The following is a 72089-nucleotide window of genomic DNA, read 5'->3' as shown; positions in this document are numbered from 1 at the left end:
TATTGCTAGATCTAGCTATTTTGAAACTGCAAATGCTATAAGATTTTGTGAAATGCTATTAGCTAGATTTCTAGCATTTTTTTTTTTTATGATTCGGCTTCTTTTGGCACTTTTTAAAAAGTAGCGATAGCGCTTCTATCGATGGGAAGTATTTTGAGGTTCACTCAAAAAATTTGCATTATCGATTCCGTTTATAGTTCATGTGCGAACTTAGTTCGTTCACTCATGAGCTAGATACAAATTGTAAAATTGTGAAACGGTGAAGAAGCTGTTACGCGAAGTACTGTGACAAAGACAAGTTTGTAATGCCGAAAGTTATTTACAAACAACATTTTCGCGACACGTGGTTGCAGAATGTGGAGTTCAAAGATTGGATACGTAAAGATATAACTGAGACAACGAAGGCATGCTGCTACTGCAAGTGCAGTTTTGGCGCGAGGCTGCATGACATCAAGTCGCATGCCAATACAAAAAAACACTCTTCAATGAGCGGCAGCTTTCATCAAAAAAACAAGCTCCAGTTTACAGCGGTACCCACTAAAACATCGGAGCAGGAAGCAGCATTACCATTATATGTTGCGGAGCACGCATCTATAGCCCCAATAGATCACCTCAACCCAACTATGCGTGCAAAAGTTTAAGGAGTGCTCTGCAGCTGCTAATATTAAACTGGGCCGCACTAAATTCACTAGCATTATTTCAAATATTTTGGCAGTTCATTTCAATGAGGAGCTACGTAAGGAGATAGGCGATTCTTCATTCAGCCTGCTAATAGATGAGTCAACGGACATTAGCGTGACAAAACTAGTTGGTATGTAAATTATATTTTTAATTTTATTTCATGTGTTTATATTATTTTTGTGTTTGCGTTTATTTATATAGGACTTGCCGTACAATTTTTTTAATTAATGAGCTTTTGCGACATAATTTGAATATTCAAAAACTTATTGGCATAGGTTCCTATGCTATGACAATGCCAGCGTGATGACAGGGCCAAGGAATAGTGTCTATACAGAACTAAAAAATGATGTTCCGTCTATGGTTTTAATCAAGTGCGTCTGTCACTCTATTCAATTAGCAGTAGATCATGCGTTAGATTCAAATATTCCAGAATCTTTAGAATTTCTTGTTCACGATACATATTCGTGGTTCGCCAAAAGCTCTATTCGGCAAATGAATTACAAAAAAAATATATCAATGTCTGAATAATGACCAGGTACATATAATTTCAAAATGTGTACTTGTGATCGTCCCAACAAACGTACTAATATCCCACTGTGTTTTAGCTAACCCAAGTTTTAGATTTTGTTGTATGAAATATTTGTTAAAGCCCTGCTTGTTTTTTTCCTTTAAATTATAATTATAATTATATTTTATTTCCATAGGCTCCATTGAAGATTCCAAGAGTTTCTGATACCAGATGGCTGTCAATAGAAGCAGCTGTTACAAGGATTTAGGTCAGTGGACCGAGCTTAAATTACATTTTTCTCTACAAGCCACAAGTTGTTACAAGGCGAAACTTTTGCATGAATTGTATTGCAATGATGACAACTTTTTATATTTAATTTTTTTAAAACCTATGTTGATAGACATGCAAGCCCTAAATAAGTTGTTTCAGGGTAATAATGGTAATTCCACAAAATTGTTGGACAATTTAATACTTTGCATTAACTCCTTGAAGGCTAAAGTAATTCCACCTAATGTAGAAATAGATATTTTAGTAGATGATTTTGAAAGCTTTGTGGATCATGATTTAGTTTTAAGCTATGAGTTTGAGAAACAAATCAAAGAAGGTTTATTAATATCCAGTCAACAATCTATTCGCAGAAATTGCATAAATTTCGTCATTAAATTAATCACGCAGTTAAGAGAACGGTAAGAATAGAATATGGCTAATTTTTTATTTAAGACTAAACTTACTTTTGTGTGCTTTCAGATTGCCAGACAATTGTAATGTTTTAAATAAATTAAGCATTTTCTCTGTCGATAACATGCTGCGGACGAACAAACCAGACGTTATCGAGGTATTGGAATACTTCAATGAAAAAAATATTGAAGCAATTAGGTTGTGTTATGAGAAAATTCATTTTGTAAAATGGGAAAATACCAATGACACAATAAAGTTTTGGGCTGAAGTTTTGCAGTACAGAGATGCTGGTGGAGTCAACACATTCGCCACCTTAGCACACTTTGCAGTAAAAATAATGAGTCTGCCTTGGTCGAACGCAGAGGTGGAGCGAGTATTTAGCCAAGAGCAACTTGTCAAAACTAAAATGAGGAATAGAATGCATTTGGAAACTCGAAATGCTATTTTAGCCATAAGGTAGGCTACATTAATAACTACAATTCTAAGATTTACACTAATAAAAAAAATGTTTTTTACAGATATGGACTCAAAAGAAGTGGAATGTGTTGTTATAACTACATATTGCCAACCAAATATTTAAAAATGATATCTGAATCAGATAACCATGGATATTGACCAAATTTCTGTTTTATTTTAATAAAAACCATTTTAAATAAAATTAGAAATTTTTTTAGCAGTTTCATATTTTTTTTTTTAGCTATTTCTAGCATATTTTTTCTACCAATTTAGCTATTTCAGCTCATGAAATTCTGGCAACACTGGAGCGAGTGCACAAAAGTATGTATGTGTAACGAGAGAGCGAGAGCAACCGCGGCTGCAAGCCGGTGCGCTTGCGGACAAGAGATTTTGCACAGAGTATGTATGTGTGTACGTACATATGTATGTCGGCGATTATCGCGACATACAAAACATAAGACGGACAAGAATTAAAAACAATACGAAATGCTGGTACACACAGCTTGGATTTTAGTTATTATGTATGTTTATATATGTATGGAATATACAATATATAATATTTGCACTTTAGTAGCTCTCTTAATAATTTACACTTTTCACTAATATGCACTTGCACTTACAAAAAAAAACACACACATGCATACATACGTACGCGATTGGCGGATCGAAAATATAATATGTTATTATCAATAATAGTAAATATCTTGGAGTAAAGATATTTAAGACAGCAATTGGAAAATATGGAAATCGGTCGTCCGGAAAATATGAGTGAATTTCCAAATCTTATATTTGGTCACCATACGAAAATAATGTAGTACGCCGGACGACCGTGGGGAAAGAGAGAGTAAAGAAAGCAGAAATAACTTAAAACTTATCTGCGATATGCTGCTGGAGAAGCAAACGATGATGAGCAGATCCGGCTCGAAGGACCAAATGTTGTGGTGGGCAGATAATTTCCAGAGTTTCCCTTTCCCGTAATTATTTATTTATTTATATTTCATACATATATTTAAACTTTCGGGTTATTGGATAAATGCCGACGGCATTTTGCAGATCTAGCGCCGAGCCCTTGCAAAGCTCGGCTCTGCGGTGGAGAGTTGTGGGAGAGAGAGAAGTTGAGAGTGGATCTTGAGTGCTTTCTTACGCATGAGCGCATTGCGGGTGAGCGAAAAGCATTGAGTGCTTTTTGGTCGGCGGAACGGATTATCCATTGTGCCGTCTATGGTATATTTTGAATGGTGTACTATATCGATATACCAAACATACCATTTTGTTATTTTTTTAGTATTAAGTATTTTCGGTATATTTTGAAAATAATACCGCAATATTTTGCCTTTATTTAAAATGGGTAGCGGATATCTCACAGTCGAGCACACTCGACTGTAACTTTCTTACTTGTTAAAATTGAATACATCTAGATTAAATATAATTTTTCTATAACTAAACATCGAAATTTATATTTTTTTTATTCAATTTATTTAATTTCGTTTCACTTGTTCACTTTTGTTTTCAAACTCTATTAATTTCTTTTGTTCTTTTAGGGTAAGGTGCAATTATTTCAAAAGTACAGTTTAGATATTATTACTTAATTAGATTTTGCTTAAACATACGACAGCTCTTCTGCGCCGGTCGATCGATCTTTCGATCTCAAAAAGTCTTCTGATCTCATAAAAGCAGTGTTGCACAAAGTTTGTTGAGAAAAAATCTGTTTTTGACGGGAAGAATGTTGCAAAACAAGCCGATAAATTAGAATAAAGCCGGCTTTTCAATTCATTAGATTCTTAATATGTATTTTTTTGATAGGCACAGGGTGAGTGCAAAAATCAGTTCTATTAAAACATATATATAGAATTTGAAATTTACAAAATTTCATCAATACTGTCCTCATTCTCCTCATTTTTATTCTCATATTTTAATCCTGTTCCTATAATTTTTAGGATTTTATTAGACAGCTTATACGTATAGCAACATCTCTCAAGTCTGCGCAAACCATATCTGTAAATGCATAATTTAGAATAAAGTAAATTTTCATTTTAAGTAGAAAACAATTAAACCATGTAACGAACCGTCACAACGCACATTGGGATGAAAGGCCTTTATTTTGGCAAAAACCTATAAAGTTCATGTTAATATATCAATAATGTTGCAATTATTTCAAGCTTAGAAATGTCCCTAGACATCGAAAATATTTAATTTGAATTTTATTGCGCAGCCTTCGTCTTGCACCAGCTGTTTAAAGTCAGCTGTTCTTGCCACGTTGTGCGTGCAAGCTTGCTGACTAGTCAAATTTCTTAATTTTGGCGTTGTCGTATTTTTAAACAGTTTGACTTATTAAAATACCTTAAATTGGAAAATGTTCTTCATGGTATGTAGAAAATATTTGTATAAGTTTTTAATTATATTTGTTTTGTGTTGTCATGTTTTTAATGAAATACGTATGCATTAGATTTGTTGGTTCTAACCTTAAAATATTTGTGTTTCGTGGAGCATATCTAGCAAGATACAACAGAATTCAAATAACAACTTATGTGGTAGTATGAGTTAGTATGTGTATATTCAGGTAGCATTTAATTAATTTGCGGGAATTTGCGGGGGGTTAAATATTTCAATAGATACAAGCAAGGTTTCTCTTCGTCGGGTGACTAACTAAAAATTTGGCTGGATTCAAATCGCAATGTCAATTCCAAATGATTTTCCGTAAATCGATTTACAGGTGATTAAAACCAAAAAAAAATAAAAAATAAAAAATAAAAACTAAAAAAAAAAATATATAAAAAATTAAAAAAATCCGAAATTCACAAAAAATTAAAAAATTAAATTCCGCCTTTTATCATGCCACGCCTACTTTTATTTAGTTGCCTTTGAATGCCTTTGAATATATATTTGAATTTTCAGAACGATACCTTACCTCGTTAAAAAGTTGCAGACACATTGCTCCTACTTTCTTATATGAGCCTCAGTACATGTCTAGTTTGGCTCATTTTGTCGAATTAAAAAAAAAAAATATAAGTTTAATAAATTTAAAAAAAAAATTATAATATTTGTTGTAAAAAAATGAATCAGAATTGACTCCAACATAATTGGAAAATGCGTATTTTTTTTTAAATACATTAAAATGCCTTAAATACCTCGAAATACCTTATGTACCTCATAGTGCAATCTTTAAGCTTCACGGCGCGGACTTCACGGACTAGGAATTCATTTTAGACACATGGTTTCATGGTGAAATTTTCTTAGAATTCTTCGTAGATTCCGATTATGGGGGACGATTTTTGCGAAAAAAATTGACCCGCCCTATTGTACATACCGGTATTCTCAGCAACTAACAACCCATTTTTGGATATTTTCATTCCGTTTTTGTTAAATTCCATTGTCATCCCAGCCTCTTGGAGGCGCTTCACCGAAATTAAGTTGTCGGGAACTTCTAGGCAATAGAGGACATCTTCCAGTGTTATTTGTCGTCCATTATACAGACGCACTATTCCACGCCTTGTTGCATAAACAAATTCTCCTTGCTTTGCCACCGCAATCTTAATGGGAGGCTCCAATTGGATTGAATCCATGAAAAGGTTTTTGTCATTTACAATATGATCACTGGCACCAGAATCCAATATGAAGCTGACATTCTTATCGGAATTTGTCAGATTCTGATTTGCACGTTTAAGCATAAATGCAAAACCAGGCTGAGTTGTCGCGACTTTTGCTTGTTTTTCATTTTCTTTATTTTTATTTGAATTTATTCGTTTATAACTGTAGCAGTCCTTCTTAACGTGTCCCTCTTTTCCACAGTAGTGGCACTTAATATTTGTTTTCTTAAATTGTTTACGTCCAGTATTATTTATCCCTTTCTTGTAATTATTTTTAAACGGTCCACTTCTAACATTCTTTCCGTTAAAGGAACTAACCGTATTCATTATCTTTTTACTAGTATCATTAGAATCATTCTTAATTTTAATTTCATGATCTAACAATCTGTGTTTCACAAATGCTAATGTCAAATTTTCTACAGCCAATGTTTCAATGGCATTGATTACTCCGTTATATGATGATGGCAAAGTCAGCAATAAATGCGATACTTTACCCATTTCATCAATTCGAGATCCTGCGGCCATTAATTCATTGACAATTTCATCGAATATTATAAAGTGATCTGAAAGTGTCATCTCACTTTTAAGTTTAAGAGATAAAATTTTTTTTGAAGCGACAATTGCGATGCAAGACTTTTCCTCTCATAGGTATCATCCAAATTCTTAAATATTTCTCGCGCAGTTTTGTCGCTTGCCGCGAAATTCAAAAATATGTCACTTAAATGTTGAATTATTGTGCTTTTTGCACGTCTTTCTGCCTTTAACCAATCATCGTCAATTTCATGCGGTACTTCCCCATCTATAACTTTTAAGACCTCTAGCTCTTCCAGGAGTGCTCTTACTCGAAATTTCCATATCCCATACTTTTGCCCATCAAACGGTTTTACATTATTCTTTGTCTTTTTTTTTATTGAGGACTTTGCTTTTATTTATGGAATCTTCTCTAGATTTTGAGACTAACAATAAGTTTACGAATCTTAACATTAAAATTTAGCTAACAGTGTGTTAAAACTGCATTCTGTTTGCGCGTCCCTCAAATCGGTCGCTGGGTAGGTAAGTCATTACGACGAAGACGGGATTGGTTGCTCAACCTTGTTAGACCTCTCGCCAGGTGGTTAGGGTGCAAGAGTAGCTTGGTAAAGTACTTTTCCTTCTGTTCAGCGATCACTTCTTTGACTGGTAGGATGTTTAAGTCGCGTTGTATGTTTTCGCTGCGAACGTACCACGGTGCCCCGGTGATGGTTCTCAAGATCTTCGACTGAGCTCGCTGGACTATGTCAATATTACTATTGCTGGCATTCCCCCATAATTGGGAGCCGTACATCCATATAGGTTTTAGTACCGAGTTATACAGCAGGACTTTATATTCAAGGTAGATGTTGTTATTCGTGTGCTTGTCGGGATGTCTGCTGTATAGAGGACGTATAGTGTTGGCCCTAGCACACTACCTTGAGGAACTCCAGCTCCAACAGTGAAATCATCAGATATAGCAGAGTTGCATCTCACAACAAATTTTCTGTCGTAAAGGTAAGCCTCTAAAAGCTTATGGGTGTTGCTGGGGAGCATTGTCTTGATCTTGTACATTAGACCTTCTAGTCAGACTCTGTCAAATGCTTGAGAGACATCTAAAAATATGGCAGTACAGTACTCTCGTTTTTCGAACGCGTTCCGAATTTCTGATGTTATCCGGTTGACCTGCTCAATTGTTCCGTGCTTTTCACGAAACCCAAATTGATGTGACGGGATTCCTTCCTGGAGTCTTAGGTATGTGTTTATCCGAATCAAAACGCATTTTTCAAAGAGTTTAGATAAGCATGAAAGTAGGCTTATAGGTCTATACGACGTGGGGATTGTGTGGTCTTTTCCCGGCTTTGTTATCATTATTATAATTGACTTTTTTCATCTCACTGGATAGTAGCCAAGTTTTGCGATGGCATTGAAGAGCTGGGTGATAGCGCAAACGGCGCAATATGGGAGCTCGATTATCATTTTGGGAGTTATGAGGTCGCAGCCCGGGGATTTTTTCGGATTCAGTTGATTTTTGGTGATACTAACGATTTCATTTGGGCGAAATTCGATTGGCTCACGTTGAAGCTGAGGATCGTTTGGTAAAGTCGGCAGAGTAAACGCACTCGTGGCAGGATTTGGTTGGAATACATTTTTAAGGTGGTTGGCAAACGTGCTGGCTCTGTCTGCATCGCTACGCGCCCAGCCTCCTGTGGGATTTCTAATAGGTATCACGGTTTCTTTCGGTGAGCTCAGAGTAGGGTGAGCTCTCCATAGTGAGTTTTTCGTACTAGAAGTACACAATTGCTCTATGTAGTGGCGTTGGACATATTCTTCTTCTTGCTGTAGAGCTTTAGTAAGTTCACGTGAGGCATGTCTTAGACGTTGCTTAGCAGATGGCGATCTGTGGAATTGCCACTCTCGACGTAAGCGTCGCTTTTCGAGGACGAGCTGCTCGATTTGTAGATTTGTCTTCTTTCGATTGCTTTGAGTATTTGTGGTTTGAGGTGTTGAAGCTTGGGCTGCAGAGACAAGTACAGACTCCAATGAATTAACAAAGCTGTCTACGTCGGCTTCATTATTGAGAAGGGGACTTAGCTCAATGTGTGAGCTTATATACTTTCTGTACTTAATCCAATTAGTTTTCTGTGAGGTCAATTTTAGTGATTGTTCCAATGTTCCTGGATGCCGGAGTAGAATAAACAGTATAGGCGAGTGGTCAGATGAAAGATCCGAAAGGCATTCGGCGCTTATCAGATTTTTTTTTAATGTTTTTGGTAATCGCAAAGTCTATTAAATCGGGCAGTTTCTTTGGGTCTGCCGGCCAGTATGTTGGTGTGCCAGGAGAAACATAGTCGAGCTTGTTCTTGGCGTTGATAATGGCATTGTAGAGCTGCTTTCCTTTTGGAGTCACGAGACGAGATCCGCAGTGTATGCGCTTGGCATTGTAGTCTCCTGCTGCTATGAAGTGGTTTCCTAGTGAGTTGAAGAACTGCATAAACTCATCTTCAGCTATAGTGAAGCGAGGAGGGCAGTATACGGCGGCTAGTGTAAGTTCGTTGCCGGTATTTAGTTTTATATTTATAGATGTGGCCTGTAGGTAGTTTTTAGTAAATTTGTTATGACAGTAGTGCTTAATACGGCTTCTGATTAGAATTCCAGTCCCACCATGTGCTTTACCGTCTGGCTGCAGTCGAGAAGAAGACTTCAGGGTTTGATCTGGAGACTTTCAACGTTTTATTTTGGGTGCGGGCGGTAATTCCTTTTTTGATGGATGCGGCTTTTGAGATCCTTATAAACTGGGCAACCTCTATAGTTATCAGTGTGATAGCCACCGCAGTTGCCGCACTTTTTTCGGGTTGCAGTCATCTTTGCTCGCTGGGCAGTGTGCGGAGTCATGAAGCTCTCCACATACTACACACACCGGGCGCAGTTTACAGTATGACCTTGTATGACCATATTCTTGGCAGTTTGCACATTGTACCGGACCATTGCGTTTGTGCGGTTCCTCAACTGTAATTCGGCGGTGCAGCAGGAACTGAAGATTGTATATAGGGTGCACTTCGTATTTCTTCAGGGGCTTATTTTCTGGCTCGAGCTCAACCTTAAAGAGTGGCTGCGGCTTCCTATCCCTGTTAAGGATATTGAAGACTGTCTTTGCGCTAAATCCCTTCTCTTGTAGTGCCTTTGTTATCTCTGCAGGCGTTACTTCAGATTCTATACCCTTAAGCAAGCCTTTGTTGCTTTTAGGCTGATACGTATAAAAGTTCTTTTTATTATCGGTAAGATATTTCGATAATACTCTGTAATTGTCTTCAGACTTCATTTGAACTTTTGTTTCGTGAATGTTGCCCTTTACAAGGGGAATTATGTGGAAGTTATCCTTGCCAATAAGCTCAATAATTTTGTTAACGAGAACATTGGAACTTTTTTCTCGTATATAAATAGGCGGAGGCTTTGGCTTCCTTTTCTCGACTTCAGTAGATTCGGCCGCCTCAACCTCATAGGCGTCTGCCAAGATTTTGAATCGGTTCGAGTTCATGTCCGTTTCTATTGCAGCTAGGCTAGCATTGCCACGGGTTATTTTGCGTTGAGAATTTAGAGGGCTCATCTTTCTTTTAATTTGAATGTAGCGATCCATACCAGTCTGCACAGCCGGCTTAATAGGTTCATTGTTTTTGTTCTTTTTTTCGGGCAGCGCAGCGACAGACGTAGTAATGTTTGCGCTGCTAGCTGATGATGTCGTTAAACGCGCTGTCGATATAGTTGCGGTTGTTGTTGTTGTTACGGTTGACGTTGTCAGCGAAATTGCGGTGCTGGTTACTGCGCTCTTAGGCTGCAGAGACGTCGATGGAAGCGAGGGAGAGCATGAGCGCGCTCTATTGCTCTCTACGTTTAAGAGGTAGATCGAGTTGGGGGTAATTGACCGCACTTGATCAGAGCTTGCATTATTTTCGGTCGCTTTAAAAGAGAAGTACGCGTTGTTTCTTCGTTGTGAGAGCCGTCTCTCGTCTTGCTCACGGTGACGTTGTGCACGAGTGTCGTTTTGACTCATTGCAATCGAGATTGATTAGTTAGAGTTTTAATTGCTATGATTTATATTAATTAATTAATCAATCAATATAAACATTAGCGATTTCATCGCAAAGAGCGTCTTTTCGCGTTATTGTAGATTTTTTAAACCAGTCACTGCACTTATGTGATTTTATTGAATATTTTTCCCGGAGCACAATAAATACACGTCTGCATGCGACGACGGTTCTTTGTCTTATCCATATTTTCTTTTTAAATTTGTATGTATGAAAATGAAATATGTATTTGTGAATTTCATAAGAACCACTCTATTTCATCAGATTTCAAAGAACTTTAAAATGAAGTATGTATATGTGTGAATTTCACAAGACCGATTCTATTGCATCAGATTTAGAAGAACTGAAAAAACAAGTTACAGTCGAGTGTACTACTGTATACCCGTTTTGAATAAAAGCAATATATTTTGTATTATTCTCAAAATATACCAAATATGCTGAAAATTTCCGAATGGTATATGTGGTATATCATAAAGTACCGCATTCAAAATATACCATAGACGGCTCAATATACCAGATTGTCAGCCAAAGTAACTAAGACCCTAGTAAGTAGGCGTTTTGCCCATACAAAAGTATTTCTTTTATAACTTCGACAATTTTTATCTGATCGCAACCAAATTTTCAGGAATCATAACTACTATAGTTATTAGTATATATACCAAAATTGGCAACTCTAACTTTAAAATTACGCTTGTTATTCGATTTTTTTTGATTTGCGGGGGCGGAAGTGGGCGTGGCAAAAATTTGAAACAAACTTGATCTGCGTGCAAACATAACAAATGCTGTCGAAAAAAAATTATAGCTCTATCTCTCGTAGTCTCTGAGATCTAGGTGTTCATACGGACAGACGGACGGACACACAGACACACAGACACACAGACGGACAGACGGACATGGCTAGATCGTCTCGGCTGTTGACGCTGATCAAGAATATATATACTTTATAGGGTCGGAGATGCCTCCTTTTACCTGTTACATACATTTCCTGTCGGCACAAAGTTATAATACCCTTCTACCCTATGGGTAGCGGGTATAAAAATTAAGTATGTATATGTATGTGTCTGTGTGAATTTCACAAGACCGATTCTATTGCATCATATTTAGAAGAACTGAGAAAAAAAAAAAATTAAGTATGTATATGTATGTGTATGTGTGAATTTCACAAGAATCAAATTAATATATTAAGTTTTTTTATTTTCTCTTTAATAATATGTTTTAGTGAGGGCTGGGCCCATAACCTATTGTATTTTCCGTATTTAGTTCCCAAGTAAAAGTCAGTTTAAGTTGATTCACTTTGATTTATATTATTTGTATTTTATGCGCGCACAACCAGCCTTGTCAGTAGAAAGAAAAACAGTGAAGAGAGAACTTAATATCGATAACAATTCATAAAGTAGAGATCGGGCAGTGTGACCGCATTTGTGATGTTGGTTTTGATAACATATTCCAACACGCAGAAATACTGGAAATTTACAAAAGGATATTCTAGGTACATACAGGGATGCTCCGGTATTCACTTTCGAAGATGAACCGATGGAAATGCCTTTGGACGACGCGTTTGATATGCCTTTGGAAGAGTCGATGAAAGAACCGAAAGAAAAGTCGTTGAAAGAATCGGATGAGTCGTCAGAAGAGCCAAAGGATGTGCAGTTGGAAATGCTTTTGGAAGACCCTTTTGATATGCCTTTGGAAGAGTCGATGAAAGTGTGCTCAACTCTGAGACCCCCGCTACTCATTTTGAAGAAAGTCAAAATATAGCGGTATTCATTTTTAAATATACCAAAATAACCGCAGAAATACTGGAAATTTATAAAAGGATATTCTAGGTACATACAGGGATGCTCCGGTATTCACTTTTTGTTTTCGTTTTCGTTTTGAAAACGAGAACGAAAAACGTTACATCGTTAATTTGATATAGCGCAAGCGAATTTCACAATATTAGTGATGAAAGACGCTCCAATTTAGGTGTGAACTTTTGAGGGAAGTTGTTCGATACAAGTAAATATCGAAATTTTTTCGAGAGAAATACATTTTTAACATTATAGACGTTAAATTCAATTTAAACATCTCTAAAATTTGAAGAAACCGATGGAAATGCCTTTGGACGACGCGTTTGATATGCTTTTGGAAGAGTCTGAAAGAACCGAAACAAAAGTCGTTGAAAGAATCGGATGAGTCGTCAGAAGAGCCAAAGGATGTGCAGTTGGAAATGCTTTTGGAAGACCCTTTTGATATGCCTTTGGAAGAGTCGATGAAAGTGTGCTCAACTCTGAGACCCCGCTACTCATTTTGAAGAAAGTCAAAATATAGCGGTATTCATTTTAAATATACCAAAATAACCGCAGAAATAAAATTTAAAAAGGAAGGTACATACAGGGATGCTCCGGTATTCACTTTCGAAGATGAACCGATGGAAATGCCTTTGGACTTTTGGAAGAGTCGATGAAAGAACCGAAACAAAAGTCGTTGAAAGAATCGGATAAACTCCGGTAAAAATATAGCTTTTTTTAAATATACCAAAATAACCGCAGAAATACTGGAAATTTATAAAAGGATATTCTAGGTACATACAGGGATGCTCCGGTATTCACTTTTTGTTTTCGTTTTCGTTTTGAAAACGAGAACGAAAAACTTACATCGTTAATTTGATATAGCGCAAGCGAATTTCACAATATTAGTGATGAAAGACGCTCCAATTTAACTTTGCTCAAAAAGACAGAATTCCCGCTGCCCGCTGTTTTTTTTTATTTTTCCCGCAATCACGCTTCAAAAAAATCCAGATCTGACGGGAAAAAAACGGAAATGACACCACTGCTATGAATTGGACGACGGACAAGTGGTTGCGACGCCATCCCGTATTGAGAGTGATAATGTCCAGCTACCGTCCAGAACCACTTGAGAATTGCAACAAGCGAAAAAGTAAAATTTACTGTTTAGGTTTTTGATTTATGTAAACAAACCTGCAATTATGCCATACAAATTTGTAATTGGAAAACGAAATATTGCATACTCTTACGCTGATCATGCGAAGAACATAAAAAACAAGAAGGCTACATTTTGATATGCCTTTGGAAGAGTCGATGAAAGTGTGCTCAACTCTGAGACCCCCACTACTCATTTTGAAGAAAGTCAAAATATAGCGGTATTAATTTTTAAATATACCAAAATAACCGCAAAAATACTGGAAATTTACTCATTTTGAAGAAAGTCAAAATATAGCGGTATTAATTTTTAAATATACCAAAATAACCGCAGAAATTCTGGAAATTTACAAAAGGATATTCTAGGTACATACAGGGATGCTCCGGTATTCACTTTCGAAGATGAACCGATGGAAATGCCTTTGGACGACGCGTTTGATATGCTTTTGGAAGAGTCGATGAAAGAACCGAAACAAAAGTCGTTGAAAGAATCGGATGAGTCGTCAGAAGAGCCAAAGGATGTGCAGTTGGAAATGCTTTTGGAAGACTCTTTTGATATGCCTTTGGAAGAGTCGATGAAAGTGTGCTCAACTCTGAGACCCCCGCTACTCATTTTGAAGAAAGTCAAAATATAGCGGTATTAATTTTTAAATATACCAAAATAACCGCAGAAATACTGGAAATTTACAAAAGGATATTCTAGGTACATACAGGGATGCTCCGGTATTCACTTTTTGTTTTCGTTTTCGTTTTGAAAACGAGAACGAAAAACGTTACATTGTTAATTTGATATAGCGCAAGCGAATTTCACAATATTAGTGATGAAAGACGCTCCAATTTAGGTGTGAACTTTTGAGGGAAGTTGTTCGATACAAGTAAATATCGATATTTTTCGAGAGAAATACATTTTTAACATTACAGACGTTAAATTCAATTTAAACATCTCTAAAATTTGAAGAAACGAGCGAAAAAGTAAAATTTACTGTTTAGGTTTTTGATTTATGTAAACAAACCTGCAATTATGCCATACAAATTTGTAATTGGAGAACGAAATATTGCATACTCTTACGCTGATCATGCGAAGAACATAAAAAACAAGAAGGCTACATTTTGATATGCCTGTGGAAGAGTCGATGAAAGTGTGCTCAACTCTGAGACCCCCGCTACTCATTTTGAAGAAAGTCAAAATATAGCGGTATTAATTTTTAAATATACCAAAATAACCGCAGAAATACTGGAAATTTACTCATTTTGAAGAAAGTCAAAATATAGCGGTATTAATTTTTAAATATACCAAAATAACCGCAGAAATACTGGAAATTTACTCATTTTGAAGAAAGTCAAAATATAGCGGTATTAATTTTTAAATATACCAAAATAACCGCAGAAATTCTGGAAATTTACAAAAGGATATTCTAGGTACATACAGGGATGCTCCGGTATTCACTTTCGAAGATGAACCGATGGAAATGCCTTTGGACGACGCGGTTGATATGCCTTTGGAAGAGTCGATGAAACAACCGAAAGAAAAGTCGTTGAAAGAATCGGATGAGTCGTCAGAAGAGCCAAAGGATGTGCAGTTGGAAATGCTTTTGGAAGACCCTTTTGATATGCCTTTGGAAGAGTCGATGAAAGTGTGCTCAACTCTGAGACCCCCGCTACTCATTTTGAAGAAAGTCAAAATATAGCGGTATTAATTTTTAAATATACCAAAATAACCGCAGAAATACTGGAAATTTACTCATTTTGAAGAAAGTCAAAATATAGCGGTATTAATTGCTAAATATACCAAAATAACCGCAGAAATACTGGAAATTTACAAAAGGATATTCTAGGTACATACAGGGATGCTCCGGTATTCACTTTCGAAGATGAACCGATGGAAATGCCTTTGGACGACGCGTTTGATATGCCTTTGGAAGAGTCGATGAAAGAACCGAAAGAAAAGTCGTTGAAAGAATCGGATGAGTCGTCAGAAGAGCCAAAGGATGTGCAGTTGGAAATGCTTTTGGAAGACTCTTTTGATATGCCTTTGGAAGAGTCGATGAAAGTGTGCTCAACTCTGAGACCCCCGATACTCATTTTGAAGAAAGTCAAAATATAGCGGTATTAATTTTTAAATATACCAAAATAACCGCAGAAATACTGGAAATTTACAAAAGGATATTCTAGGTACATACAGGGATGCTCCGGTATTCACTTTTTGTTTTCGTTTTCGTTTTGAAAACGAGAACGAAAAACGTTACATCGTTAATTTGATATAGCGCAAGCGAATTTCACAATATTAGTGATGGAAGACGCTCCAATTTAGGTGTGAACTTTTGAGGGAAGTTGTTCGATACAAGTAAATATCGATATTTTTCGAGAGAAATACATTTTTAACATTACAGACGTTAAATTCAATTTAAACATCTCTAAAATTTGAAGAAACGAGCGAAAAAGTAAAATTTACTGTTTAGGTTTTTGATTTATGTAAACAAACCTGCAATTATGCCATACAAATTTGTAATTGGAGAACGAAATATTGCATACTCTTACGCTGATCATGCGAAGAACATAAAAAACAAGAAGGCTACATTTTGATATGCCTGTGGAAGAGTCGATGAAAGTGTGCTCAACTCTGAGACCCCGCTACTCATTTTGAAGAAAGTCAAAATATAGCGGTATTAATTTTAAATATACCAAAATAACCGCAGAAATACTGGAAATTTACTCATTTTGAAGAAAGTCAAAATATAGCGGTATTAATTTTTAAATATACCAAAATAACCGCAGAAATACTGGAAATTTTCAAAAGGATATTCTAGGTACATACAGGGATGCTCCGGTATTCACTTTCGAAGATGAACCGATGGAAATGCCTTTGGACGACGCGTTTGATATGCCTTTGGAAGAGTCGATGAAACAACCGAAAGAAAAGTCGTTGAAAGAATCGGATGAGTCGTCAGAAGAGCCAAAGGATGTGCAGTTGGAAATGCTTTTGGAAGACCCTTTTGATATGCCTTTGGAAGAGTCGATGAAAGTGTGCTCAACTCTGAGACCCCCGCTACTCATTTTGAAGAAAGTCAAAATATAGCGGTATTAATTTTTAAATATACCAAAATAACCGCAGAAATACTAGAAATTTACTCATTTTGAAGAAAGTCAAAATATAGCGGTATTAATTGCTAAATATACAATAACCGCAGAAATACTGGAAATTTACAAAAGGATATTCTAGGTACATACAGGGATGCTCCGGTATGCACTTTCGAAGATGAACCGATGGAAATGCCTTTGGACGACGCGTTTGATATGCCTTTGGAAGAGTCGATGAAAGAACCGAAAGAAAAGTCGTTGAAAGAATCGGATGAGTCGTCAGAAGAGCCAAAAGATGTGCAGTTGGAAATGCTTTTGGAAGACCCTTTTGATATGCCTTTGGAAGAGTCGATGAAAGTGTGCTCAACTCTGAGACCCCCGCTACTCATTTTGAAGAAAGTCAAAATATAGCGGTATTAATTTTTGTTGAATACCCCATATTCAAAAATAACATTTGAAATTTTCTTTATTAAGTATTTTGATATATGTAATTAGAATTAGGTCACATTGAAATGTAACTCGATCTCTTTTTCGTCTGCTGGCTGTGGAGTGTGGTTGTGTTGCGTGTTTGAAAGGAGCTTAAAGCCAATGAAATATAAAATAACATAAAAACTAAATCTGTGTTTAATTAATCAATCAGAGAAGTAAAATATATTTTTACCTCAAAATATCAACAGGTTATGGGCCCAGTCCATGCCTATTAAGTTATTTTTATAGTAGTGCAACAGATTGTGAAATAATTCATAGTTTTGTGTTTGTGTGAAAAATAAAATAAAAATGGAAAAAGAAAAGCGGAATATAAAGCCATTCGATGGTGAAAAATATCCAATTTGGAAGCATAGAATTCGAGCTTTACTAACTGAGCTACGCGTTATAAAAGTTATTGATGAAAATGTGCCAGATTCAATTGACGATGATTGGAAGAGGGCGGAGGAAAACGCAAAGGGGATATTAATCAAATACTTGAGCGACTCATTTCTGAATTTCACAATTGGTGACGCCACGTCGCGTCAGATTTTGAAAAACTTGGACGCCATCTATGAGCGCGAAAGTGTAGCTGCGGAATTAGCAACACGCAGGCGGCTATTCGATCTAAAGTTAAAATCCGATCAAACATTGTTAAGTCATTTCAACCTTTTTGACGGATTAATGAGTGATTTGGTGGCCTCAGGCGCGTCGATAAATGAGTTGAGCAAAGTTGCGCATTTGCTGTATTCATTGCTTTCGTCCTACAATGGAGTCATTACTGCCATTGAGAATATGTCAAAAGACGAATTAAATCTGGCTGTTGCGAAAGCACGACTGTTAGACTACGAGCTAAAAATTAATAAAGATATTAACGACACTAGCAGAAAAGCATTAACAGTAAACACACACCATAATAATTTTAAAAACAATAGAAATAATTCAAATAGAAATAGAGTAGTTAAGCCAAAGAACAGCTTTAAGGGCAAGCCAAAGTTTAGTGGAAAATGCCATTTTTGCGGCAAAGCAGGGCACATCAAAAAGGATTGCTTTAATTACAAAAGAATGATAAATGAAAAGGAAAATCAAAATAAACAAGCTCAATGCGCCGCAACACAGCACGGTTTCGCGTTTATGCTAAAAGCAAATAATAATACTACGAATAAGTGCGGTTTTATCCTTGACTCCGGTGCCACTGATCATTTCATTAATGATGAATCATTATACGCCGACTGTGTGAATCTGAAGAGTCCTCTAAAGATCGCTGTGGCAAAGCAAGGATCCTTCATCTACGCTACTAAGTGTGGTATTGTAAGGCTGCGCAACTGTAATGACATAACTCTGGAGGATGTCTTGTTCTGCAAGGAGGCGGCAGGAAATCTTATCTCGGTAAAGAGATTGCAAGAAGCAGGAATGTCCATAGAATTTGACAAAAGCGGAGTAACTATTTCCAAAAATGGAGTGGTAGTTGCCAAAAATACAGGTCAGTCAATTAATATACCTATTATTGAATTTCAAGCATATTCTTTAATTGCAAATAATAAAAATAATTTTCGATTATGGCATGAGAGATTTGGGCATGTTAGCAATAGCAAATTACTAGAAATAAAAAGAAAAAATTTGTTCACTGATAATAGTCTTCTTAACAATTTGAAATTGTCCGATGAAATATGTGAAGCTTGTTTAAATGGAAAACAAGCCAGGTTACCCTTTAAGCAATATAAAGATAAAAGCTACATAAAAAGACCATTGTTTGTAGTTCATTCTGATGTTTGTGGCCCTATTACACCCGGTACAATAGATAGTAAAAATTACTATGTAATTTTTGTAGACACATTACACATTACACATTATTGTGTAACCTACCTAATAAAGTTCAAGTCTAATGTATTTAACATGTTTAAAGGCTTTGTTGCGAAAAGCGAGGCGCATTTTAATTTAAAAATCGTTAATTTGTATATTGACAATGGAAGAAAATATCTTTCAAATGAGATGCGTGAGTTCTGTGTTCAGAAAGGCATCTCATATCATTTAACTGTGCCACACACACCTCAGTTAAATGGTGTCTCTGAGAGAATGATTAGAACATTAACTGAAAAAGCTAGTGCAATGGTTTGCGGTGCAAAATTAGATAAAAGCTTCTGGGGAGAAGCTGTGTTAACTGCAACATATTTAGTTAACAGAATTCCAAGTAGAGCACTTGGTGAGATTGCAAAGACGCCATACGAGATGTGGCATGATAGAAAGCCCAATCTAAACCATTTAAAAGTTTTCGGCTCAACTGTGTATGTACACAATAAAACCAGAAAAAGAAAATTTGATGATAAGTCGTACAAGACTATTCTGGTTGGTTATGAACCTAACGGTTTTAAATTATGGGATTCTATCAATGAAAAATTTGTTGTTGCAAGAGATGTGATTGTTGATGAAACCAATATGTTTCCCTCTAGAGCTGGAAAACATGATACAAAATTCCTGAATGATAGTAAGGATGTTAATCAAAGAGAATTCCTGAAAGATAGTAAGGAAAGTGATCATGGCAATTTTCCGAATGAAAGTAAGGAAAGAGATGAAATTGTAATCCTGAATGATAGTAAGGATGTTAATCAAAGAGAATTCCTGAAAGATAGTAAGGAAAGTAATCATAGAAATTTCCCGAATGAAAGTACGGAATGTATTGTAAGCAAACAGCCTAGACAAATTGAATGTGATGAAAATTCAATTGATTGCATTGACAACAACAATGATATTGAAATATTCACTAGACGAAGTGAAAGATTAAAAGGAAAGCAACAGATATCTTACAGTGAAGACAATACAAATTTTGATATGTTCGTTATGAATGCTCATACAATTTTTAATGACGTCCCAAATTCATATGAGGAAATCAATTGTAGAAATGACAAACTTCTTTGGGAGGAAGCCATTAAAGCTGAGCTGAAGTCTCATGAAGAAAATAATACTTGGACAATTGTTCAAAGGCCTGAAAACAAAAACATCGTTGATAGCAGATGGGTATTTTCTATTAAACATGACGAATTAGGAAATCCTATAAGGTATAAAGCAAGGCTAGTTGCTCGTGGGTTTACTCAACAGTTCCAAGTCGACTATAACGAAACTTTTGCACCAGTTGCTAGAATTTCAAGTTTTCGACTCATATTATCACTATCAGTTCAATACAATTTAAAAGTACATCAAATGGATGTAAAGACAGCATTTTTGAATGGAATACTGAATGAAGAAATATATATGCAACCTCCCCAAGGTATCCCATGTAATATTCAAAATGTGTGTAAGCTAAATAAGGCAATTTATGGACTCAAGCAAGCAGCTAGATGCTGGTTTGAAGTTTTTGAGCAAGTATTAAAAGATTGCGGATTTGTTAACTCTCCTGTCGATCGTTGCATATATATAAATGAAAAAGGCAATATCAAAGAAAACATATATGTTTTGTTATATGTTGATGATGTGGTAATAGCAACCGGAAATGTGGAAAGAATGAATAGCTTTAAAAACTATTTAATAAAAAAATTCAAAATGACTGACTTAAATGAAATAAGATATTTCATTGGGATAAGAGTAGAAACATTTGAAGATAGAATTTGCTTAAGCCAGTCTGCATATATTAAAAGGGTTTTAAATAAATTTAATATGGAAAACTGCAATCCAGTTAGTATCCCACTACCAAGCAAACTAAATTACGACCTACTTAATTTAGACACAGATTGTAATGCTCCATGCCGAAATCTTATAGGCTGCTTAATGTACTAATGCTTTGTACACGTCCCGACTTAGCCACTGCTGTAAATATTTTAAGCAGATATAATAGCAAAAATAATTTGGAGCTATGGCAATGCTTAAAAAGGGTACTTAGATATTTGAAAGGAAATATTAATAATGGGGCGGCAGTAATATTGATAGGAAAAGTACAACGGGATATTTATTTAAAATGTTCGATACGAATCTAATTTGCTGGAATACCAAAAGGCAAAATTCGGTAGCAGCTTCATCAACTGAAGCAGAATACATGGCTTTATTTGAAGCTGTAAGAGAAGCCTTATGGTTAAAATCTTTACTAGAGAGTGTTAATATAAAGCTTGAAAGACCTATTAAAATTAATGAAGACAACCAAGGTTGTATCTCTATTGCTAACAATCCCACTTGCATTAAAAGATCCAAACACATTGATATTAAATATCATTTTGCCAGAGACCAAGTGGAAAATAATGTTATTTGTATTGAGTATATATCCACAAAGAATCAACTTGCTGACATCTTTACCAAGCCGTTGCCAGCTGCAAGATTCAACGAACTACGTACCAAGATTGGAATGCAAGATGACTGAATGGAGAACACTGTTTTTAATTTAATTGAATTCACTATTTTTATTTGCATTATTTAGATAACGAAAACTAACTGAATTGTTTGTTTCATTGTTTTGTTTGATACTTTAAAAATATTTTTTTTTAACAAAATGAAGTATGAAATATTGTTATGTTAAGTTAAGAAGTGGTATGATCAGGTTTTTCTGGGTTTTCCCTGATCCACGTAGCGAATGCTAGATCACATTGTTTACCCCAGAACGCACACAAGCCACAGTAGACTAAGTTTATAATGAAACTAATTTTTAATTTTGTTTACTATTCTAAATGTTATTTTTGAGGGGGCGTGTTGAATATGCCATATTCAAAAATAACATTTGGTATTTTTCTTTATTAAGTATTTTGATATAATTAGAATTAGGTCACATTGAAATGTAACTCGATCTCTTTTGCGTCTGCTGGCTGTGGAGTGTGGTTGTGTTGCGTGCTTGAAAGGAGCTTAAAGCCAATGAAATATAAAATAACATAAAAACTAAATCTGTGTTTAATTAATCAATCAGAGTAGTAAAATATATTTTTACCTCAAAATATCAACAATTTTTAAATATACCAAAATAACCGCAGAAATACTGGAAATTTACAAAAGGATATTCTAGGTACATACAGGGATGCTCCGGTATTCACTTTTTGTTTTCGTTTTCGTTTTGAAAACGAGAACGAAAAACGTTACATTGTTAATTTGATATAGCGCAAGCGAATTTCACAATATTAGTGATGAAAGACGCTCCAATTTAGGTGTGAAATTTTGAGGGAAGTTGTTCGATACAAGTAAATATCGAAATTTTGTCGAGAGAAATACATTTTTAACATTACAGACGTTAAATTCAATTTAAACATCTCTAAAATTTGAAGAAAACTAAACTAAAAAAAGCTGCTTAACTTTGCTCAAAAAGCCAGAATTCCCGCTGCCCGCTGTTTTTTTTTATTTTTCCCGCAATCACGCTTCAAAAAAATCCAGAAATACTGGAAATTTACAAAAGGATATTCTAGGTACATACAGGGATGCTCCGGTATTCACTTTCGAAGATGAACCGATGGAAATGCTTTTGGACGACGCGTTTGATATGCCTTTGGAAGAGTCGATGAAAGAACCGAAAGAAAAGTCGTTGAAAGAATCAGATGAGTCGTCAGAAGAGCCAAAGGATGTGCAGTTGGAAATGCTTTTGGAAGACCTTTTTGGTATGCCTTTGGAAGAGTCGATGAAAGTGTGCTCAACTCTGAGACCCCCGCTACTCATTTTGAAGAAAGTCAAAATATAGCGGTATTAATTTTTAAATATACCAAAATAACCGCAGAAATACTGGAAATTTACTCATTTTGAAGAAAGTCAAAATATAGCGGTATTAATTATTAAATATACCAAAATAACCGCAGAAATACTGGAAATTTACAAAAGGATATTCTAGGTACATACAGGGATGCTCCGGTATTCACTTTCGAAGATGAACCGATGGAAATGCCTTTGGACGACGCGTTTGATATGCCTTTGGAAGAGTCGATGAAAGAACCGAAAGAAAAGTCGTTGAAAGAATCGGATGAGTCGTCAGAAGAGCCAAAGGATGTGCAGTTGGAAATGCTTTTGGAAGACCCTTTTGATATGCCTTTGGAAGAGTCGATGAAAGTGTGCTCAACTCTGAGACCCCCGCTACTCATTTTGAAGAAAGTCAAAATATAGCGGTATTAATTTTTAAATATATACCAAAATAACCGCAGAAATACTGGAAATTTACTCATTTTGAAGAAAGTCAAAATATAGCGGTATTAATTTTTAAATATACCAAAATAACCGCAGAAATACTGGAAATTTACAAAAGGATATTCTAGGTACATACAGGGATGCTCCGGTATTCACTTTCGAAGATGAACCGATGGAAATGCCTTTGGACGACGCGTTTGATATGCCTTTGGAAGAGTCGATGAAAGAACCGAAAGAAAAGTCGTTGAAAGAATCGGATGAGTCGTCAGAAGAGCCAAAAGGATGTGCAGTTGGAAATGCTTTTGGAAGACCCTTTTGATATGCCTTTGGAAGAGTCGATGAAAGTGTGCTCAACTCTGAGACCCCCGCTACTCATTTTGAAGAAAGTCAAAATATAGCGGTATTAATTTTAAATATACCAAAATAACCGCAGAAATACTGGAAATTTACAAAAGGATATTCTAGGTACATACAGGGATGCTCCGGTATTCACTTTTTGTTTTCGTTTTCGTTTTGAAAACGAGAACGAAAAAATTGGTGCTCCCGTTTTCACTTTCACAAGATTCTTTCGAATTGCAAAACGAAAAAATTTGTCTTGGCGTAATACAAAGTAAATACCTTTTTCTATATTAAATTTTTTGCTTTTGCTTTTTAGTTGTGTCCACAAACAAATAATTTGATTTCCTATTGATGGGAAAAGCATCGGACTCCGTTTGTCGATTGGCAGACAAATGTCAGATCAGAAACTACATACATACATGTCAATCGATAAAGTAACGACAAAAGGCACTCACAGAATAAAGCAACACCGAATTTTGTCATTTGGAGTCATTGCATTTCGAGGATATAAACGCCATTGGTTGTTGGAGAATAGACGCATCAACATGGCAGGTGAGTTTTGCTAGCTGTGTGAATATTTAAAAAAAGGAGTGTAATAAAATAAAAATGTTGTGCAAGCTGCGCAAGTTTACCGCGAGCACACATACATACATATTTGTATGCGCAAGGAAAAAGAGCAGTATGAGTGTGATTAATTTTTAATGATTTTCATGCATGTGTGCACAATCTAAGGTTAGGTTAGCCCCTAGTAGAGGCAAAGCATAGACCAGAGGATGTCCGTAGCTGTGCAAAATCTGAAAAAAAAGCAAAAAGTCGGACGCGAAAAGTGTGCACATTAAAATTGAGGTTAAATTTGATCTACTTGCTGTTGAAATTACTTGTAAAAAAATGAAGAAAACAAACACTGCAAAAATAGTATGAAATGTGAGGTTAAGTTCAGGCAGGCTTTGATGTTCTATTAATTTCAATTTAATTAATAAGATTATTATTATTATTATTAATTATTATTATTCTTAATTTTGCATCGCAGACAATAATGAGACAGTGTCGCTAACGCCACCGGATGCACGGCGAATATTTTTGAAAGAATTAAAACGTCGTATTATTAAAGCGCGCAGTGCCCAAACGGTTGGCTGGCTGGAGCAACACTTAGAGAATGCAACCGATTCAGTCTTGGCACAAATCGATGATAAATTGAACACGTTGAACACGTTCCTGCTAACAAGTAATAGCATAATAACAGCAGCAGGAAACCACCGTTGTATACGCGCTGACTGGAAATGAAGAGAACATCAAAAATATGATCGATAGAGATGCTGACGCAGCAACGCTGCGATCCGCAAAAATGGCAGGCAAAGCGAATGCAATTGCAGCTCCATTGACTTAAGATTCACCTCGCTGCTGTTTGAACTGGAACTGGAAGTGCTGCTGTACTTTTTGCTTAAAAGTTTCCTTTGGCATCGTTAATTTGATATAGCGCAAGCGAATTTCACAATATTAGTGATGGAAGACGCTTCAATTTAGGTGTGAGCTTTTGAGGGAAGTTATTCGATACAAGTAAATATCGATATTTTGTCGAGAGAAATACATTTTTAACATTTCAGCCGTTAAATTCAATTTAAACATATCTAAAATTTGAAGAAAACTAAACTAAAAAAAAAAGCTGCCTAACTTTGCTCAAAAAGCCAGAATTCCCGATGACCGCTGTTTTCATATTTTTCCCGCAATCACGCTTCAAAAAAATCCAGATCTGACGGGGAAAAAAGCGGAAATGACACCACTGCTGTGCAGCGAAACGAAGACAAATTATTAAAAAGACTTTTTCGGTGACTTTTTTAGTCAAATGGCCTTATAATAATCCTGCAGGACTGGACGAGGTGGCGAGGTGCTTACCTCGCCGATCACTATATGCGTACTTACTAGAGTGAGGTCGAACCACCTAGTTGATAAATGTATGCGCATTAAGTCATAAGTACAAAATAACTGCAAGCATCGCTTTTGTTCTTGTTATTTTGTGGAAGAGGCATACACAAAATTAAAGACAAAACTTCGGTTATGCTTTCCATCGCTATTTGTTTACGCGTCTTCGGTACACCGCTTACAAAACAATTGTCCCGAAAGAACCGTTTGTTTTATTTTGTGCTGCTCTTTTGTTCAAACGCAGCTGTGTTTGCTGGTTGACGAAATTTTTGCAAGCATTTCAGTTGAAAAGTGGAAAGCGGAGGAATAGCAACTCTAATAAGTTGGTGACTTAAAAAATATTATGTGTGTTATACGTTTTATGTGTAAATATTAAATAAACAGTTAATAAAAGTACGACAAGCAGTTAGCAGTGCATAATGTATGGTGAACGCTAAAGCAGCAGCAAAAATATAAAGAAAAACAAGTAAGAAAGCTACAGTCGAGTGTACTGGACTGTGAGATACCCGCTACCCATTTTGAATAAAAGAAAAATATTTCGCGGTATTTTTCTCAAAATATACCAAATAATATGCAAAATTACTAAAAATATACCGAATGGTATATTTGGTACATCGATATAGTACCTCATTCAAAATATACCATAGACGGCACAATATACCAGATTGTCAGCCAAAGCAACTAAGACCCCTTGTAAGTATGCGTTTTGCCCATACAAAAGTATTTCTTTAATAACTTCCACAATTTTTATCTGATCGCAACCAAATTTTCAGGAATCATAACTACTATAGCAATTATTGTATATACCATTCGCAACTCTATCTTTAAAATTACGCTTGTTATTCGATTTTTTTGACTTGCGGGGGCAGAAGTGGGCGGGGCAAAAATTTGAAACAAACTTGATCTGCGTGCAAAGATAACAAATGCTGTCGAAAAAAATTATAGCTCTATCTCTTATAATCTCTCTGAGATCCATACGGACAGACACACAGACGGACATGGATCGTCTCGGCTGTTGAGGCTGATCAAGAATATATATACCTTATAGGGTCGGAGATGCCTCGTTCTACCTGTTACTTACATTTCGTGCCGGCATAAAGTTATAATACCCTTCTACCCTATGGGTAGCGGATATAATAAGCTAAACTGGCAAGACTGCTCTCTTGTCGAGTTCTTGTTCTCCGGTTTGGACAGAGTGTAGTGTTAGTGTTGTTGTCGTAACGCTTGCGTTTTAAGTTTGCTAATAAAGGCGCAGTCAAATGGATTTAAACAGGCTAATGAACGTGTTCGAACAGCGTCCCGCTCTATGGGATGACAACCATCCGGAGCACGCTAAGGGCGAGGAGACAAGGAGTCGGCGTGGCCGAGGCAATGGATGCCAATGGTGAGTAAGCCCCAACAAAATCAAAATCAATCAAATCAACTGCCACATGGTAGGGTAGCGGGCACAGTGATTGCGGTGGCAGCGCCCAAAGCGATTGCGGAGGCAGCGGGCACAGCGAATGCGGAGGCAGCGGCATGCAGTTGTCAGTGTGCCAAGAACGTGAATGTGGGCGACGCTGACTACAATTTTGTTGTTAGTTTAGTCCCCATGATGAAGCAGATGACGGCACTTCAAAACGTCAGCATTCGCGCCAAAGTGAGCGAAGTATTGTTGCAAACGATGCAACAGCCGCCAATGCAACTGCAACAACATCCACAAGCGGAACAGGAGCAGATGGCCTTGGACAGGGCTGAACAAGGCGACTCCAGCTCTAGTTGTCACCACACAACAAACAGACATGACAGAATCCTTGTATTGTATATAACAGTAGGCCAGGTTTTAGGTTTACAGACCTTAAGGTTTAAATTATTGATGAAATCTCAATGGTTGGTGCCAAAATGTTATCTCACTTAGATGCTGGTCTTAAGCAAATTTTTGCTAACAGGGAAATCTCATTTGGAGGAATTTCAGTAATTGTTTTTGGCGATCTCAGACAACTACGACCCGTAGGAGATCGATGGTTTTTCCAATCCACTTCCTGGTCGCATGATCCATACAGTGCTATATTTGGGTCTGCTTTGTGGGAGTCATGCACAAATTTATTGTTGGATTGATGACAAATAAGACTTACAAGACGACAAGAAATCTAATATATCTCAAAAATTAATTGACACGCCAAAAGAATTCGCAAGTAAGCCAAGGCCCTTAAGGAACGGAATTTACACAATTTTTACTGTATACGGGCATTTTCGTACTTAAAATGAATTATCTAACGACCAATATTATGTGTTTTTGTTATTGCATTGTGTGTATAGGATGCTTTGCTGCCCATATCAGCGAAATGTTAATTTGGAAACCTGTCAGTAAATGTTGAACCTATTTGTTTCAAATTTTCCCATTATATTTGGAGAAAATAGTGTTTCATATAATATACATACATAGTTTACTACAGTAAAAGAAGCGATGGAAACGGAGCACATTCACCGGAGAATTGACGAAGAACAGAATTTATGGAAGATAAATTTAGAGGAAGGCGGTTAAAGAATGTACGGAACTTTTATACTGAGCCTATAAGATCCTCTGACTTAGGTATTTACCTAGTAGATGTGGAGCCTTTATTTTCTGAAGAAATTTTTTAATTAAATCAGTTAATTTGTAAAGAAGTCGCAATCCCATATTTAAAGGATATAATTATAATGTAGTTACTTCATCATAATGATTATTGTGGATATTGGCGTACTTTTACCTGTTTAAACCTAAATTATGTCATATATATAAAAGACCCAAGAATCAACAATCGGGTTGTTTATAGGCGATGTCGGATAGCCCAGCCAGAAATATTCAGCGATTGGAGTGTCGTAACACCGGTAAGTTTAAAACAAATATTTAAGACAGCTGTAGCTGTCTGTTGTTTTTAGATAAGAGATCGTGCAAATGTGGATTATTTCGGATCTCACCGAACTAGTTAGTTCCTCACGAGGTGAGTGTCTAAGGTGAGGGCCTGCTGATCAGAGAGAGAACGACTCTGTGTGCGTTTTATAGCATTATAACTTTGTGCCGGCAGGAAATGTATGTAACAGGTAGAAGGAGGAATCTCCGACTCTATAAAGTATATATATTCTTAATCAACGTCAGTGCATATTGGATCCCTATTACCTGTTGCAATTATTTATATAAACAAATTTATTTCCGGCACTGAGATTTTTGCTCCGGAAGCTACTATAGCTACTATAGTCTAGTAATGCGCTTGTCTGAGACTAGCAACGCAGAAGTTTACATAAATACCTCACGACCAGAGCACAGAGTTCGAATGCTCAAATCTAGACATCAGCTCCAAAATATGAATGAATACTGATATTTATGTTTTGGGAATGCTGGATCATTATATTCAGCGGCCAGATCTCCTGTCGGTCAACATGTCAAGATGCAGATGATGGTGGTGATGGAGAAAACGAGATCCTAGGAAACTCAATTCAGGCTCTTCGCGATGGTAGTGGCTTCATTAGGAACGAACCAAACCAGCAATTATTAGGTTTAGGAAGTTCAATCTGAATGCCGACACAGAGAACTATTGTAGGGAACTTTTAATGTTGTATTTTCCGTGGAGGGATGAACAGGTAGATTTGCTTAGTGTTAATTGTGATAGTGTGTATGCAGCCAACTTAGAATTTATTGGATTTAGGTATAGCGAGTATATTTTAGAGGATTTGGAAGACGTGCTTAGAAGGGCCATAGAAGCTGAGGGAAATTTTGAAGAACTGGATCAGACAGATAGTTTAGATAATCATTTCAGGGCTTTCTCAACTGAATGTTTAAATGCCGTTACTGTTCCAGAAGATTCGGACAATGTCATCCGACTTATTAAGCTCCCGCCAATTATATCACCTGATAGCAAGCATAGTTAAATCTCTGAATCTTAAGCAAACAACTTATTTCACACATGTACTGCATAATCCTAAAAAAAGAAAATATTTTATGAGTTTGTAGGAGGCGGCAACAGTAGGCCAGGTTGAGACCCCTCTGCACTATGGGCAAAAAGTCCCAAAGTGCGGCATTTTTAAATTTTTCTTGTGTTCGGTATTATTAAATTGACTTTATTTTTTGAATTAGAAAACTTCAAGAATACTGAAACATATTTTAGACCTCGCTGGTATTTTGTTATTCGTCCATATTTAAAGACTATAATCTGGCCACTCTAAAAAAAGAATTTGGAGCGAGAGTGGGTGATTTTTTCTGTGAGTTTTATCTTCAAATTGTAAATACTGGAAATTTACTCATTTTCAAGAAAGTCAAAATATAGCGGTATTAATTTTTAAATATACCAAAATAACCGCAGAAATACTGGAAATTTACTCATTTTGAAGAAAGTCAAAATATAGCGGTATTAATTTTTAAATATACCAAAATAACCGCAGAAGTACTGGAAATTTACAAAAGGATATTCTAGGTACATACAGGGATGCTCCGGTATTCACTTTCGAAGATTAACCGATGGAAATGCCTTTGGACGACGCGTTTGATATGCCTTTGGAAGAGTCGATGAAAGTGTGCTCAACTCTGAGACCCCGCTACTCATTTTGAAGAAAGTCAAAATATAGCGGTATTAATTTTAAATATACCAAAATAACCGCAGAAATACTGGAAATTTACAAAAGGATATTCTAGGTACATACAGGGATGCTCCGGTATTCACTTTTTGTTTTCGTTTTCGTTTTGAAAACGAGAACGAAAAAATTGGTGCTCCCGTTTTCACTTTCTCAAGATTCTTTCGAATTGCAAAACGAAAAATTTGTCTTGGCGTAATACAAAGTAAATACCTTTTTCTATATTAAATTTTTTGCTTTTGCTTTTTAGTTGTGGCCACAAACAAAAAATTTGATTTCCTATTGATGGGAAAAGCATCGGACTCCGTTTGTCGATTGGCAGACAAATGTCAGACAGAAACTACATATGTACATACATGTCAATCGATAAAGTAACGACAAAAGGCACTCACAGAATAAAGCAACACCGAATTTTGTCATTTGGAGTCATTGCATTTCGAGGATATAAACGCCATTGGTGGTTGGAGAATAGACGCATCAACATGGCAGGTGAGTTTTGCTAGCTGTGTGAATATTTAAAAAAAGTTGTGTAATAAAATAAAAATTTTGTGCAAGCTGCGCAAGTTTACCGCGAGCACACATACATACATATTTGTATGCGCAAGGAAAAAGAGTAGGTCCGCTGTGTGAGTGAGCAGTATGAGTGTGATTAATTTTTAATGATTTTCACGCATGTGTGCACAATCTAAGGTTAGGTTAGCCCCTAGTAGAGGCAAAGCATAGACCAGTGGATATCCGTAGCTGTGCAAAATCTGAAAAAAAGCAAAAAGTCGGACGCGAAAAGTGTGCACATTAAAATTGAGGTTAAATTTGATCTACTTGCTGTTGAAATTACTTGTAAAAAATGAAGAAAACAAACACTGCAAAAATAGTATGAAATGTGAGGTTAAGTTCAGGCAGGCTTTGACGTTCTATTAATTTCAATTTAATTAATAAGATTATTATTATTATTATTAATTATTATTATTCTTAATTTTGCATCGCAGACAATAATGAGACAGTGTCGCTAACGCCACCGGATGCACGGCGAATATTTTTGAAAGAATTAAAACGTCGTATTATTAAAGCGCGCAGTGCCCAAACGGTTGGCTGGCTGGAGCAACACTTAGAGAATGCAACCGATTCAGTCTTGGCACAAATCGATGATAAATTGAACACGTTGAACACGTTCCTGCTAACAAGTAATAGCATAATAACAGCAGCAGGAAACCACCGTTGTATACGCGCTGACTGGAAATGAAGAGAACATCAAAAATATGATCGATAGAGATGCTGACGCAGCAACGCTGCGATCCGCAAAAATGGCAGGCAAAGCGAATGCAATTGCAGCTCCATTGACTTGAGATTCACCTCGCTGCTGTTTGAACTGAAACTGGAAGTGCTGCTGCACTTTTTGCTTAAAAGTTTCCTTTGGCATCGTTAATTTGATATAGCGCAAGCGAATTTCACAATATTAGTGATGGAAGACGCTTCAATTTAGGTGTGAGCTTTTGAGGGAAGTTATTCGATACAAGTAAATATCGATATTTTGTTGAGAGAAATACATTTTTAACATTTCAGCCGTTAAATTCAATTTAAACATATCTAAAATTTGAAGAAAACTAATCAAAAAAAAAGCTGCCTAACTTTGCTCAAAAGCCAGAATTCCCGATGACCGCTGTTTTCATATTTTTCCCGCAATCACGCTTGAAAAAAAATCCAAATCTGACGGGAAAAAAGCGGAAATGACACCACTGCTGTGCAGCGAAACGAAGACAAATTATTAAAAAGACTTTTTCGGTGACTTTTTTAGTCAAATGGCCTTATAATAATCCTGCAGGACTGGACGAGGTGGCGAGGTGCTTACCTCGCCGATCACTATATGCGTACTTACTAGAGTGAGGTCGAACCACCTAGTTGATAAATGTATGCGCATTAAGTCATAAGTACAAAATAACTGCAAGCATCGCTTTTGTTCTTGTTATTTTGTGGAAGGGGCATACACAAAATTAAAGACAAAACTTCGGTTATGCTTTCCATCGCTATTTGTTTACGCGTCTTCGGTACACCGCTTACAAAAACAATTGTCCCGAAAGAACCGTTTGTTTTATTTTGTGCTGCTCTTTTGTTCAAACGCAGCTGTGTTTGCTGGTTGACGAAATTTTTGCAAGCATTTCAGTTGAAAAGTGGAAAGCGGAGGAATAGCAACTCTAATAAGTTGGTGACTTAAAAAATATTATGTGTGTTATACGTTTTATGTGTAAATATTAAATAAACAGTTAATAAAAGTACGACAAGCAGTTAGCAGTGCATAATGTATGGTGAACGCTAAAGCAGCAGCAAAAATATAAAGAAAAACTAGTAAGAAAGCTACAGTCGAGTGTACTGGACTGTGAGATACCCGCTACCCATTTTGAATAAAAGAAAAATATTTCGCGGTATTTTTCTCAAAATATACCAAATAATATGCAAAATTACTAAAAATATACCGAATGGTATATTTGGTACATCGATATAGTACCTCATTCAAAATATACCATAGACGGCACAATATACCAGATTGTCAGCCAAAGCAACTAAGACCCCTTGTAAGTATGCGTTTTGCCCATACAAAAGTATTTCTTTAATAACTTCCACAATTTTTATCTGATCGCAACCAAATTTTCAGGAATCATAACTACTATAGCAATTATTGTATATACCATTCGCAACTCTATCTTTAAAATTACGCTTGTTATTCGATTTTTTTGACTTGCGGGGGCAGAAGTGGGCGGGGCAAAAATTTGAAACAAACTTGATCTGCGTGCAAAGATAACAAATGCTGTCGAAAAAAATTATAGCTCTATCTCTTATAATCTCTCTGAGATCCATACGGACAGACACACAGACGGACATGGATCGTCTCGGCTGTTGAGGCTGATCAAGAATATATATACCTTATAGGGTCGGAGATGCCTCGTTCTACCTGTTACTTACATTTCGTGCCGGCATAAAGTTATAATACCCTTCTACCCTATGGGTAGCGGATATAATAAGCTAAACTGGCAAGACTGCTCTCTTGTCGAGTTCTTATTCTCCGGTTTGGACAGAGTGTAGTGTTAGTGTTGTTGTCGTAACGCTTGCGTTTTAAGTTTGCTAATAAAGGCGCAGTCTAATGGATTTAAACAGGCTAATCAACGTGTTCGAGCAGCGTCCCGCTCTATGGGATGACAACCATCCGGAGCACGCTAAGGGCGAGGAGACAAGGAGTCGGCGTGGCCGAGGCAATGGATGCCAATGGTGAGTAAGCCCCAACAAAATCAAAATCAATCAAATCAACTGCCACATGGTAGGGTAGCGGGCACAGTGATTGCGGTGGCAGCGCCCAAAGCGATTGCGGAGGCAGCGGGCACAGCGAATGCGGAGGCAGCGGCATGCAGTTGTCAGTGTGCCAAGAACGTGGATGTGGGCGACGCTGACTACAATTTTGTTGTTAGTTTAGTCCCCATGATGAAGCAGATGACGGCACTTCAAAACGTCAGCATTCGCGCCAAAGTGAGCGAAGTATTGTTGCAAACGATGCAACAGCCGCCAATGCAACTGCAACAACATCCACAAGACATGACAGAATCCTTGTATTGTATATAACAGTAGGCCAGGTTTTAGGTTTACAGACCTTAAGGTTTAAATTATTGATGAAATCTCAATGGTTGGTGCCAAAATGTTATCTCACTTAGATGCTGGTCTTAAGCAAATTTTTGCTAACAGGGAAATCTCATTTGGAGGAATTTCAGTAATTGTTTTTGGCGATCTCAGACAACTACGACCCGTAGGAGATCGATGGTTTTTCCAATCCACTTCCTGGTCGCATGATCCATACAGTGCTATATTTGGGTCTGCTTTGTGGGAGTCATGCACAAATTTATTGTTGGATTGATGACAAATAAGACTTACAAGACGACAAGAAATCTAATATATCTCAAAAATTAATTGACACGCAAAAAGAATTCGCAAGTAAGCCAAGGCCCTTAAGGAACGGAATTTACACAATTTTTACTGTATACGGGCATTTTCGTACTAAAATGAATTATCTAACGACCAATATTATGTGTTTTTGTTATTGCATTGTGTGTTGCTTTGCTGCCCATATCAGCGAAATGTTAATTTGGAAACCTGTCAGTAAATGTTGAACCTATTTGTTTCAAATTTTCCCATTATATTTGGAGAAAATAGTGTTTCATATAATATACATACATAGTTTACTACAGTAAAAGAAGCGATGGAAACGGAGCACATTCACCGGAGAATTGACGAAGAACAGAATTTATGGAAGATAAATTTAGAGGAAGGCGGTTAAAGAATGTACGGAACTTTTATACTGAGCCTATAAGATCCTCTGACTTAGGTATTTACCTAGTAGATGAGGAGCCTTTATTTTCTGAAGAAATTTTTTAATTAAATCAGTTAATTTGTAAAGAAGTCGCAATCCCATATAAAAGACCCAAGAATCAACAATCGGGTTGTGTATAGGCGATGTCGGATAGCCCAGCCAGAAATATTCAGCGATTGGAGTTTCGTAACACCGGTAAGTTTAAAACAAATATTTAAGACAGCTGCAGCTGTCTGTTGTTTTTAGATAAGAGATCGTGCAAATGTGGATTATTTCGGATCTCACCGAACTCGTTAGTTCCTCACGAGGTGAGTGTCTAAGGTGAGGGCCTGCTGATCAGAGAGAGAACGACTCTGTGTGCGTTTTATAGCATTATAACTTTGTGCCGGCAGGAAATGTATGTAACAGGTAGAAGGAGGAATCTCCGACTCTATAAAGTATATATATTCTTAATCAACGTCAGTGCATATTGGATCCCTATTACCTGTTGCAATTATTTATATAAACAAATTTATTTCCGGCACTGAGATTTTTGCTCCGGAAGCTACTATAGCTACTATAGTCTAGTAATGCGCTTGTCTGAGACTAGCAACGCAGAAGTTTACATAAATACCTCACGACCAGAGCACAGAGTTCGAATGCTCAAATCTAGACATCAGCTCCAAAATATGAATGAATACTGATATTTATGTTTTGGGAATGCTGGATCATTATATTCAGCGGCCAGATCTCCTGTCGGTCAACATGTCAAGATGCAGATGACGGTGGTGATGGAGAAAACGAGATCCTAGGAAACTCAATTCAGGCTCTTCGCGATGGTAGTGGCTTCATTAGGGAACGAACCAAACCAGCAATTATTAGGTTTAGGAAGTTCAATCTGAATGCCGACACAGAGAACTATTGTAGGGAACTTTTAATGTTGTATTTTCCGTGGAGGGATGAACAGGTAGATTTGCTTAGTGTTAATTGTGATAGTGTGTATGCAGCCAACTTAGAATTTATTGGATTTAGGTATAGCGAGTATAATATTTTAGAGGATTTGGAAGACGTGCTTAGAAGGGCCATAGAAGCTGAGGGAAATTTTGAAGAACTGGATCAGACAGATAGTTTAGATAATCATTTCAGGGCTTTCTCAACTGAATGTTTAAATGCCGTTACTGTTCCAGAAGATTCGGACAATGTCATCCGACTTATTAAGCTCCCGCCAATTATATCACCTGATAGCAAGCATAGTTAAATCTCTGAATCTTAAGCAAACAACTTATTTCACACATGTACTGCATAATCCTAAAAAAAGAAAATATTTTATGAGTTTGTAGGAGGCGGCAACAGTAGGCCAGGTTGAGACCCCTCTGCACTATGGGCAAAAAGTCCCAAAGTGCGGCATTTTTAAATTTTTCTTGTGTTCGGTATTATTAAATTGACTTTATTTTTTGAATTAGAAAACTTCAAGAATACTGAAACATATTTTAGACCTCGCTGGTATTTTGTTATTCGTCCATATTTAAAGACTATAATCTGGCCACTCTAAAAAAAGAATTTGGAGCGAGAGTGGGTGATTTTTTCTGTGAGTTTTATCTTCAAATTGTAAATACTGGAAATTTACTCATTTTCAAGAAAGTCAAAATATAGCGGTATTAATTTTTAAATATACCAAAATAACCGCAGAAATACTGGAAATTTACTCATTTTGAAGAAAGTCAAAATATAGCGGTATTAATTTTTAAATATACCAAAATAACCGCAGAAGTACTGGAAATTTACAAAAGGATATTCTAGGTACATACAGGGATGCTCCGGTATTCACTTTCGAAGATTAACCGATGGAAATGCCTTTGGACGACGCGTTTGATATGCCTTTGGAAGAGTCGATGAAAGTGTGCTCAACTCTGAGACCCCCGCTACTCATTTTGAAGAAAGTCAAAATATAGCGGTATTAATTTTTAAATATACCAAAATAACCGCAGAAATACTGGAAATTTACAAAAGGATATTCTAGGTACATACAGGGATGCTCCGGTATTCACTTTTTGTTTTCGTTTTCGTTTTGAAAACGAGAACGAAAAAATTGGTGCTCCCGTTTTCACTTTCTCAAGATTCTTTCGAATTGCAAAACGAAAAAATTTGTCTTGGCGTAATACAAAGTAAATACCTTTTTCTATATTAAATTTTTTGCTTTTGCTTTTTAGTTGTGGCCACAAACAAAAAATTTGATTTCCTATTGATGGGAAAAGCATCGGACTCCGTTTGTCGATTGGCAGACAAATGTCAGACAGAAACTACATATGTACATACATGTCAATCGATAAAGTAACGACAAAAGGCACTCACAGAATAAAGCAACACCGAATTTTGTCATTTGGAGTCATTGCATTTCGAGGATATAAACGCCATTGGTGGTTGGAGAATAGACGCATCAACATGGCAGGTGAGTTTTGCTAGCTGTGTGAATATTTAAAAAAAGTTGTGTAATAAAATAAAAATTTTGTGCAAGCTGCGCAAGTTTACCGCGAGCACACATACATACATATTTGTATGCGCAAGGAAAAAGAGTAGGTCCGCTGTGTGAGTGAGCAGTATGAGTGTGATTAATTTTTAATGATTTTCACGCATGTGTGCACAATCTAAGGTTAGGTTAGCCCCTAGTAGAGGCAAAGCATAGACCAGTGGATATCCGTAGCTGTGCAAAATCTGAAAAAAAGCAAAAAGTCGGACGCGAAAAGTGTGCACATTAAAATTGAGGTTAAATTTGATCTACTTGCTGTTGAAATTACTTGTAAAAAAAATGAAGAAAACAAACACTGCAAAAATAGTATGAAATGTGAGGTTAAGTTCAGGCAGGCTTTGACGTTCTATTAATTTCAATTTAATTAATAAGATTATTATTATTATTATTAATTATTATTATTCTTAATTTTGCATCGCAGACAATAATGAGACAGTGTCGCTAACGCCACCGGATGCACGGCGAATATTTTTGAAAGAATTAAAACGTCGTATTATTAAAGCGCGCAGTGCCCAAACGGTTGGCTGGCTGGAGCAACACTTAGAGAATGCAACCGATTCAGTCTTGGCACAAATCGATGATAAATTGAACACGTTGAACACGTTCCTGCTAACAAGTAATAGCATAATAACAGCAGCAGGAAACCACCGTTGTATACGCGCTGGACTGGAAATGAAGAGAACATCAAAAATATGATCGATAGAGATGCTGACGCAGCAACGCTGCGATCCGCAAAAATGGCAGGCAAAGCGAATGCAATTGCAGCTCCATTGACTTGAGATTCACCTCGCTGCTGTTTGAACTGAAACTGGAAGTGCTGCTGCACTTTTTGCTTAAAAGTTTCCTTTGGCATCGTTAATTTGATATAGCGCAAGCGAATTTCACAATATTAGTGATGGAAGACGCTTCAATTTAGGTGTGAGCTTTTGAGGAAGTTATTCGATACAAGTAAATATCGATATTTTGTTGAGAGAAATACATTTTTAACATTTCAGCCGTTAAATTCAATTTAAACATATCTAAAATTTGAAGAAAACTAATCAAAAAAAAAAAGCTGCCTAACTTTGCTCAAAAAGCCAGAATTCCCGATGACCGCTGTTTTCATATTTTTCCCGCAATCACGCTTGAAAAAAAATCCAAATCTGACGGGAAAAAAGCGGAAATGACACCACTGCTGTGCAGCGAAACGAAGACAAATTATTAAAAAGACTTTTTCGGTGACTTTTTTAGTCAAATGGCCTTATAATAATCCTGCAGGACTGGACGAGGTGGCGAGGTGCTTACCTCGCCGATCACTATATGCGTACTTACTAGAGTGAGGTCGAACCACCTAGTTGATAAATGTATGCGCATTAAGTCATAAGTACAAAATAACTGCAAGCATCGCTTTTGTTCTTGTTATTTTGTGGAAGGGGCATACACAAAATTAAAGACAAAACTTCGGTTATGCTTTCCATCGCTATTTGTTTACGCGTCTTCGGTACACCGCTTACAAAAACAATTGTCCCGAAAGAACCGTTTGTTTTATTTTGTGCTGCTCTTTTGTTCAAACGCAGCTGTGTTTGCTGGTTGACGAAATTTTTGCAAGCATTTCAGTTGAAAAGTGGAAAGCGGAGGAATAGCAACTCTAATAAGTTGGTGACTTAAAAAATATTATGTGTGTTATACGTTTTATGTGTAAATATTAAATAAACAGTTAATAAAAGTACGACAAGCAGTTAGCAGTGCATAATGTATGGTGAACGCTAAAGCAGCAGCAAAAATATAAAGAAAAACTAGTAAGAAAGCTACAGTCGAGTGTACTGGACTGTGAGATACCCGCTACCCATTTTGAATAAAAGAAAAATATTTCGCGGTATTTTTCTCAAAATATACCAAATAATATGCAAAATTACTAAAAATATACCGAATGGTATATTTGGTACATCGATATAGTACCTCATTCAAAATATACCATAGACGGCACAATATACCAGATTGTCAGCCAAAGCAACTAAGACCCCTTGTAAGTATGCGTTTTGCCCATACAAAAGTATTTCTTTAATAACTTCCACAATTTTATCTGATCGCAACCAAATTTTCAGGAATCATAACTACTATAGCAATTATTGTATATACCATTCGCAACTCTATCTTTAAAATTACGCTTGTTATTCGATTTTTTGACTTGCGGGGCAGAAGTGGGCGGGGCAAAAATTTGAAACAAACTTGATCTGCGTGCAAAGATAACAAATGCTGTCGAAAAAAATTATAGCTCTATCTCTTATAATCTCTCTGAGATCCATACGGACAGACACACAGACGGACATGGATCGTCTCGGCTGTTGAGGCTGATCAAGAATATATATACCTTATAGGGTCGGAGATGCCTCGTTCTACCTGTTACTTACATTTCGTGCCGGCATAAAGTTATAATACCCTTCTACCCTATGGGTAGCGGATATAATAAGCTAAACTGGCAAGACTGCTCTCTTGTCGAGTTCTTATTCTCCGGTTTGGACAGAGTGTAGTGTTAGTGTTGTTGTCGTAACGCTTGCGTTTTAAGTTTGCTAATAAAGGCGCAGTCTAATGGATTTAAACAGGCTAATCAACGTGTTCGAGCAGCGTCCCGCTCTATGGGATGACAACCATCCGGAGCACGCTAAGGGCGAGGAGACAAGGAGTCGGCGTGGCCGAGGCAATGGATGCCAATGGTGAGTAAGCCCCAACAAAATCAAAATCAATCAAATCAACTGCCACATGGTAGGGTAGCGGGCACAGTGATTGCGGTGGCAGCGCCCAAAGCGATTGCGGAGGCAGCGGGCACAGCGAATGCGGAGGCAGCGGCATGCAGTTGTCAGTGTGCCAAGAACGTGGATGTGGGCGACGCTGACTACAATTTTGTTGTTAGTTTAGTCCCCATGATGAAGCAGATGACGGCACTTCAAAACGTCAGCATTCGCGCCAAAGTGAGCGAAGTATTGTTGCAAACGATGCAACAGCCACCAATGCAACTGCAACAACATCCACAAGACATGACAGAATCCTTGTATTGTATATAACAGTAGGCCAGGTTTTAGGTTTACAGACCTTAAGATTTAAATTATTGATGAAATCTCAATGGTTGGTGCCAAAATGTTATCTCACTTAGATGCTGGTCTTAAGCAAATTTTTGCTAACAGGGAAATCTCATTTGGAGGAATTTCAGTAATTGTTTTTGGCGATCTCAGACAACTACGACCCGTAGGAGATCGATGGTTTTTCCAATCCACTTCCTGGTCGCATGATCCATACAGTGCTATATTTGGGTCTGCTTTGTGGGAGTCATGCACAAATTTATTGTTGGATTGATGACAAATAAGACTTACAAGACGACAAGAAATCTAATATATCTCAAAAATTAATTGACACGCAAAAAGAATTCGCAAGTAAGCCAAGGCCCTTAAGGAACGGAATTTACACAATTTTTACTGTATACGGGCATTTTCGTACTAAAAATGAATTATCTAACGACCAATATTATGTGTTTTTGTTATTGCATTGTGTGTTGCTTTGCTGCCCATATCAGCGAAATGTTAATTTGGAAACCTGTCAGTAAATGTTGAACCTATTTGTTTCAAATTTTCCCATTATATTTGGAGAAAATAGTGTTTCATATAATATACATACATAGTTTACTACAGTAAAAGAAGCGATGGAAACGGAGCACATTCACCGGAGAATTGACGAAGAACAGAATTTATGGAAGATAAATTTAGAGGAAGGCGGTTAAAGAATGTACGGAACTTTTATACTGAGCCTATAAGATCCTCTGACTTAGGTATTTACCTAGTAGATGAGGAGCCTTTATTTTCTGAAGAAATTTTTTAATTAAATCAGTTAATTTGTAAAGAAGTCGCAATCCCATATAAAAGACCCAAGAATCAACAATCGGGTTGTGTATAGGCGATGTCGGATAGCCCAGCCAGAAATATTCAGCGATTGGAGTTTCGTAACACCGGTAAGTTTAAAACAAATATTTAAGACAGCTGCAGCTGTCTGTTGTTTTTAGATAAGAGATCGTGCAAATGTGGATTATTTCGGATCTCACCGAACTCGTTAGTTCCTCACGAGGTGAGTGTCTAAGGTGAGGGCCTGCTGATCAGAGAGAGAACGACTCTGTATGCGTTTTATAGCATTATAACTTTGTGCCGGCAGGAAATGTATGTAACAGGTAGAAGGAGGAATCTCCGACTCTATAAAGTATATATATTCTTAATCAACGTCAGTGCATATTGGATCCCTATTACCTGTTGCAATTATTTATATAAACAAATTTATTTCCGGCACTGAGATTTTTGCTCCGAAGCTACTATAGCTACTATAGTCTAGTAATGCGCTTGTCTGAGACTAGCAACGCAGAAGTTTACATAAATACCTCACGACCAGAGCACAGAGTTCGAATGCTCAAATCTAGACATCAGCTCCAAAATATGAATGAATACTGATATTTATGTTTTGGGAATGCTGGATCATTATATTCAGCGGCCAGATCTCCTGTCGGTCAACATGTCAAGATGCAGATGACGGTGGTGATGGAGAAAACGAGATCCTAGGAAACTCAATTCAGGCTCTTCGCGATGGTAGTGGCTTCATTAGGAACGAACCAAACCAGCAATTATTAGGTTTAGGAAGTTCAATCTGAATGCCGACACAGAGAACTATTGTAGGGAACTTTTAATGTTGTATTTTCCGTGGAGGGATGAACAGGTAGATTTGCTTAGTGTTAATTGTGATAGTGTGTATGCAGCCAACTTAGAATTTATTGGATTTAGGTATAGCGAGTATAATATTTTAGAGGATTTGGAAGACGTGCTTAGAAGGGCCATAGAAGCTGAGGGAAATTTTGAAGAACTGGATCAGACAGATAGTTTAGATAATCATTTCAGGGCTTTCTCAACTAAATGTTTAAATGCCGTTACTGTTCCAGAAGATTCGGACAATGTCATCCGACTTATTAAGCTCCCGCCAATTATATCACCTGATAGCAAGCATAGTTAAATCTCTGAATCTTAAGCAAACAACTTATTTCACACATGTACTGCATAATCCTAAAAAAAGAAAATATTTTATGAGTTTGTAGGAGGCGGCAACAGTAGGCCAGGTTGAGACCCCTCTGCACTATGGGCAAAAAGTCCCAAAGTGCGGCATTTTTAAATTTTTCTTGTGTTCGGTATTATTAAATTGACTTTATTTTTTGAATTAGAAAACTTCAAGAATACTGAAACATATTTTAAAAATTTTAGACGTCGCTGGTATTTTGTTATTCGTCCATATTTAAAGACTATAATCTGGCCACTCTAAAAAAAGAATTTGGAGCGAGAGTGGGTGATTTTTTCTGTGAGTTTTATCTTCAAATTGTAAATACTGGAAATTTACTCATTTTCAAGAAAGTCAAAATATAGCGGTATTAATTTTTAAATATACCAAAATAACCGCAGAAATACTGGAAATTTACAAAAGGATATTCTAGGTACATACAGGGATGCTCCGGTATTCACTTTCGAAGATGAACCGATGGAAATGCCTTTGGACGACGCGTTTGATATGCCTTTGGAAGAGCCGATGAAAGAACCGAAAGAAAAGTCGTTGAAAGAATCGGATGAGTCGTCAGAAGAGCCAAAGGATGTGCAGTTTGAAATGCTTTTGGAAGACCCTTTTGATATGCCTTTGGAAGAGTCGATGAAAGTGTGCTCAACTCTGAGACCCCCGCTACTCATTTTGAAGAAAGTCAAAATATAGCGGTATTAATTAGCGGTATTACTGGAAATTTACAAAAGGATATTCTAGGTACATACAGGGATGCTCCGGTATTCACTTTTTGTTTTCGTTTTGAAAACGAGAACGAAAAAATTGGTGCTCCCGTTTTCACTTTCACAAGATTCTTTCGAATTGCAAAACGAAAAAATTTGTCTTGGCGTAATACAAAGTAAATACCTTTTTCTATATTAAATTTTTGCTTTTGCTTTTAGTTGTGGCCACAAACAAAAAATTTGATTTCCTATTGATGGGAAAAGCATCGGACTCCGTTTGTCGATTGGCAGACAAATGTCAGATCAGAAACTACATACATACATGTCAATCGATAAAGTAACGACAAAAGGCACTCACAGAATAAAGCAACACCGAATTTTGTCATTTGGAGTCATTGCATTTCGAGGATATAAACGCCATTGGTGGTTGGAGAATAGACGCATCAACATGGCAGGTGAGTTTTGCTAGCTGTGTGAATATTTAAAAAAAGTTGTGTAATAAAATAAAAATTTTGTGCAAGCTGCGCAAGTTTACCGCGAGCACACATACATATATATTTGTATGCGCAAGGAAAAAGAGTAGGTCCGCTGTGTGAGTGAGCAGTATGAGTGTGATTAATTTTTAATGATTTTCACGCATGTGTGCACAATCTAAGGTTAGGTTAGCCCCTAGTAGAGGCAAAGCATAGACCAGTGGATATCCGTAGCTGTGCAAAATCTGAAAAAAAGCAAAAAGTCGGACGCGAAAAGTGTGCACATTAAAATTGAGGTTAAATTTGATCTACTTGCTGTTGAAATTACTTGTAAAAAAATGAAGAAAACTAACACTGCAAAAATAGTATGAAATGTGAGGTTAAGTTCAGGCAGGCTTTGATGTTCTATTAATTTCAATTTAATTAATAAGATTATTATTATTATTATTAATTATTATTATTCTTAATTTTGCATCGCAGACAATAATGAGACAATGTCGCTAACGCCACCGGATGCACGGCGAATATTTTTGGCTGGAGCAACACTTAGAGAATGCAACCGATTCAGTCTTGGCACAAATCGATAAATTGAACACGTTGAACACGTTCCTGCTAACAAGTAATAGCATAATAGCAGCAGCAGGAAACCACCGTTGTATACGCGCTGACTGGAAATGAAGAGAACATCAAAAATATGATCGATAGAGATGCTGACGCAGCAACGCTGCGATCCGCAAAAATGGCAGGCAAAGCGAATGCAATTGCAGCTCCATTGACTTGAGATTCACCTCGCTGCTGTTTGAACTGAAACTGGAAGTGCTGCTGCACTTTTTGCTTAAAAGTTTCCTTTGGCATCGTTAATTTGATATAGCGCAAGCGAATTTCACAATATTAGTGATGGAAGACGCTTCAATTTAGGTGTGAGCTTTTGAGGGAAGTTATTCGATACAAGTAAATATCGATATTTTGTTGAGAGAAATACATTTTTAACATTTCAGCCGTTAAATTCAATTTAAACATATCTAAAATTTGAAGAAAACTAAACTAAAAAAAAAAGCTGCCTAACTTTGCTCAAAAAGCCAGAATTCTCGATGCCCGCTGTTTTCATATTTTTCCCGCAATCACGGGCTGCACAGTGTGCAGCGAAACGAAGACAAATTATTAAAAACACTTTTTCGGTGACTTTTTAGTCAAATGGCCTTATAATAATCCTGCAGGACTGGACGAGGTGGCGAGGTGCTTACCTCGCCGATCACTATATGCGTACTTACTAGAGTGAGGTCGAACCACCTAGTTGATAAATGTATGCGCATTAAGTCATAAGTACAAAATAACTGCAAGCATCGCTTTTGTTCTTGTTATTTTGTGGAAGGGGCATACACAAAATTAAAGACAAAACTTCGGTTATGCTTTCCATCGCTATTTGTTTACGCGTCTTCGGTACACCGCTTACAAAAACAATTGTCCCGAAAGAACCGTTTGTTTTATTTTGTGCTGCTCTTTTGTTCAAACACAGCTGTGTTTGCTGGTTGACGAAATTTTTTCAAGCATTTCAGTTGAAAAGTGGAAAGCGGAGGAATAGCAACTCTAATAAGTTGGTGACTTAAAAATATTATGTGTGTTATACGTTTTATGTGTAAATATTAAATAAACAGTTAATAAAAGTACGACAAGCAGTTAGCAGTGCATAATGTATGGTGAACGCTAAAGCAGCAGCAAAAATATAAAGAAAAACAAGTAAGAAAGCTACAGTCGAGTGTACTGGACTGTGAGATACCCGCTACCCATTTTGAATAAAAGAAAAATATTTCGCGGTATTTTTCTCAAAATATATCAAATAATATGCAAAATTACTAAAAATATACCGAATGGTATATTTGGTACATCGATATAGTACCTCATTCAAAATATACCATAGACGGCACAATATACCAGATTGTCAGCCAAAGCAACTAAGACCCCTTGTAAGTATGTGTTTTGCCCATACAAAAGTATTTCTTTAATAACTTCCACAATTTTTATCTGATCGCAACCAAATTTTCAGGAATCATAACTACTATAGCAATTATTGTATATACCATTCGCAACTCTATCTTTAAAATTACGCTTGTTATTCGATTTTTTTTGACTTGCGGGGGCAGAAGTGGGCGGGGCAAAAATTTGAAACAAACTTGATCTGCGTGCAAAGATAACAAATGCTGTCGAAAAAAAATTATAGCTCTATCTCTTATAATCTCTCTGAGATCCATACGGACAGACACACAGACGGACATGGCTAGATCGTCTCGGCTGTTGAGGCTGATCAAGAATATATATACCTTATAGGGTCGGAGATGCCTCGTTCTACCTGTTACTTACATTTGGTGCCGGCATAAAGTTATAATACCCTTCTACCCTATGGGTAGCGGATATAATAAGCTAAACTGGCAAGACTGCTCTCTTGTCGAGTTCTTATTCTCCGGTTTGGACAGAGTGTAGTGTTAGTGTTGTTGTAGTTACGCTTGCGTTTTAAGTTTGCTAATAAAGGCGCAGTCTAATGGATTTAAACAGGCTAATCAACGTGTTCGAGCAGCGTCCCGCTCTATGGGATGACAACCATCCGGAGCACGCTAAGGGCGAGGAGACAAGGAGTCGGCGTGGCCGAGGCAATGGATGCCAATGGTGAGTAAGCCCCAACAAAATCAAAATCAATCAAATCAACTGCCACATGGTAGGGTAGCGGGCACAGTGATTGCGGTGGCAGCGCCCAAAGCGATTGCGGAGGCAGCGGGCACAGCGAATGCGGAGGCAGCGGCATGCAGTTGTCAGTGTGCCAAGAACGTGGATGTGGGCGACGCTGACTACAATTTTGTTGTTAGTTTAGTCCCCATGATGAAGCAGATGACGGCACTTCAAAACGTCAGCATTCGCGCCAAAGTGAGCGAAGTATTGTTGCAAACGATGCAACAGCCGCCAATGCAACTGCAACAACATCCACAAGCGGAACAGGAGCAGATGGCCTTGGACAGGGCTGAACAAGGCGACTCCAGCTCTAGTTGTCACACAACAAACAGACATGACAGAATCCTTGTATTGTATATAACAGTAGGACAGGTTTTAGGTTTACAGACCTTAAGGTTTAAATTATTGATGAAATCTCAATGGTTGGTGCCAAAATGTTATCTCACTTAGATGCTGGTCTTAAGCAAATTTTTGCTAACAGGGAAATCTCATTTGGAGGAATTTCAGTAATTGTTTTTGGCGATCTCAGACAACTACGACCCGTAGGAGATCGATGGATTTTCCAATCCACTTCCTGGTCGCATGATCCATACAGTGCTATATTTGGGTCTGCTTTGTGGGAGTCATGCACAAATTTATTGTTGGATTGATGACAAATAAGACTTACAAGACGACAAGAAATCTAATATATCTCAAAAATTAATTGACACGCAAAAAGAATTCGCAAGTAAGCCAAGGCCCTTAAGGAACGAAATTTACACAATTTTTACTGTATACGGGCATTTTCGTACTCAAAAATGAATTATCTAACGACCAATATTATGTGTTTTTGTTATTGCATTGTGTGTATAGGATGCTTTGCTGCCCATATCAGCGAAACGTTAATTTGGAAACCTGTCAGTAAATGTTGAATCTATTTGTTTCAAATTTTCCCATTATATTTGGAGAAAATAGTGTTTCATATAATATACATACATAGTTTACTACAGTAAAAGAAACGGTGGAAACGGAGCACATTCACCGGAGAATTGACGAAGAACAGAATTTATGGAAGATAAATTTAGAGGAAGGCGGTTAAAGAATGTACGGAACTTTTATACTGAGCCTATAAGATCCTCTGACTTAGGTATTTATCTAGTAGATGAGGAGCCTTTATTTTCTGAAGAAATTTTTTAATTAAATCAGTTAATTTGTAAAGAAGTCGCAATCCCATATTTAAAGGATATAATTATAATGCCGTTACTTCATCATAATGATTATTGTGGATATTGTCGTACTTTTACCTGTTTAAACCTAAATTATGTCATATATATAAAAGACCCAAGAATCAATAATCGGGTTGTGTATAGGCGATGTCGGATAGCCCAGCCAGAAATATTCAGCGATTGGAGTTTCGTAACACCGGTAAGTTTAAAACAAATATTTAAGACAGCTGTAGCTGTCTGTTGTTTTTAGATAAGAGATCGTGCAAATGTGGATTATTTCGGATCTCACCGAACTAGTTAGTTCCTCACGAGGTGAGTGTCTAAGGTGAGGGCCTGCTGATCAGAGAGAGAACGGCTCTGTGTGCGTTTTATAGCATTAAAACTTTGTGCCGGCAGGAAATGTATGTAACAGGTAGAAGGAGGAATCTCCGACTCTATAAAGTATATATATTCTTAATCAGCGTCAGTGCATATTGGATCCCTATTACCTGTTGCAATTATTTATATAAACATAGCAACGCAGAAGTTTACATAAATACCTCACGACCAGAGCACAGAGTTCGAATGCTCAAATCTAGACATCAGCTCCAAAATATGAATGAATACTGATATTTATGTTTTGGGAATGCTGGATCATTATATTCAGCTGCCAGATCTCCTGTCGGTGAACATGTCAAGATGCAGATGACGGTGGTGATGGAGAAAACGAGTGGCCTCATTAGGGAACGAACCAAACCAGCAATTATTAGGTTTAGGAAGTTCAATCTGAATGCCGACACAGAGAACTATTGTAGGGAACTTTTAATGTTGTATTTTCCGTGGAGGGATGAACAGGTAGATTTGCTTAGTGTTAATTGTGATAGTGTGTATGCAGCCAACTTAGAATTTATTGGATTTAGGTATAGCAAGTATAATATTTTAGAGGATTTGGAAGACGTGCTTAGAAGGGCCATAGAAGCTGAGGGAAATTTTGAAGAACTGGATCAGACAGATAGTTTAGATAATCATTTCAGGGCTTTCTCAACTAAATGTTTAAATGCCGTTACTGTACCAGAAGATTCGGACAATGTCATTCGACTTATTAAGCTCCCGCCAATTATATCACCTGATAGCAAGCATAGTTAAATCTCTGAATCTTAAGCAAACAACTTATTTCACACATGTACTGCATAATCCTAAAAAAAGAAAATATTTTATGAGTTTGTAGGAGGCGGCAACAGTAGGCCAGGTTGAGACCCCTCCTCTGCACTATGGGCAAAAAGTCCCAAGGTGCGGCATTTTTACATTTTTTTTGTGTTCGGTATTATTAAATTGACTTTATTTTTTGAATTAGAAAACTTCAAGAATACTGAAACATATTTTAAAAATTTTAGACCTCTAGGCCAGTCGAGGCAATTTTAAAGCTGAATGTTATTAACCAAACTGTTAACATTTTTGCCCGTTTTTGCCCGACAATACTCAATGTTGCAGTTGCAGTTACATTTTTACAGTCAACGTTGCTTGATGTTTGGAGTGACAACAACCGCCTACAAGCTGCTGTGCAGCAGTTTGTTTTGCAAAATATTAATGATTTTCAATTAAATGATGTCAAGCAAAACATAATTAGAGATAAACTCAGGATATTCTTTGGATTCATTACCACTAATTCGCCAAAATGCAACAGAATGGTCGACCGTTTTAAAGAAAAGCGTTTTTAAAGATGATATTCCACGCGAAAAGTCTGGCTGCAAACGCTTGACATACATTAAGTCAGGACCAAGGTTAGGGCGAAAATTGGCATCTGATCTGGTCAATAAAAGCGAAGATTCCATGCCACTGTTGTGGCATGCAACTTCAACATTGGCCAAAAAGTTGAAAACGGGCGACACTTCTCATCTACTGCAAAAAACATTGAATAGAGATAATATAGCTGGTAATACGAACCAATTTAAGCAGAAAGAGGTGACAAAAATAAGTCCTGAAAATGCTTTAGCCTTTTTAATTGAAAACAATTTAATAAAACGACAATACATTAATATAAAAGCCATAAGTAAGCTCCATGGATGCGATATTTATGTCCCTTATTCGAAGGTTACAAAAATGAAATTGAAATGCAGAACAAAACAAAATAAAATAACTTATTCTGAATCTAAAGTTCAAGAATAACTGCAGAATTTATTGAATCATTCTGCTGACCGCATATTTGAAATGCAGAAAGACGTATGTTACATAATTGCTCAGCTACGGGTTTGATGGCTCAACAGGACGAAGTATATATAAACAGTGATTTCACATGGAGAAGCCTGTTGGATTAGATCAGTCACTGTTTGTAACCACAATAATTCCCTTGAAATTAATAGATTCCAAAAAATCAAATGAATTTGTTAAATCCATCTCCTCAATCGGTCAGATTCTGCCGACCCCTTAAAATGGAATTTATTAGGGAAACAACTGAACTTATAAAAAATGAAAAAACTAACGATGGACGAGCAAATAAAAAACCTAGATGACCACACCTACACTTGCGGAGAGCAAAAAATAATAGTAAAATATGAAGCACATTTGACTTTAATAGATGGCAAAGTTTTAAATGTATAACTGGTACAAATTCATGCCAATCCTGCCCATTATGTAGTGCTAAGCCCAACACACTTTTGATGACGAAAAATATTGAGTCAAAAAACTTTCATATGTATACTGATAGCCATATATATGGAATAAGTCATTTACATGCATGGATTCGTTTCTTCGAGTTCGTGTTAAAAGTATCATACCGAAAGGAGCTAAAAAAATTGCGAGTCACAGGCTCAGACAAAGATGACCTTGCGTTACGAAAAAAAAAAGGATTCAACGTAGATTATGGGATGAAATGGGTCTAAACGTAGACAACCCTAAACAAAATGGAAGTGACAATAGTAATGATGGAAATACCGCCAGAAGAGCTTTTGTAGATGTCAAAACGTTATCAACTATTTTAAATTTCAACGAGAACATTTTGAATAATTTTTATTTCATTTTAATTGCTGCATCGTGTGAATATAAAGTATGCCCAGAAAAATTTAAAGATTTATGTACGAAAACGTTCAACTTATACGTTGAAACTTATGATTGGTATCCAATGTTTCCAACTGTGCATAAAATATTGTTACATAGGCTTCAAGTAGTGGAAACCTCCGTACTTCCTCTAGGTCCTTTCGATGAAAATGCGTCAGAAGCCCGCAAAACACTTTACAAACGCGATAAGATTTCTCATGCAAGGAAAACAAGTAAGAAAGTTACAGTCGAGTGTGCTCGACTGTGAGATACCCGCTACCCAAATTTAATAAAGCCAAAATATTGCGGTATCATTTTCAAAATATACCGAAAATACTAAAAAAATACTAAAAATATACCAAATGATATGTTTGGTATATCGATATAGTACACCATTCAATATATATATAATAGACGGCACAATGTACCAGATTGTCGGCCAAAGCAACTCAGACCCCTAGTAAGTAGGCGTTTTTGTCCATACAAAAGTATTTCTTTAATAACTTCCACAACTTTCAGGAATCATAACTACTATAGTAGTTATTGTATAAACCAAAATTCGCAACTCTAGCTTTAAAATTACGCTTGTTATTCGATTTTTTTGATTTGCGGGGGCGGAAGTGGGCGTGGCAAAAATTTGAAACAAACTTGATCTGCGTGCAAACATAACAAATGCTGTCGAAAAAAAATTATAGCTCTATCTCTTATAGTCTCTGAGATCTAGGTGTTCATACGGACGGACGGACAGACACACAGACGGACAGACGGACAGACGGACATGGTTATATCGTCTCGGCTGTTGACGCTGATCAAGAATATATATACTTTATAGGGTCGGAGATGCCTCCTTCTACCTGTTACATACATTTCCTGCCGGCACAAAGTTATAATACCCTTCTACCCTATGGGTAGCGGATATAAACAGTCGGCTGAATATCAGACGTGTTCAATAGAGCATTGGATTCCTTTGCCCACTATTTCAACAATAAATCTAAAGGAACGCCAAAGATTAAATTACAAAATTGCTACCAAGAGATGTTATAGCTCTTTTGGAATCTCCTGATATTGAGCTTCCAACAACAGGGGCATGTGTAGAAGTCGCAGATAATGAATTTTAAATACTCGGGCTGGATTCCCTGGAGTTGGAGGAAGAGCTTTTGGAAGAATAAATTATTATTTGGCATCAAGGTATGGAGACTCAAAATTTAATAGAGCCCAATATTTCATTTTTCATTATTCATTATTTTTCATTAAATACATAACAATATTCAATATAAATACCTTAATAAATATATATATGTATATATAAATTACATGTCTTTTGAATTTCCTTATATGTGTAAATAAGTTTCGTGCCGGGCCGGGCCGGGCCTTAGTGAAAAAGTTTCGTGTTCGGCCAGGCCGGGCCTCTCAAAAAAGAGTTTGTTTTCGTGCGGGCCCGGGCCTTAAAATACAGGCCGGCGCCCACCTCTATTGGGCTCTAACTAATTTTTAATTTAATTTTTCATGAACCCACGTCAACTTTATAATGCACATTTGCTAAAAATATATTAATTAAATACATTTAGTACAATTTTATTTAATATATTACATTAAAATATTAAAAAAAAAAATTGTAGAAAAAAAATCGAAAATTGCAATTTTATGGTAAGGTGGGCAGGAGGGAAGGTTTGGTCCAATTGGAAAAAAATCCGAAATTCTATCTTAATTTTTTAGGTATATGTACCAAGTTTCATGTTTCTATGTTCAAAAAATGGTAAAAATGCCGCAATTTGGGACTTTTTGCCGGTAGTGCACTGTGAAATGTGAGATTCCTTTTGTTGCTAGCTGGTGTGTTTCCCTCTCGGTCCATTGGAGTGTAGTTTTGCTTAGTTTTGTATACCCGCTATCCATAGGGTAGAAGGGTATTATAACTTTGTGCCGGCAGGAAATGTATGTAACAGGTAGAAGTAGGCATATCAAGAAATACTTTTGCATGAGCTAAAACGCTTACTTACTGGGGGGTCTTGGTATATTTTGAAAATAATACCGCAATATTTTGCTTTTATTAAAAATGAGTAGCGGGTATCTCACAGTCGAGCAGACTCGAGTGTAGCTCTCTTACTTGTTATTATCTCACACTTGACATTCTCACAAGTGACGCTAAATATAAATTATATATATTATTATATTATATTATATTATATATTATATTATATTTTTATAAAAATTTGATTTTCCAACTACAGACTAAGATTTGGAGGCTATCTCCTTGATATGCTAGAATTGCCGGGCACAGTGGGGAGCAAAAGTGATTCCATGTTCAGAATATGCATGTTCAACCGCTCATAAAACGTAAACCAATGAACCAAATGAAACAAACTTTTTTTTCACGATTACTTATTCAATTTGTAAGAGATAGACTTAAATACTGCAATAATACAAGAAGAAATGTAAGAGATAGACAACAAAAACAAAAACAAGAGGCATATACTCAGTTTTGCACCTTCCGTTATTTGCACTTGTTTTTGTTTTTCCCTATTTCTTTTTTCTCACCAAAATACTTGCAGATTTACTGTTTTATGTCTTTTTCATGCATTATTCGTTGTTATAATTCAGAAAGTCGCTCTGTTCTTATAGTTCAAAGTAAATTTTAATGAATTAAGAAATTAGTCGCCAACTTATATTTGTAAAATGAAGAAGCTATCAGCAGATACCGAAAATAGTATTGTTTTCATGACTAAAAGTGGCTGTTCGACACGCACAATTGCTGAAAAGCTGACTTAGTAAAACCACAGAGTTAGAGCATGAAGTTTTACCATATTTTCAAAAACTAAATCACGAAATTCAAAACGTATTAAATCCTTTTAATAGAAAGTCGAAAAGACCGCACTTGGATTGAGTTCGTGGCGGCACTGAAAATCCCACAAAAGAAATCTCTTTCCCGCAAACACAATGATAACACTCGCGTTTTCTATTGTATACATATATTTCAACTTTCGGGTTATTACAATAAAACCTCACAGAGTAGGGGTTGTTGGGGTGACCGCTTTAGAATAAGTGTAAGTCGACACTGCCGACGGCATTTTGCAGATCTAGCGCGGTACCCTTGCAAAGCTCGGCTCTGCAGTGGAGAGTTGTGGGAGAGAGAGAAGTTGAGAGCACTGGATCTTGAGTGCTTTCTTACGCGTGAGCGCATTGTGGGTGAGCGAAAAGCATTGAGTGTTTTTGGGTCGGCGGAAAGGAAAGTGTGCCACTCACCTACAATGCGCATCAACAATTTCCCCACCCCCAACCCCCTTGCCAAATTGTGGAATTCTTTAGAATGGGGAGTCTGCCTTGACTTGGGAGGATACCCTGCAGGACTATATCTGGATAGAGTGGGTGATGTCTTGAAGCGCAACGTCGCTGTGCAGACTTCTTCAGCGCTCACGCGAGGGATGGAGAGGCCCATGATGCAGCTTACGGCCATGATGCGGCTTACATGTCACGGATCTAAGAGCACTCCCGTTTCAAAAGTCGTTTTCCCTTGTCTAGCCAGATCGCCGCAGTGGGGAGTATGCTTAAAGCACCTCTCACACCAGAGCAAATAAATCGCAGCGATAGCGGCGCGAATAAACTGAGTGATGTGTTCCGCGCCAAAATCGCAAGTGTGTTCACACCGCGGCGAATTTATTCGCGGTTTTTTTATTCGCAAAAATGTTTTCGTCAGATAAAGTGCTTTTATTAACGTTGTTATTAGAAGAAAATGAGAAAAATGCGTGAGTATTAAATTTTAAATATTTTTTTACTAATACAATAAGCAGCTCCACTTTTGCCATTGCACTGTGGTTCTGCTTGTATGGAAGCGCGTCCAAAAATGCTTTTAATGGCATTAGAAGGCTGAAAGTTTTACCAAGCTTCGTAAATAGTGTTTGTAGTTGAAAAAATCCGCCAACCAATGAACCCCAAACAATAAAATTTAAGAAATAATGAAACAATAACAATTTATGAACCATTTAAGTACTAAACAAAATTTACAATGGTACAACCATTGTCTTCAAAATTATACAAAAATTTTAGGATGTCTCCTCAAGCAAGCTATTAACTGAGGGAAATAATTTTAAATTGTCCTTTTTTTCAATATTTCTCTGCCCAGTAATATATGAGTCGGACCGTAAAAGCAAATAATTCAATATGTCTGTATTTGTAAGTATTCGTGACATTTTGCGGGTATGATTCAGTCTGCATTTCTTTATTTCTTTGCTGTTCGCCTCTGCAGCTTCCTCCGAGAGCTCTCCAATTGAAACAATTGCGTGCTCTATAATAGCAGATCCGTGAATAAGCACCTTGTGAACAGTCGCAGGCAAATAGTACCAGGGATACTCCTTGATTAACCCTTTCGCAGTATCGAGGGCATATTCATAAAAATTTGTGTACGTTGATTTTATATCCCGATGCCAAAGCTTGCAATAAGGTGGAACAACGATGAATCAAATTTTCATTAAGGCTTGTAATTTCTGCAGACAACCGAGGATTCGAAAAAAAATTTTCTCGCTACATTGCCATCGTTGGATGTTCCTTTGCCACCATCTCTAGGCTGGTCCACTATTAAGCTCATTTTATCTCGAAAATCCCATTGAACTTATCTCTTTCTTTCTAAAACTTTTTGTTTTTGTTGGGGCCCTCTGGCTTGCCACATTTTTATGACTAACTTATAAGAAAGGTGAAGAAAGTATTCAAAGAATCTTATTTTTGCATGGAGTGGAGATAATCCAAACTCGAAATATTTTGTTGATACCTTTTTGTCCAAACATTCATTCAAATTGTTCATCTCCGTTGGCTTTGCTTCGCAAATATAACATTTAGTGGAGTGCGATACACTTAAAGCGTTACAAACTTTTCCATCTACTATAGTTAATTGTAAGGTATGCTCAACGAATATTTTTCTCTTTTGGACACATAGTTTTGTAGGTATTAGAAAATTTATTTTCTCCTTGAAGTATTTCTCCTCTGATTTTGATACTTCCGTCGTCTCTTTTTTAAACTGGAATCGAATTGGTCTGCAATAACGAGTTGACGAAGGCCGAGGGTTTTTTTCAAATTTCTCTTTGATTAGTTTTTGAAATAAGTTGAAGAAGCACGTCGTCTACATCATTATTGGAAAACGTTTGCTAGTACTCGCTATGGCCCGTACTTCCATCAAACCCCCATTTTCCAATTAATAACAGAGGAGCAACATAATCATCTGCAATTGTTTAAATAACATTAGATTGAAGCTCAAGTATTCTCGAGGCTGTGTTATTTAACAAGCTTTGTAGTTCAACTTCTGCGTAGGATTCGTCTACAGATATGTTGTCAGGATATCTACATATCTGTTTTAGAGCTTAAAATGCATTGATAGCTAGGAAAAATTTCGAATATTTTGCTGTTTACAAAATTCCGAATCAACAAATATTGGTGTTTGGTCATTCCGGTCTCCATTAAAAGAGAAATTACTTCTGTGGGATCCGCTGACAATACATTTTGGGTTTGGTTTTCGTTGCGTAATGCAGAGACAGTGGTCTCATCAATTTCGACCAGCTGAGCTAAACGCCGACGCTTAGTCCTCGTTGAAGGCTCTATAAAATTTAGTTTTTTACGGCCGCGTGGAGCACTTTCCGCATTTTCTTGGGGTACATTTTTTGTATTTTTCAATAAAATTGTTTGCGTTATAGTCAGCCAATCAGACTTATATTGTAAAATAAACGATTTCGTACGTTTATAACGCATCCAAAAATCAACAATTTTTTTGCAAATGTACTCAATTGGTTGAATACACGCATTCAGTTCATCTCTAAAGCCGTTGTTTTAAATTTTGTTGGACATCAGCAATTACTTGTAATTTTCCAGCGTGTGTGCCTTTTTTGGAGCACCATATATTAAAAATATGTAGGTGTGCGAACACACACTGACTTATGTCGCCTATGAAATTAAAAGTTAAAAACAAAAATTTTTAAATATTACGAAGTTTTATACACAATGTAAACCACAAGTAAAGACGAAGACAAATTCGCAAAACAAACACAGGGGCTCTGCTGGACAGGTTTGACCTTGAAGAAATCGGCAAGTTTCTGTAGCTGACCTAAACTCTTTTATTAAGTAACAAGTAAGAAAGTTACAGTCGAGTGTACTCGACTGTGAGATACCCGCTACACATTTTGAATAAAAGCAATATATTTTGCGGTATATTTATCAATATATACCAAATATACTACAAAAATACTAAAAATATACCAAATGGTATATTTGGTATATCGATATAGTACCGCATTCAAAATATACCATAGACGGCACAATATACCAGATTGTCAGCCAAAGTAACTAAGACCCCCTCTTAAGTAGGCGTTTTTGCCCATACAAAAGTATTTCTTTAATAACTTCGACAATTTTTTTCTGATCGTAACCAAAATTTTCAGGAATCATAACTACTACAGTTTTTATTGTATATATAATTAGATGTTCGCGGTGCACGAACAGTAAAAAAAATAAAACACAAGGATTTATTTTTGTTTACTTAATAGACTACTTTATTTTTATTTATAAGCTCGCGGGCTACGCGTCTTAAGTGAGAAAAGTGTCTTTAAAAACTAAACTCACAATATGCTGAGCTCTAACATGAAAGTTCTTATTACGACTTAGGGCTAACATACGTTTGATGTTTTGTGTTTGTGTTAGTGCAGTAATGCTGAGTCCTCAAGTTGCAAATGGAAAATTTTAATGGACTTTGAATATTTTGGAAGTGGCACGATCGTCAATGTAATAGGATCTTTTTGTTTGTGACAGTTGGTGCCGTCGCGACAAATGTTTATGTTTATGATATGATTTGTGGGAAAGAATTTGGAAGATAGGGGAATAATTATGAGTGTTTGTCATGTACGAGAAATTATTCTGGTGGTGGATATATTACTCCCCCAACCTATAGAGGTTAGCTTGTCCTCAAGCGTTTAGTTCGGGGTACATAAGTGGGACTGGAATTTCAATATTATCGGTTTCAGCATTAGCACTTATGTCTGTGTAATGTGTTCTTACAAATTTTTGTGTTATTATGTTGAATAGTGTTTTAATTTTCTTATTCACTAATTATTGGATATTTATAATTATTGTTTTCTCTATTGTTATACATAATCATTTCTTTTATTTCAATGTGTGATAGTGGTTCTATTTTAGTTACATTGTATTCTATAAACATAATAGTTGTAAATTGTTGCGCTCTATTTGAAATTTTACCATTTTTTTAATTCAATGGTACAATTAAATATTTTTATTATTTTATCTTTTTCGATGTATATTTCTAAATCATTACAATTTTGATTTAGTTTGGTTCTGGTTAAGTTCCAGGTTATTATGATGTTTGGTTCTACTATTTGTATAAATTCTTGTTTACGATATTTATTAAAGGGGCAAACTGGAGTTTCATGTTTTATTATATTAGTTATGCATTGGTCATTTATGATCTTTTTAGAGATTGAATTCGAAACAAAGTTATTGTGTAAATAAAATTTTCCTTCAACACTTTCATTGATGATTTGTCCATTCTTATCTGGGTAAGGGATTACTTGGAAAGTTTTGGTTTCAAGATTACTCAATGGAATATGGGACATGATGAAAATTTCATTTGTAAGTGTACTGAACCAATCAGAAGTTTTAATATTCATCAACTTTTCGTGATTAATGTGATCTATTTGATCGTGTTTAAGTAATTTTGGATTAAATATTCCTAAGCGAGTTAATTGTAGGCTTAGTTCGATGTCTTCTATATATTCGGTAAAATGTTCAATGTTAAAAATTAATGAATTTAATTGTTTTCTTCTTCCAAAATTTTGCTTTGATTATTTATAATATTAATACCTTGATTAAATGTATTTATAAAATCATTAAGATTATTTGCCTGAATTGAATTATGGGCAATAATGTTAATTTGGTTTTCAAATTGTTTCTTATCTTCTTCATCTAACGTGCCAAAAAGGAATTTAAGTGATGATCCTATGAAATCGAATAAACCTCGTTTAGTACGACTTGTTATTCTGATACCTGCCATTTGCTTTTCTAATTTATTCATTAAATATTTTATTTGGGGGTACTTGTTAAGGATATGGCTTTGAGTTAATAATAAATCAAAAGAGTTCTCTATTTGTGTTACGTTTATAGTTAAGCAATGATGTTCGAAGGATATTGGTAAATTAATTGTTCCTGACTCAAATAGGATGAATCCTTGATCATTTTAAATGGGATTTACTTCGACTTGTTGAGTGTTTACAGTTGTACAAATAGTTGACAATATGAGTAACATCAGCAATTTAGGATGTTTCATCATTCGGGTTGGAATTAACATATTTACTTTTGTTAATTATTTTCTTCTTTTTAAACTTCGATCTATAGTGTGTAACTTTTCTACCTCTATTAGTTTCTTCGTAATGTTTTTCATCAAGCTTTTTAATATTACCTGTCTTTTTGAAAGGATTTGTTGTTTTTGATTTAACCAATGGAGCTTGTCTAAATCGTGTATCTACTTCAAAATCACTTCTGTTTTTATTGAGGTTATTTATTTGATTTACTTTATTCTCTTGTGAGTTATATTCAGGGGTTCCTGCATAAATAACAAGTAAAAAGCTACAGTCGAGTGTACTCGACTGTGAGATACCTCCCATTTTAAATAAAACAATATATTTTGCGGTATTTTTCACAAAATATACCAAATATACTACAAAATACTGAAAATATACCAAATGGTATATTTGGTATATCGACATAGTACCGCATTCAAAATATACCATAAACGGCACAATATACCAGATTGTCAGCAAAACAACTCAGACCCCTAGTAAGTAGGCGTTTTTGCCCATACAAAAGTATTTCTTTAATAACTTCGACAATTTTATCTGATCGCAACCAAATTTTCAGGAATCATAACTACTATAGTAGTTATTATATATATCAAATTTCGCAACTCTAGCTTTAAAATTACGCTTGTTATTCGTTTTTTGATTTGCGGGGGCGGAAGTGGGCGTGGCAAAAATTTGAAACAAACTTGATCTGCGTGCAAACATAACAAATGCTGTCGAAAAAATTATTGCTCTATCTCTTATAGTTTCTGAGATCTAGGTGTTCATACGGACAGACGGACAGACACACAGACGGACAGACGGACAGACGGACAGACGGACAGACGGACATGGCTATATCGTCTCGGCTGTTGACGCTGATCAAGAATATATATACTTTATAGGGTCGGAGATGCCTCCTTCTACCTGTTACATACATTTCCTGTCGGCACAAAGTTATAATACCCTTCTACCCTATGGGTAGCGGGTATAAAATATCTGCTGGAGTTCTATTAGTTGCCTTATGTTTTGTTTTATAATTATAAGTTGTGAGGTAGTTGTCTAAATTAAAGTTGCAAAAAAAAAATATAAACATCTGATTGTCACAAATCAAAGCATCAGCTGATGCGCCAAAGCCTTGATTAAGTTGGCAACTCCACTTAGCATAGCTCAACTGTTGAGTTTATCGAACGGGGAGTAAGTATTGCATTGATCCACACAGAGATGCTTTGAGCACTCACTAAGAGCAGCCATCTTCACTTTTGCAATTTTTTCACTGAGAACGCTTACATCAGACCAAAATTGCAAAGAAAAATTGCAAAAATAATTACAAAATAATACTGCAACCAAGCCAACAATTTTGGCATCCAGGGTTTTCTTTCGTCGATTAGTGGATTGGTCGGCTCTATTAGAAGAGAATTTAGAATTTGCTAAATTTTCTCTTTGCCACTGATTGGTAAGTAGTGTCAATCTGATTAGACCTTGCAGTAAAATTTTATTTTATGCAGCTTTTGGCCATACCTCTGGCAATTGCATCCGCTAGACCCTCCATAGAGTGGAATAGGTGTTGCACATTGCGATCCTCGCCTTCCCCCCCCTTGTTGAACAGGTGCCACTAGTGAAGCGCACGCGGATTTTCACCCTAACCTGCAAGCCTAAGGGCGTATTGGTGAAGGCAGCGAACCTCGCTGCGAACAGCCAGCTAGAGTGGGAATAAGGCGATAATCTTGCGGCAGCGAATCTTCGCTGCAGATTATCTAAACGGTATTCGATAGCGGCTGAGCGAAGGCGATTCTAGAGACGTTCAAAGGAGCGTAGATCTTCCGGCGAGAGATCTACGGCTCCACAAAACACGCCAGTACCATCTGCATTGGATTGTTTTCGTTCGTAAAATGCACTAAGAGTGCCAACATGGTTTGAAAAATAATTGTGAAATTAAATAGAATTTGTAATAAGTACTTGCCAAATCAACTAACTCATTTTTTTCGACCTTTATACAGCCAACATGGGGGTACATAGGAATTTGATAGCCTGATAACCATAACCCTTTATCATCTTTAACAGCTAACATCAACAAGCATCTATGCTACGACGGATTCATCAGTTATCAGGCCTGCTAACATCGATGGAAAGTGCGTAAGTACGGCATAGCCGTGTCTGTATACATAGTTGATTGGGGTTGTGATTGTGAGGTTTTCAATTCCGTGTGTTCCGTGTTGGTTCTCTATCTTTCGTATTATTAAGTCATGAAGACAACCGTTTAAACAAAACTAATTAACGTACGATAAATAAAAGCGCAAATAAATCAAGCACTATTGTTAACTAGAGATAATTTTATAAACAAAATGAAGTATGTTTATTAAATTACTGTATATCATGGAGAAGAAAACAATGATGTGTTAAACTTTTAATTCTAATTGGGCACTGAATATGCGAACGTTTGAGATAATGCGAAATGAGTACTGTCCCTCTCCCTAGTATTACACTCTGTCTACACCTTAATTTATGATGACTTACTACCCAGTCGAAGCCAAAGACCCGCCCCAGCCCTGAACTGAGCCGGCAAGTTAGCTAGACAGAGTAGGCTTAGACGAGTAGAACCTCGTGGTGTTCGTCACATAATTAAATGGCGCCCAACTCGTGAGGCCTATGGAAAATGTGCCCCAAAATAAAAATTTCCTCATCAAACTATTCATTCTTTTTATTGAAAACATAGATGTATGAATTTTCTGCCTTCTGGATTGGCTGTTTACTGATGAGAAAGTCGGAAGCAGACCAGGCGAAAAGAACATACAAGTACATAGCGGATTCATTAATTGATAGTGTTATCAATGAATTAAACCTGCTAAATACAATTTTCTGGCCAATAATGTGATTCAGGAAATTTTTGTAGAATTGGATGAATTTCGATTCTCTACCGAATCATTGTTAGGCCCAGTATACAATATTGTGTTGTGGTATAGAAATCGAGAATTGTTCAGTATTGGTTAATATCGATCTGTTCCTCTTTCAATTACAAACACTCATCAAATACGTTACTAATCAAAATAGATTCAGACTCTCAGTACCCACTTCGCATTATCTTGAAATCGCATTGAAGGGTAAGTCCCAAACTTAAAAACTTAAAACTTGAACACTATATTATCGCATATCGTAGACTTATTTTTGTCAATTACCTTGTCAATATCGAATACCGTACTAGTTCACATTCATACTTTAATTCAATATGCCGGTTACTCGCAGCCACGAAAACCTCGCATCAGCTAGTTCATTAATTCTTTGCAAAATTTGCAATGATTTAAAATCGTCTGAATTTGACTTAGTCATAACTTTCACTCCGAATGTATATCCAATTGGCTCAATAGTAGCGAAACTTGTCCAACTTGCAAAAGCCGTGCAGGTTAGAGATATTTTTGGCTCAGAACAATCTGAAGGGTTAAGCATGCTTCATCCAGTTGCAGCACCCCAGTTTCACACGATGCCTCGGGAGCCTCTGGCACTAAACCGCGACCGCGACCCAAAACAAGACCTAATCAGAGAGAGTATCTCATGAAAAATGCTGCACAAGCAAGTCGCCTACCCCGAGCATCAATAGGAAGTATAACCGCACCCGTTCCAGCTGTGTCTGAACAACGAGTTCAAGGACTTATCACTTCTTCACTCGATAACTTTCGAGCTGAACTAGTCGCTACTATCGCTGATCAGGTTGAATTTGCCTTCAGAAACTTAAATATTGCCGCCCAACCGCCAATAGTTCGTTCCGAGGAACCGCAATTGGAATGGGATAACGAAATTCCAGATCAGAATAACGAAGGATCGGGACAATCAGGAAATATATCTGGTAGTCTCGATCGGCCTGACCGAATTTCCAGTACCATTGTTAATTGGCATCTTAAATTCAGTGGTACACCAACTGATATACCAATCGATGACTTTATATATCGAATAAATTGCTTGACCTCTCGTTGTTTGAGCGGAAACTTTGATACGTTGTATCAGTTTGCTCACTTACTATTCTCAGGTCCAGCGTTAACATTCTATTGAGGTTTCATCGTAGCTCTCATCATAGGAATTGGTATAATCTTTGTTCTCGTTTATGCGAAAGATACCAAAATCAAAGAACCGATGAAGACATAAAAGATAGCTTACGGCGCAGGAAACAAAAGTTTAATGAACCTTTCGATGAATATTTGGATGCTATGTTGAACATAGCAGATACGCTTAATTCTCGTCTATCCGATACCGAATTGGTCTCTTATGTTAAACAGAATTTGAAACCAGATCTTCGACATGAACTATTACATGTTCCAATTTCAAATTTAGCTATCCTTCGTAGAGAATGTCACAAACATGAAGAATTCTACTCACAACTGCCTAAGCATCAAAATCGATCGAATAACCCCAACCGAGTTGTTCATGAGATTGCTTTAGAAAAAGACCTGGAGTTAGGCTCTGAAGATGAAGACTCAGAATCAGCAGATGTAAATGCTATGAAGTATTCTGATAATTTCAAATGCTGGAATTGCGATGAAATTGGTCATCGTTACCAGGATTGCCTGAAATCACGTCGTATTTTTTGTTATGGCTGTGGAAAACTTGACACATATAAACCAAACTGTACAAAATGTAAAACCAAACAGGAAAACTCGCAGAAGGGTATTCGCTTACCACCAAAAGCGGATATCCGCAATTAAAAATAGAAACAAATTCTCTAGAGTATTCTCAACCACCAGCTATATCGAATAACTTACCTGACTTACATTTTATACCTTATCATTTGCGATTAGGAAAAATACACCCATCTCCAAAATCGCGTGCTGCTCATCGTATGCATACATTTTGGTCGAAAAAGCGTGTACTAAATTCTTATAGGATATCAGCTATCGTAAATAAAGACAACGATATACGACCCTTTACTTACCTCAACATTCTCGATCAGCGTTGTTTGGCCTTGCTCGATAGCGGAGCAAATAAAAGCGTGATTGGAGGAAACTTAGCAAAGTTCATTCTTGAAAACAATATTAACTATCTTAAATCCAAAGGATTTGTTAAAACTGCTGATGGACACCCTCAAAAGGTCGCTGGTACCATTAACATTCCGATCGAGTATAATTCGACAAAGCAATCTTTTGAGTTCCTAATTGTTAGCGCCATCACGCAAGATGTTATTTGCGGAATAGACTTTTGGAATAAATTTGGAATTTCTGTTAGTTATGTTAGTGCAGTAACTGAATCTGAAATTGAAAATGAAACGATACCCAAATTGTCGCTTACAGTGATGCAAAAACGCAGATTACAAGCAGTTGTTGATTTTTTCCGTCATGCGAAACGGACGGCTTAGGAAAAACAACACTTCTTGAACATTCTATAGACACAGGAGACAGTACTCCCATTAAACAAAGATACTATCCCATATCTCCAGCTAAAGAAAAGCGACTTTGTGCCGAGATTGACCGCATGTTACGTTTAGGAGTAATAGAAGAAGCTTCGTACTCTGCATGGTCCTCGCCTGTGGTTTTGATTGTTAAACCTGGCAAAGATCGCCTATGTCTTGATTCTCGAAAGCTAAATGCAGTGACGAAGAAGGACGCATATCCCATGCCTAGCTTAGAAGGTCTTCTAAGTCGATTGCCATCTGTTAAGGGCATTTCCAAAATCGATTTAAAAGATGCCTTTTGGCAAATTTCTCTAGATAAAGAAGCGCGACCAAAAACTGCTTTTACGGTACCAAATAGACCCTTGTATCAGTTTACTCGGATGCCATTTGGCTTGTGTAACTCCCCTCATACAATGTGTCGTCTTATGGATCAAGTAATTCCTATGACATGAAGGAACACGTATTCGTATACCTAGATGATCTATTGGTCATGTCCTCTAACTTTGAGAACCACTTACTGCATCTGACCGAAGTGGCAAATAGATTACGAAAAGCGGGATTAACAATAAATGTTGCCAAAAGTCAGTTTGGAATACGAGAAGTAGATTACTTAGGCCATGTAGTAGGAGAAGGCACACTTCGAGTAAATCAATGAAAGTGCAAGCCGTTTCCGAATTTCCGGTGCCACAGTCCAGACGCCAACTGAGACGATTCCTGGGCATGACTGGTTGGTACCAGCGTTTTATTCCCCAGTACTCAACGGTCATCTTTGCACTAACAGAGCTGCTAAAAGGAAAGAAATTTGAATGGAATGAAGAGGCCCAACATGCTTTCGAAGCAATAAAACATAGACTATGTGCTGCTCCGTTTTGCGTCATCCCAACTATGAGTTGCCATTCATAGTGCAATGTGACGCTTCAACATATGGCATCGGCGCCGTATTAGCTCAACTTGATGCAGAAGGCAACGAACTACCCATTGCCTATATGTCGAAAAAGTTGAACAAAGCACAACGAAATTATTCTACAACGGAATTAGAATGCTTGGCAGTTGTATTAGCCATTAAGCGATTCCGTATGTATATAGAAGGCCAATCATTCAAAGTTATAACTGATCATGCAAGTCTGAAATGGTTGATGAATCAAACAGACCTTCATGGCAGACTTGCTCGATGGGCGTTAAAGCTACAAGGAATGGATTTTCAGATCGAACATCGAAAGGGCAGTCAAAATGTAGTCGCTGACACTCTTTCCAGAGCATTCGAAGAAAATGTAGATGTTGTTGAGCTCGAAATACTACCAGAGATAGATTTAAACTCGGATGCATTTCTCGAAAGTGATTATGTCGAGTTAAAAGAGAAGATGAGCAAATCCAATCTTCCGGATTTCAAAATCATAGACGGATATTTATATTACAGAGCAGTATTGCCTTCCGACGTCAGCGAAGATATTGGCGATGGCTGGAAACTGTACGTCCGTACATCTCTCAGAAATTCGGTGATAGTTTCAGTTCATTGTACCCCAACGTCAGCACATTGCGGCACAGCGAAGTGTCTAGAACGCATTCGTAGGCATTTTTATTGGCCACGAATGGTAGTGGAAGTGCGAGACTTTATCAGCAAATGTGAAATATGTCAAACCTCAAAATACCCAACACAAAATCTAAAGCCGCCAATGGGTATTCAAACAATTAGTGAGCGAGTATTTCAAAGACTCTACATAGATTTCATAGGTCCGTTTCCACGCTCAAAACTTGGTAATATTGGAATTTTTATCATCCTAGATCATCTTTCAAAATTCACATTTCTTATACCAGTTAAGAAATTTTCGACTTTAATAATCATTGATCACTTGCGCAACACAGTATTTAACTGTTTTGGCACACCAGAGTTCATAATCAGCGATAACGGCACTCAGTTTAAAAGCCGAGAATTCGCTGCATTTTGTCTTCGTATGGTATCAAACACATGTTCACTGGAGCATATTCCCCTCAAAGTAATGCAGCTGAAAGAGTCAATAGATCCATTAATGCGGCGTTAAGATCATTTATTCGATCAGACCAGCGAGAATGGGATATATATGTTAGCAGTATCAATTGTGCTCTACGCAATAACATACATCAATCCATCGGCGCGTCACCGTACTATGTTGTATTTGGACAGCATATGATGACGCATGGTAAAGACTACACAGTGCTTAAAATTTGAATCTCTTAAGTGAAGGAACTGCTCAACTCGAGCGTGCTGACAAATTCTCTAAAATCCGTGCTGATATTCACAAATATCTGAAAAAGGCATACGAAAAGAATCAGAGATCGTATAACTTTCGTACTAAACAACGAACCTTTGAAGTTGGCCAGACAGTAATTAAGCGTAACTGGGCACTGAGCAATATGGCAAAAATTTCAACGCTAAGCTTGCACCAGTCGGCCTTAAGGCACGAGTAAAGCGAAAAATTGGACAGGCCTTATACCTATTAGAAAATTTAGAGGGCAAGGAAATTGGTCAATTTCATGCTAAAGACTTGTGGAATTCAAAGAGTAACTACCTTCTTTCAGATTTTACGTCTTCGATTGAACTCTCGATTAAAATCTGCTGTTGTGAGGTAGTTGTCTAAATTAAAGTTGCAAAAAAAAAAAATATAAACATCTGATTGTCACAAATCAAAGCATCAGCTGATGCGCCAAAGCCTTGATTAAGTTGGCAACTCCACTTAGCATAGCTCAACTGTTGAGTTTATCGAACGGGGAGTAAGTATTGCATTGATCCACACAGAGATGCTTTGAGCACTCACTAAGGGCAGCCATCTTCACTTTTGCAATTTTTCACTGAGAACGCTTACATCAGACCAAAATTGCAAAGAAAAATTGCAAAAATAATTACAAAATAATACTGCAACCAAGCCAACAATTTTGGCATCCAGGGTTTTCTTTCGTCGATTAGTGGATTGGTCGGCTCTATTAGAAGAGAATTTAGAATTTGCTAAATTTTCTCTTTGCCACTGATTGGTAAGTAGTGTCAATCTGATTAGACCTTGCAGTAAAAATTTTATTTTATGCAGCTTTTTGGCCATACCTCTGGCAATTGCATCCGCTAGACCCTCCATAGAGTGGAATAGGTGTTGCACATTGCGATCCTCGCCTTCCCCCCCCTTGTTGAACAGGTGCCACTAGTGAAGCGCACGCGGATTTTCACCCTAACCTGCAAGCCTAAGGGCGTATTGGTGAAGGCAGCGAACCTCGCTGCGAACAGCCAGCTAGAGTGGGAATAAGGCGATAATCTTGCGGCAGCGAATCGCTGCAGATTATCTAAACGGTATTCGATAGCGGCTGAGCGAAGGCGATTCTAGAGACGTTCAAAGGAGCGTAGATCTTCCGGCGAGAGATCTACGGCTCCACAAAACACGCCAGTACCATCTGCATTGGATTGTTTTCGTTCGTAAAATGCACTAAGAGTGCCAACATGGTTTGAAAAATAATTGTGAAATTAAATAGAATTTGTAATAAGTACTTGCCAAATCAACTAACTCATTTTTTTCGACCTTTATACAGCCAACATGGGGGTACATAGGAATTTGATAGCCTGATAACCATAACCCTTTATCATCTTTAACAGCTAACATCAACAAGCATCTATGCTACGACGGATTCATCAGTTATCAGGCCTGCTAACATCGATGGAAAGTGCGTAAGTACGGCATAGCCGTGTCTGTATACATAGTTGATTGGGGTTGTGATTGTAAGGTTTTCAATTCCGTGTGTTCCGTGTTGGTTCTCTATCTTTCGTATTATTAAGTCATGAAGACAACCGTTTAAACAAAACTAATTAACGTACGATAAATAAAAGCGCAAATAAATCAAGCACTATTGTTAACTAGAGATAATTTTTATAAACAAAATGAAGTATGTTTATTAAATTACTGTATATCATGGAGAAGAAAACAATGATGTGTTAAACTTTTAATTCTAATTGGGCACTGAATATGCGATCGTTTGAGATAATGCGAAATGAGTACTGTCCCTCTCCCCTAGTATTACACTCTGTCTACACCTTAATTTATGATGACTTACTACCCAGTCGAAGCCAAAGACCCGCCCCAGCCCTGAACTGAGCCGGCAAGTTAGCTAGACAGAGTAGGCTTAGACGAGTAGAACCTCGTGGTGTTCGTCACAAAGTATATAATATTGTTTCAAACTTTGTTATTTTATTCTCTATATTATCGTCGCTTCCTATTATTCTTAACTTTTCATTTATAGTTTTATGAAACCTTTCTATATCTGATATTCCTGTTTTACTTGTTGTTATGTTAATTTTTATGCCTTCTTCTTGTAACCAAATTTGCAAAGCCGCACTGATGAATGCTGAATCTTTGTCTGCTTTTATCTCTATGGGTTTTCCCATTTCATTGAAAACTTTTAGTGAAGCTCTTTTAGCTTCTAACCAATCTCTACTTTGAACTTCAACTAATGTTGTGAATTTAGAATAAACATCTATACAAGAAAGAAATTGTTTCTTATCTATCATACAAAAATCTATAACATATTTATCCCTAACATTAAGTACTTCGGGTGTTATCTCGAACGTGAGTTTTGTATCTCTATATTCTGTTTTAGCTATGTTGCAAACTTCACATTCATTAATTAGATTTTGTATTAGTTTTTGGTAATCAGGGTAATAATATTTTTCCTTAAACCAATTTATTGTTTTTTCTATACCTGGATGTAACAATTTTTTATGTGTTTTTAAAATTAATTCTTTAAACTCTGCAAAAGTTTGTAAGTCAATTAATTTTAAGCTTGTTTTCATTATTTTAGTTATATTACTTGGATTTATTATTTCTAAATAAGCTCTTTGGAAAATTGGAAAATCTATTTCATTGTGAAAATAGACAATACTCTTTTTCGAGCAAAGATATTCCTTTATCATATCTTTAGCATATTGATTATTCATTTCCTTATAAGAAATTTTATGTTAAGTTTATGAAAATAGTGGTTTGTTTCAACTTTATTATCGTCATCTTTTATGAATTCTATTTGCCTGTTAAAGTAGTTTAAAGGTCTTTCGGTTATTGGTATGTGATATTGACTGTCCTCTTGAGCACTACGTATAGTTGCTCCTGTGCTAATTGCATCTTCTCCTAAGAAATTCTCTTCTATTTTTATACGTGAAAGTGCGTCTGCTACGTTATTTTCTTTTCCTGGCAAATACTTGATTTGATAATCGTATTCGTTTAATCGAATTTTCCATCTTTGTAATTTGGTTCTTTAATGTTACTGAGCCAAACTAGTGGTTTGTGATCGCTTAAGATCTGGAATTTTCTACCGAATAGGTAAGAACGGAAATATTTGGTTGCCCACACGATAGCTAATAGTTCTTTCTCTATAGCTGAATAGTTTGATTCGTGTTCGTTTAAAGTTCGACTTGCATAGCAAATGGGTTTGTGTTCCTGTGATAGAACGGCGCCTATAGCGAAGTTGCTAGCATCTGTAGTCAATCAGAATGGTTTCTCGAAATTTGGATAAACTAGTGTCGGATCGGACGTTATTAAAACATTGAATTTTTCAAATGCTGACACATAGGTGGGATCTTTTATGTTTATGGTGGCGTTTTTCTTCAACTTTGTTGTCATGGGTTTTGCAATATTTGCGAAATTGGGTATAAATTTGCGATAAAATCCGCATAAACCTAGGAATGATTTGATTTCTTTTGGTGTCTTTGGTATTGGGAATTCAACAATTGCCTTAATTTTGTTTGGATTTGGTTTTATACCTTGCGAGGTGATTACATGCCCGAGGAAATCAGTTTCCTTTTTCAAGAATTCGCATTTGTCTTATTGTAATTTCAAATTTGCTTCCCGAAGTTTTGAGAAGACTTTCGAAATGGATGATATGTGCTCTTCCAATGAAGTGGAGTAGATAATAATATCATCTAAGTAAACTAGACAATCCTTGAAGATCAGATCTTCGAGTAGGTTATTCATACAGCGCTGGAAAGTCGCTGGAGCATTTTTTAAGCCCAAAGGGCATACGAGTAAATTCGTAGCGACCATGCTTGGTTGAAAAGGCAGTTTTTGTAATTGAATCGGGATCCATTTGGATTTGATGGAAACCCTTTGCAAGATCGATCGTAGTGAAGTATTGGCATTTACCTAACTTGTCTAGGATCTCATCCATATTTGGTATGGGGAATTTGTCGTCAATGGTTATTTCATTGAGGTTTCGGTAGTCAATGACTAACCGGAATTTTTGCTTTCCTGAAGCGTCCAGTTTCTTTGGAACAATCCAGATGGGTGAACAATAAGGGGATTTTGATTTTTTAATTATGCCGTGTTCTATCATTTCGTTGATTTGTTTATTGACTTCTTGATCGTAAGCCTGTGGGTATTTATAGGGTCTTTTATTTCGTTTGAATTGAATGCTTAATCGTACTGGTGAAAGTCAAATTTTCACCTTCCCGGTACTGAATATCGCGAAATTCATGTAAAACATTTTTTTAATTTTTCAACCTCTTCTGTGTTAAGATGTTCGAGTCTGAACTCATTACACTCTTTTAATTCATCTTCGATTGCGAAGTTGAATGGCCTATCTTCGGTTAAAGGTGGATTTGCACAGTCTTCTGTGTAAGTTTCTTCAGAATTTTCTTCTTCGTTTTGAAATGTAAATTTATATTCTCCTAATGTAACTGTGCCATTTTCGTAATCAATTTGGGATTTGCTGGCTTTTAAGTATTCTCTTCCTAATAGCATATCATAATTTTCAGAGAAATTATGAATGTAAAATTTTTGTTTTGTAGGGCAAAGTCTGCTGGGACCAAAAAGTATACTTTCTGATAATTCGGTAGTGCCATTAATTGTTTGAACATTGATTGGATTTTTATAAATTGGAAAACTGAAAATATATTGTTTTAAAAGGTTTATTGAAGAACCTGTATCAATGATACAGGTTAGGTTTACTTCATTCATTTTGATTCTTATGTATGGTGTGTTTGCTCTGCATTTAGTTCCGAGGCACTTTGATGAAAATTTTCACCCTGTTCCATTTTGAACTGGCCACTTTGGCTTTCCCTTTGTCTTTTTACTGGTGGGTTAGGCCCACGGCTTGTTGAGGTGTCCCTCGAATAGTTATAAGGGTTTTGTGTTTGAGCTTCTTTTAGTTTTTTATTGAATTCTTGGTGAAGATTTTGATTATTCTGATTTGAATTTGAGTAATTGATTTGTGGTTTTGAATTGGACGAATCATCTGAATGAGAATTTTTTGAATAGTTTGCGTAAAATTTTTTTGATTCCTACGACTATTGTTTTCACTTTTATGGTTATTCTAAGTCTCATAAGACTCATAAATGCCTTCTGTTTGAGCAACGGCTTTTAGCTTGCTTATTGAAGTTATATCATGCCTTGCTAAGGTCATGTATATCCTGTCTGGTAATTTTCTGGTTATTACATTTTTTGTAGTAATTTTTAGAGCATTTCTGTATATTATTGCTGTGCTACCGTCAGTGTCTAGTGCTAACTTATTGCTAACAATATAGGATTTTCTCTCGAGCTCTTCGACGAACTTACATACGTAGACTTCCATTCCAGTTGGTGTTGTATAGTCTTCTTAGTAACTCTTCATTAGGTGTCTGTGTCTTGAATTCCTCGATTAGGGACGATCTCAGCGACATCCAATTGTTGGATTGTGTAATCTGAGATGTACGCAAGGCTTCTCCATCCAGTTGTCGTTCAATAGCACCGAAGATTACGCTGCTTTGGCGTACATCAGTTGCTGGGTATAGAGACAGAATAAAAACTATTCTCTTTATAAATGCCGACAAATTTTCTGCTCCGTTATCAAACGCTGGCACGTGTTTGTTTTGATTTATGCATTGATTTAAGTGTGCTTCTGTTAGTTCGGTTGCCAGTTTTGATTTGTTATTAATTTGCACACGTGGTTCGGGTTTTTTGAGTTTTTTATTATGACGGATTTTTTACAAGGTTTTTGTATTACCGTTTTAATAACGCACTCACGCACGTAGATGTTTTTCGCGGATACGTTTTGTATAGTTCACAACTAGGACGCGTTCACCCAGGACAATGTTAAAGTCCTTCTAGCGGTTCACGACTGCTTTGTTGATTCAGTAACTAGTACGACGTATCCTACCGGCTGCGCCAATTAGATGTTCGCGGTGCACGAACAGTAAAAAAAATAAAACACAAGGATTTATTTTTGTTTACTTAATATACTACTTTATTTTTATTTATAAGCTCGCGGGCTACGCGTCTTAAGTGAGGAAAGTGTCTTTAAAAACTAAACTCACAATATGCTGAGCTCTAACATGAAAGTTCTTATTACGACTTAGGGCTAACATACGTGTGATGTTTTGTGTTTGTGTTAGTGCAGTAATGCTGAGTCCTCAAGTTGCAAATGGAAAATTTTAATGGACTTTAATGGACACAACTAAAACTTTAGGTAAACATAAAAAACAC

At 36.7% G+C, this 72089-nt stretch overlaps 3 protein-coding genes across 3 annotated transcripts; all 3 read left to right on the top strand.

Moving 5' to 3' along the window:
- The first annotated feature begins 30088 nt into the window (after positions 1-30088).
- LOC133849751 (uncharacterized) lies at positions 30089-31446 on the top strand. Its single transcript, XM_062285842.1, has 2 exons — positions 30089-30382; positions 30880-31446. The coding sequence occupies exons 1-2, from the start codon at positions 30220-30222 to the stop codon at positions 31131-31133; spliced, it is 417 nt and encodes a 138-aa protein (XP_062141826.1). The 5' UTR covers positions 30089-30219; the 3' UTR covers positions 31134-31446.
- Positions 31447-36379: 4933 nt separating this feature from the next.
- LOC133849737 (uncharacterized) lies at positions 36380-37443 on the top strand. Its single transcript, XM_062285830.1, has 2 exons — positions 36380-36669; positions 37169-37443. The coding sequence occupies exons 1-2, from the start codon at positions 36507-36509 to the stop codon at positions 37441-37443; spliced, it is 438 nt and encodes a 145-aa protein (XP_062141814.1). The 5' UTR covers positions 36380-36506.
- An 8079-nt stretch (positions 37444-45522) lies between these two features.
- LOC133849735 (uncharacterized) lies at positions 45523-46222 on the top strand. The gene is made up of 2 exons (XM_062285829.1): positions 45523-46075; positions 46163-46222. Exons 1-2 carry the CDS (start codon positions 45644-45646, stop codon positions 46220-46222), a joined length of 492 nt encoding a protein of 163 aa, XP_062141813.1. The 5' UTR covers positions 45523-45643.
- Positions 46223-72089: the final 25867 nt, after the last annotated feature.

This window comes from Drosophila sulfurigaster, unplaced genomic scaffold (genome assembly GCF_023558435.1).
Source record: "Drosophila sulfurigaster albostrigata strain 15112-1811.04 unplaced genomic scaffold, ASM2355843v2 contig_289_pilon, whole genome shotgun sequence".
Taxonomy (NCBI): Eukaryota; Metazoa; Arthropoda; class Insecta; order Diptera; family Drosophilidae; genus Drosophila; species Drosophila sulfurigaster.
Note: the sequence above shows the minus strand (reverse complement) of the source record. Positions and strands in the feature narration are given on the sequence as shown.

Bases quoted from the DNA above. Each gene is read 5' to 3' on its own strand.
- LOC133849751 (XM_062285842.1), top strand. From the start codon at position 30,220: ATGTCAGACAGAAACTACATATGTACATACATGTCAATCGATAAAGTA. The intron at 30,383-30,879 runs GTGAGTTTTGCT...TTTGCATCGCAG, and splicing joins TAGACGCATCAACATGGCAG to ACAATAATGAGACAGTGTCG.
- LOC133849737 (XM_062285830.1), top strand. From the start codon at position 36,507: ATGTCAGACAGAAACTACATATGTACATACATGTCAATCGATAAAGTA. The intron at 36,670-37,168 runs GTGAGTTTTGCT...TTTGCATCGCAG, and splicing joins TAGACGCATCAACATGGCAG to ACAATAATGAGACAGTGTCG.
- LOC133849735 (XM_062285829.1), top strand. From the start codon at position 45,644: ATGCCAATGGTGAGTAAGCCCCAACAAAATCAAAATCAATCAAATCAA. The intron at 46,076-46,162 runs GTAGGACAGGTT...TATCTCACTTAG, and splicing joins TCCTTGTATTGTATATAACA to ATGCTGGTCTTAAGCAAATT.